This window comes from Carcharhinus amblyrhynchos, chromosome 33 (genome assembly GCF_965287045.1).
Source record: "Carcharhinus amblyrhynchos chromosome 33, sCarAmb.v2.hapA, whole genome shotgun sequence".
NCBI lineage: Eukaryota > Metazoa > Chordata > Chondrichthyes > Carcharhiniformes > Carcharhinidae > Carcharhinus > Carcharhinus amblyrhynchos.
This window is the reverse complement of record NC_137356.1, coordinates 20261226-20329353: the sequence shown is the minus strand read 5'-3', so window position 1 is coordinate 20329353 and position 68128 is coordinate 20261226. Positions and strand designations below refer to the sequence as shown.

At 48.0% G+C, this 68128-nt stretch overlaps 1 protein-coding gene across 1 annotated transcript; it reads left to right on the top strand.

The window, feature by feature from the left end:
- The first annotated feature begins 30487 nt into the window (after positions 1–30487).
- Positions 30488–64962, top strand: LOC145360929 (uncharacterized). Its single transcript, XM_080216434.1, is given in 10 exon segments — positions 30488–30511; positions 58253–58497; positions 58651–58840; positions 58952–59110; positions 60537–60614; positions 64007–64116; positions 64204–64310; positions 64398–64575; positions 64663–64789; positions 64870–64962. Coding segments are annotated over 10 exon segments (1311 nt in total).
- Positions 64963–68128: the final 3166 nt, after the last annotated feature.

Below are 68128 nucleotides of genomic sequence, written 5' to 3'. Positions count from 1 at the left end.
ACGTGTCCAGAGTCGGGAATCGTGAGTCAATAGGAATGTTCCTTCTGAGGGGAGGTTGACTGGTTATTGAATTCTTTGTCTTCCATCCTCCATGACGGAAGAAGGTACATAGAATGAGTAAGTCTGTAGGTCTGAGTTCCAATATTCCAGCAGTCAGCAGGTTTGAAAAGGGTTGGAGTTCCCTCTGCTGCCACCAGCTTGGTGATAGACAGCACAGGCCATTGCCTGGAGTTCTGCTCATATTCCAGATAAGGCAGGAATTGCTGGAATTCAGTTCCAACAAACAATACAACAGCATCTTTCAGAGGTGGTCATTTGATGGAGCTGCTCAATGTTGGACGCAGGGTGACTGGAATCTAGAGGTTTAATTGAGTCAGGAGTTCTTTGCTGTCGGAGACACTGGTCACGAGTCAGTAAACAGGCTCTCTTTTCCAAACCGGTTGGAGTCACTAATGTTGTGGCCATTTGCACCATTCTGGGAGACTGCGACCTGTGAAGAATTGTCTATGTTTGAAGGTGCTTGGATCAGGCTGAGTGTCCGTGTAGCCATCGTTATGTTGAAACTCAGGCAAGGCATCAGGTGACCAGCTGCAGATTCTTTTTTCAGGTTGGCTAATGTCCATTTTGAAAAGAACTGAAAAAATTGTCTTTATAAAGTATCCCAGCTGATGAATAAATATCTGTACAGATAGTTTCTGTCACACCTCAACCGTGACAGGAAGCAACACTTGAATCAAAATGTGAGTGTCCAGACCATCGAGCTGTGGACTTCCCTCCCTGCACCTCTCTACTGCTCAACCTCACTTCACCATTTGAAAAATCACTCCTTAACACCCAACTATTTTACCCAACCAAAAATACATTTCAAAACCTCAATGTCCTGAATGAATCTGATAGGCTTGCTTGCATAATGATGGACAATTTTCCTATTTATTCCCCATCCACACAGTGAACTCAGTGATGATCGTGGTCCTAGCTCAGGGGAAGTGCGGTCTCTCCAAATGTGTAACGCGTTACCTCGTGGCCATGGCGACGGCAGATCTACTGGTAATCATCTTGGATGTGGTATTGAGACAGATTCCAATTGTTTTTTGGGAACAGTTTACTTTCCTGTACGATGTCCCAGTGTGTAATATCCACGGTGTGCTGCTTCATGCAGCCACTGACTGTTCCGTCTGGTTCACTGTCGCGTTCACCTTTGATCGATTTGTGGCTATTTGTGGTGAGAATCTGAGAAAGAAATATTGCACCGAGAAAATGGCAGCTGTGGCCCTGGGAACCGTGAGTGTGCTGAGCTGTTTAAAGAACACGATGTGGTATTTTATATACACCGGTCGGTATTTGCTGTTCAACTCCCCCTTCTTTTGTTTTGTACCGGAGTCTGTTCGGTTTTCTGATGTCTGGGTTTCAATCGAGTTCCTCCACCACATTCTGACCCCATTTGTACCATTTGTCCTGATTCTGCTGTTCAACATTTTCACCGTGAAGCACATTTTAGTGAGCAACAGAGCTCGCAAGAGACTGCGAAATCACAGCGTTGGGGAGAGTCCCGGAGATCCAGAGATGGAGAAGCGAAGGAAATCCATCATTTTGCTCTTTAGTCTCTCAGCAAATTTCATCCTGTTATGGGCAACATTTATGGTTTATTCCATATGGTACCGCATGTGGTTGTTGCGATATCGATCCGTAGACATGCATCTAATTGTTATTGAATTTGGCTTCATGCTGCAGCTCCTGAGCTGCTGTACAAACACTTATATTTACGTGGTGGTTCAGGCTAAGTTCAGAGAGCAGTTGATGAGTGTGTTTAAATATCCCTTTATTACAATTGTGCGATTATTGAATGATGAAAAGAAGTGAATCCCTGAGATTAAGAATGTTTGCTCAATAGCACAATATTGGTTTGAATTTATTTGGACCATCAGGAAAGGGAATGTGGCTGACAGGGTGACTTAATCGGACAGGAACTGAAATCTCCCTTTCCTGATGGCGGGATACGTTTATTGGATTACATTAGCGGCAGTTCAGTGGCAGACGGTACTCACAGTGTCTGCTGATGGGAAAATCATTTCCGTACTTCTGAATCTCATGCACATTCATTAAATTACAACTTTCCCACAATAAGTCTGACCATCAAGGTGAGGTCAGCAGCAAACAACAAACTCATGCTGCTCGGCTTAGGGTAAAGCTGAGCAGCACCAGGTGAAGTGGTCAGTTTGGATAAGTGGTGGGTGGGGGTCTCTGAGGCAAAGAGGGAGGGGTGAGGAGAATGTTCACAGACATGGACTTGTTCTTGTTGGCAAGAATCACAAAGGTTTACAGCATGGAAGCAGGCCCTTTGGCCCAACTTCTTCATGCTGTCCCAACTTTTACTATTAAGCTAGTTCTAAATGCCCCCGTTTGGCCATGTCTCTCTGTACCAAACTTACCCGTATAACTATCTAAATGCTTTTTAAAAGACAAAATTGTACCCACCAATTTATTAAGATCCCGTTGGAATCCTGGATAGCCTTATTTACTGTCCACTATGCCACTAAGCTTGGTGTCATCTGCAAACTTACTAACCATGTCTCCTAAATTCTCATCCAAATCATTAATATAAATGACAAATAGCAGTGGTCCCAGCACCGATCCCTGAGGCACACCGCTGGTCACGGGTCTCCAGTTTCAAAAACAACCTCTACAACCACCTGCTGTCTTCTGTCTCAATCCAATTTTGGATCCAATTGGCTACCTTCCCCTGGACCCTGTGAGATTTTACCTTCTGCAGCAACCCACCATGCGGGACCTTGTCAAAGGCCTTGCTAAAGTGCGTTTAGACAATGTATTGTGAGTGGGAAAGGGCAATAAACTGATTGGTGGGTGGTTTGGGGGTAAAGGAGTCAGAATGCAGACGTTGTCTGGCCGATAGGACGGGAGCGTCCTGTCAGATAATGGGTCCTGAATGTCTAAGCGGGGACAGTTATGCCACAAAGGGAAGGTCCACACTCAGAGGGAGAGCTGCAGCTTAACAGAGGGCAGGCTAACAGTGTCTGAGGGTGAATTGAGGGATGTACATTTCAAAACGGGGCTTTGTAATGAGGAGAGGAAGTCCCAGGTGAAGACATAGAGGAGACACACTCAGACACTGAGGATGATGGCGAGGATTCTGAGGAAGAGGCCAGGAATGTCCCAGAGGTGTGAGGCTCATGGAGAGATGTGCCAGGGAGGTCAGACACCATTTGATTTGATCTGATTTTGTGCAGGAATGAGACACAGAATGAGGATCCCATCAGCAGGAAACCACTGAGATGCCAGGATGGTCGCCACCTCCACCAGCCTCGTCCCTGCCACCCCCACAACAATTTTTAAAGCCACATCCTCTTCCAGCCAGAAGGGCAAAGCAGACGTTTACCCCCCACAGCTGTGGGTGAATAAGTGTGCAATGCTTCAACAGCCAGACCAACTTTGTGCCTCTTCACACCTTCATTCTCTTTTCCTCACATTACATCTTGATGTGACATCAGTCTCTGAGAGAGAGGCGGCTGCTGTCTTTGACTCCATCTTGTCTGTGATAACTTTAACTTTGTCACCTGACCGCTGTTCTCCATCACTTCCTCCTCATCTGGCCCCAGGACCTCCACATCTGGCACAGCTGCAGCTGTCCGGCCCCATCCATCCATATGTCCGCCCCTCGATCCCTCCCTCCCTCTCCTCCTCCCTCCCTCCTTCTCTCCTTCACTCTCTCTCTCATTCACACACACACACACACACACACACACCCCCCCCCCCCCTCTGCTTCAGGATAATGGGGACATTTATTGACACATTAAGTCACACCCAATCCCCTTGTGTCTCTGCATCCACTGGCCACATACTGGGCTGTGAATTGGGGCTCGTTCCCCAATCATTTTCTCAAGCAGAACCCTCACAGGGTTTGGCTTCAGTGCCGTGTGTTTCTGAGGTTGATGACACATTCAGCCCAGCAGTCAGTCCCTCTCTCACTCACACAGTGTCATTGCTTGATGTCCATATTGGAGAGTGTTGCTGCAATGCCATCCTGCCACTTTTCCTGGCGGAGTGAAGGGGCTCCTTCACCCCCTTGTGCCTCTGGATGCTGGAACCTGGGTGGTCCGCACAGCCACTCACCTCCCCCACTTCCCCCCAATCCCGTCATCTCTGTCCAGGCTCCCTTGCTCAGGCTGGAGGGGTTTTGGTGACACATCGCTGGAGAGAAGCAACTCCTGGTGTTCCAGGAAATTCAGGAGAAGGCTCAGGGAGACATCAGGAATCTATCGAGCCAGTCCCTGTGTAAACCCTGACTGTGCAGGGGAGAGAGGGCCCAGAATTGAGGGGAGGGGGAGTGAGGAGGGTGTCCCAGGGGGTGACAGGACTGGGGGAGGGGAGTGAGGGGGTGTCCCAGGAGGTGACAGGACTGGGGGAGGGGAGTGAGGGGGTGTCCCAGGATGTGAAGGGACTGGGGGAGGGGAGTGAGGGGGTGTCCCAGGGGGTGAAGGGACTGGGGGACGGGAGTGAGGGGGTGTCCCAGGGGGTTGAAGGGACTGGGGGAGGGGAGTGAGGGGGTGTCCCAGGGGGTGAAGGGACTGGGGGAGGGGATGAGGAGGTGTCCCAGGAGGTGACACTATCTCTGCAGGGCACTGAGGCCAGCATTGCAAGGACGGCGAGCTTGGCGCAGGACGGGCGCTCCATGGCAGCAGATGTCCGCACCGTGGCTCAGGTCATGAGGTCCGTGTCCAGGGTGGAGGACGTGGGGACCCACAAGTGTCAGCACCAGGGGATGGTGGGGTCTGACTCCAGCTGCCCCTCCCTCCCCTGAGAGCCTGAAGGGAAGAGGATCAGCAGGAGTCCAGCCCGGGACCCTCCTGCTGGATTAACTCCCACCCAGAGCCCTCGGCTGAGCTTTAGTAAGGCCCCCTGACCTTTCCCCCCTGCCCCCTGACCCACCCTTCATTGAATAGAATAAAGTGACGTTAGATAACTTATATCGTTGTACTATATATAATGTACCACATGTATAATCTCAGAAAGTTACATCAATCAATTCCAGCCCTTTTATTCATTTATTTCTCATTTTCTTTACATTTGTACTTTAAAAATCTTCCGTGTTTTGGTTTATAAAAGTGTTGATGACAGCGTGTAAATCAACAGATCGAAGCGTGTTTGATTCAATGTGCACCGTAAGTATGTATAACATGTTATAGCATGACAATAAACTCTTTGTTGCATTTATTTTGTATTTATTTGCATGTAGTACAAGTCTGGGGGTGAAGCTTCTCTATTTATAGGTATTTGTTATATTAATTCACCCACGGGCTATAGTTATGAAAATTTATTCACCCTTAAAAGGGGGAAACCAATTTTTTTTCCTTCCCCCTCCCGTGCCCCCCCCACCCCCTCCCTCCGGGCCCCGAGGCTTAAGCCTGCTCAGCCTAATGGTTAATCCACCACTGCCTGCCGGGGACACGAGGGGCATCCAACTCTCTGACACCCCCCACCCCACCCCTCCCTGCCACTCACACACCTCCAGGGAGGGCAGCAGTCAAACATCCGTGCTGCCCGAGAGCAGGTTCGGACCCACAAGCACCCTCAAGGACATTCCCCCCACCCCCATCCCCCCCACAGCCCCCACTCCCCTCCCCCCTCCCCTCCCCATCCCACAGGACACCCTCCAAGGTCAACTCACACAACAGGGCATGGAAGTCCCCTCCACCTGGGCTGGAGGTGGATCCTGGGGAGGGATCTCGATGGAGTGGAAGGATGTGGAAGATTCAGAAAGTGTCGGCACTTAATGGGTGAATATCGGCACCAGTGTGGATCGGTCACCATTGGATCGAATATTCACCCACCGAGCCTCCACCTTGTCTGTTTCTGCTGACCCAGTGCCTCATCTCAGTGGAGTGTGAGGGTGGCAGTGCCCACACCAGCGATGCAGCAAGGAGGCGCTGCTGCTGGCATGGAAGAGCGAACACCACCCCCCCCAACCCACCACCCACCCACCCCTCTCCACAGGATCCCCACCCACCCCTCCCTCCATCAAAGCAAACCCCTCTTATATCTAATACTGTCCTCCAGTGAGCTCAAGGCCAGGGGCTGTCGAGGTGCTGCCCACCTCGGCTGTGAGATGGATAATGACCACCCGGCTCCCTGATGTGGGTGGGGCCTGGAGTAAACGCTGTGTATCCACATTTCTGAATCCTATAATAAGCCCATTCGATGGTAGGACATGTGAGGCTCTCTGTCAGGCCGGAGTGAGACACATTGCTGAGGGTGAGAGGAGCATCGCTCTGTCCTCAATGCAACTCATCACCCACAGGTTCTGACCAATAGCTTCAGTGCCCTGTCCGTGACACCAGGCAACAGCCTGGGAGCACATTACTGGCACCACCTCACTGGTGAGATGTTGGTGTCCATGGTGAGAGAGCGAGTCGCTCCTTGTCCTGAAGCGAGACACAATGAGACCATTCCTAGCGCTTCGGCCCAGTCGGGTCCTGTCCATTTCCTAGGCTACTTCCACCTCCTCCTCTGCGCGGTCACCCTCACAGCCCTCCTCAACATATTCCTCAGCCAAGGAGATGTGAAGCTCTTCCATCTCCTCCAGGCCCAGCTGGTCTCCCCTCTGTGGCACAAGTTGTTGAGAGCACAGCAGACTGCAAGGGTGTGGGAGACCCTCCGGGGGCTGGTGGTGGGGGTGGGGTGGGGGTGATAGTGCTTCTCTCTCTCTCTCTCTGGAGTTCTGCTGTGTGAAGAGAGGTCATCCTCTGGAGGCTGCTGTCTGAGGTTCTGAAGACATGTGTCTCTCTGTATCTCTGCCCAGAGGGATGAAGAGGCTGGAGAATCAGTAATTCACCAAAACCTGTCTGTTTCTCCAACTGATTTTGAAGGAGAGTTTAAGTCTATGAGAGGAATATTGCTTAAATTGGAACTAATAGAAATCGCTCACAGTTAAAGAATTGTATCTCATCATGTTTAAGTATTTCAATTGATAAAAGAACAAAGGATAAAGTACAGCACAGGAACAGGCCCTTCGACCCTCCAAGCCTGTGCGGATCATGATGCCTGCCTAAACTAAAACCGTACGCACTTACAGAGTCCGTATCCTTCTATTCCCATCCTGTTCTTGTCTCCATCTAATTGCCCCTTAAATGCCGCTATCGTTCCTGCTCCCACCCCCTCCCCAGGCAGCCCGATCCAGACATTCACCACCCTCTGTGTAACATCTCCTCAAAACTTTTCCCCACACACCTTAAACCGATGTCCCCTAGAACTTAGCTTTTCTACCCTAGGGAACAGCATCTGACTATTCACTCTGTCCACGCCACCCAGTCTTGGAGACCTCCATCAGGTCGCCCCACAACCTCTGTCGCTCCAGTGAGAACAGATCGAGTTTCTCTAACCTCTCCTCATAGCTAATACCCTCCAGACCAGGCAACATCCTGGGAAACCTCTTCTGTCCCCTCTCCAAAGCACCCACATCCTTCCGGGAGTGCGGCGAAAAGAATTATACACAGTTTTCTAAACGAGGCCTAGCTCAGGTTCTCAATGCCCTGAGCGATGAAGTGAGCCTTCCTGGGAATGTCAGCCTGGGATATCGGCTTGTGAAGGGTTAACAGTTCCTGCCCTCCAGTAAGTGTCTGTGTGTTTTCCTGCATGGCGCACTCTGGGATACCCATGGGCGAAGGGGGAGGCCGGGGTGGCTGATCAGCCCAGTGTCGGCCTCTTGTGGGGGACGGGGTGAATGGCGAGGCCAGCAATGAGCGTGTCCGGCGCTCCCCCAGGGGGCACCCTGTTTCTCCCGGGTCACAGGAGGTGCAGAGCTGACCCATGACCCACTGCGTTCCACACGTTACGCGCAGGCCTCCCCGACAGGAGGTTTTGGTTTCCTGGGCAGCACCTGCCCTTTGACCTCACACCAGTGCCTGAGCGTGGGTTCCAATCACACTGCAGTCACCCTGTCCCTGAGAGCCAGGCCACGGGATGGGAGACACAGCCCATTCCTGAATCTCCCACTCTGCCCTGACCGCCTGGCCTCTCAATGGGACCCCATCCAGCTAACTCTACCCCCCCACCCCCGCTCCCCGCAGTGCTCAGCCTCTTGAAGTTCACTCCACCATCTGGTCAACCCCTCAGAAGACTGGCCACGTCCTCAGCTCTGATATGGACAGGATCCCAGGGAGGAGGCGGACAGGGGAAGCCTTCACAACCCCTTTATTGCCAGGATTGCCCTGACACGGTGACCCCTGCCAACCCCTCTGCCCGAAATGGTGATGCTGGGACCCCCGTCCCTGACCCTGAGTTGCTCTTATCTGAGCCCCCAAGTCCTCTTGGGTTGACCCTCCAACCACGGAGGGTGCTGGCTGCCTGAGTGCTCACCTCCGAAACTATCCCCCCCCCAACGCCCCCTTCTCGGGGGTGAAGGGGCACGAAGGTGAAGTAAAGGAAACTGGAACACCCGGAGGAAACCCACGCAGACATGGGGAGAAGGTGCAAACTCTGCACAGACAGTAACCCGAGCTGGGAATCGAACCCAGGTCCCTGGTGCTGTGAGGCCGCAGTGCTAACCACTGTGGCAGCGTGCCGTGAGATGTGGTTATAGTGTCCGTGTGGAGGGCATTGAAGCACCTGCCACTGGGTGCCAGAGGAATCAAGGGATGAGTGTTGGGACTCTAACAGGGACTGATACAGCTCACTGTGGTCCTCAGTATGTAAATAGGCCAACTAGAGGTGAGGCTATATTGGATTTGGTGCTGGGAAATGAGCCAGACCAGGTGCTAGACTTGGAAGTTGGTGTGCATTTTGGTGATAGTGACCATAATTCGGTTATGTTCACCTTAGTGATGGGAAGGGATAGGCATGAACCTCGGGTCAGTAGTTTTAGCTGGGGGAAGGGTAATTATGAGGCTATTAGGAGTGAATTAGGAAGCACCGATTGGACGAGGAGATGACAGGGACTGGGAACGTCCGAAATGTGAAGTTTTTTCAAGGAGCAGCTACTGCGAGTCCTTGATAGGTATGTCCCTGTCAGGCAAGGAGGAATTGGTAGATCTCGGGAACCGTGGTGCACTAAAAGAGTTGAGTCGATGGTTAAAAAGAAAAAGGAGGCTTATGTTCGGATGAGATTTGAGGGCTCAGGTAGTGCACTAGAAAGCTTTAGATTGGCTAGGAGGGAGTTGAAGAGGGAGTTAAGAAGGGCTAAAAGAGGACTCTTCTGCCTCTGCTTCATTTTGGGAAGATCGTACAATCAAACTTTTTTAGTCACAAAAACAGAATGGGTATCTGAAAGTATCATAGTTTTTCTCATTCTTGGCACTTTACAGGTACAATAGCAACATTTAAAAAGCATTTGAATAAGTGCATGGATGGGAAAGGATTAGAGGGATATGGGCCAAACGTGGGCATTTGGGACTATCTAGGAGGGCACTATGGTCAGCATGGACTGGTTGGGTCGAAGGGCCTGTTTCCCTGCTGTATTGCTCTTTGATTCTTTGATTCTTTGACATGAGAAGACTTTGGCTGATAGGGTTAAGGAGAATCCTAAGGCATTCTATAGGTATGTCAGGAACAGAAGGTTGGTCAGGGCAAGATTAGGGCCAGTTACAGACAGCAGAGGGAAGTTGTGTGTGGAACCGGAGGAGATTGGAGAAGCATTGAACCAATATTTCTCTTCGGTGTTCACGCAGGGGTACATGAATATAGCTGAGGAGGACACTGGGTTGCAGGGGTGTAAAATAGACAGTATTACGGTTGATAAGGGGGATGTGCTGGATATTCTTGAGGGGCTGAAAATAGATAAGTCCCCTGGTCTGGATGGGATCTACCCTAGGATTCTCTGGGAGGCTAGAGAGGTGATTGCAGAGCCTCTGGCTCAGATCTTCAGGTCGTCATTAGTCTCTGGTGTAGTCCCGGAGGATTGGAGGATAGCGAATGTTGTCCCATTGTTTAAGAAGGGGAACAGAGACTTTGCCGGGAATTATAGACCGGTGAGTCTTACTTCTGTTGTGGGCAAGGTTTTAGAAAAAATTATTAGGGATAGGATTTATAGTTATTTGGAGTGTAATGAATTGATTAGAAATAGTCAGCATGGTTTTGTAGCGGGTAGGTCGTGCCTTACTAACCTTATTGAGTTTTTTGAGAAGGTGACCAAAGAGGTGGATGGGGGTAAGGCAGTTGACGTGGTATACATGGATTTTAGTAAGGCGTTCGATAAGGTTCACCATGGTAGGCTTCTGCAGAAAATGCAGATGTATGGGATTGTGGGTAATCTAGGAAGTTGGATCAGGAATTGGCTATCAGATAGGAGACAGAGGGTGGTGGTGGATGGTAAATATTCATCATGGAGTGCAGTTACGAGTGGTGTGCCTCAGGGATCTGTTTTGGGGCCACTGTTGTTTGTAATTTTTATTAATGATCTGGATGAGGGTATAGTTGGGTGGATTAGTAAATTTGCTGATGACACCAAAATTGGAGGTGTGGTAGATTGTGAGGAAGGGTGTCATAGTCTGCAGGGAGACTTAGATAGGTTGCAGAGCTGGGCCGAGAGGTGGCGGATGGAATTTAATGCGGAGAAGTGTGAGGTAATTCACTTTGGTAGGAGCAACAGATGTGTCGAGTATAGGGCTAACGGGAGGACTTTGAATAGTGTGGATGAACAGAGGGATCTAGGTGTGTGTGTACATAGATCCCTGAAAGTTGGGAATCAAGTACATAAGGTTGTCAAGAAGGCGTACGGTGTCTTGGCGTTTATTGGTAGGGGGATTGAATTTAGGAGTCGCAGTGTAATGTTGCAACTGTACACTACTCTAGTGCGGCCGCACTTGGAGTACTGTGTGCAGTTCTGGTCCCCGCATTACAAGAAGGATGTGGAGGCGTTGGAGACGGTGCAGAGGAGGTTTACTAGGATGTTGCCTGGTATGGAGGGGAGGTCCTATGAGGAGAGACTGAGGGATCTAGGGTTGTTTTCGTTGGAAAGAAGGCGGCTAAGAGGGGATCTTAATGAAACATATAAGATGATTAGAGGTTTAGATAGGGTGGATAGTGATAGCCTTTTTCCTCGGATGGAGAAAGCTAGCACGAGGGGGCATGGCTTTAAATTAAGGGGGGGTAGCTACAGGACAGATGTCAGGGGTAGGTTCTTTACCCAGCGGGTGGTGAGGGATTGGAATGCCCTGCCTGCTGCAGTTGTAAATGCGTCTAGTTTGGGGGCGTTTAAGAGATCTCTGGATAGGTTTATGGACGAAATGGGATTGGTATAGGCTAGTGGGTCATTGTTTTTGTAACTGGTCGGCGCAACATCGTGGGCCGAAGGGCCTGTTCTGCGCTGTAATGTTCTATGTTCTATGTTCTATGTACATATACTGAGAGTGTCTTCTTTGTGAGAGTTTCTCCTGTTGGAGACAGGCATTGCAAAAACAGCAATGGACTGTGAAATAAAGAACCAAACAGGATCAAACTATCCATAATATATACAGAATCTAAGTTCTTAAAGTAAAAATGCATTTATTAGTGTCACAAATACACTTACATTAACACTGCAATGAAGTTACTATGAAAAATCCCCAAGTCGCCACACTTCTGCGCCTGTTCGGGGACACAGTGGGGGAATTAGAACATAGAACATTACAGCGCAGAACAGGCCCTTCAGCCCACGATGTTGTGCCGACCAATTAAGGAAAAAGCAATGACCCTCTGACCTAAACCAATCCCTTTCCATCCATAAACGTATCCACGGGCCTCTTAAACGCCCCCAAACTAGGCGCATCTACAACTGCAACAGGTAGGGCATTCCAATCCCTCACCACCCTCTGGGTAAAGAACCTACCTCCGACATCCGTCCTATAACTACCACCCCTTAATTTAAAGCTATGTCCCCTCGTGCTAGCTCTCTCCATCCGAGGAAAAAGGCTATCACTGTCCACCCTATCTAAACCTCTAATCATCTTGTATGTTTCAATAAGGTCTCCTCTTAGCCGCCTTCTTTCATAAGAACATAAGAACATAAGAAATAGGAGCAGGAGTAGGCCATCTAGCCCTTCGAGCCTGCCCCGCCATTCAATAAGATCATGGCTGATCTGTCGTGGCTCAGTTCCACTTTGCCGCCCTCTCCCCATAACCCTTAATCCCCTCTCTTATCAAGAACCCATCAACCCGCTTCTTAAAAATATTTAGCGAGGCAGCCTCCACCACTTCAACGGGCAGAGAATTCCAGAGATTCACCACCCTTTGAGTGAAGAAGTTCCTCCTCAACTCCGTTCTAAACCGCCTCCCCTTTATCTTGAGGTTTCTTACGAAAACAACCTCAAATCCCTCAGTCTCTCCTCATAGGACCTTCCCTCCATACCAGGCAACATCCTGGTAAACCTCCTCTGCACCCTCTCCAAAGCCTGCACATCCTTCCTACAATGTGGGGACCAGAACTGTACACAATACTCCAAGTGCGGCCGCACCAGAGTTTTGTACAGTTGCAACATGACGCTGCGGTTCCTAAATTCAATCCCCCTACCAATAAATGCCAAGACACCGTATGCCTTCCTAACAACCTTATCGACTTGATTCCCAACTTTCACACATACACCTAAATCCCTCTGTTCATCAACACTATTCAGAGTCCTACTGTTAGCCCTATACTCTACACATCTGTTATTCCTGCCAAAGTGAATTACCTCACACTTTTCCGCATCAAACTCCATCTGCCACCTCTCGGTCCAGCTCTGCAACTTGTCCAAGTCTCTCTGTAAACTATGATACCCCTCTCCACGATCTACCACTGCTCCGACTTTGGTGTCATCAGCAAATTTACTAATCCATCCATCTATACCCTCATCCAGATCATTTATAAAAATTACAAACAGCAGTGGCCCCAAAACAGATCCCTGAGGCACACCACGTGTAACCGAACTCCATGACGAATACTTTCCATCAACCACCACCCTCTGTCTCCTATCCGCCAGCCAATTCCTGATCCAATTAACTAAATCACCCTCAATCCCATACATCTGCATTTTCTGCAGAAGCCTTCCATGGTGAACCTTATCAAACGCCTTACTAAAGTCCATATATACCACGACAACTGCCTTACCCCCATCCACCTCTTTGGTCACTTTTTCAAAAAACTCAATAAGGTTAGTAAGGCACGACCTACCCTTCACAAAACCATGCTGACTATCTCCAATCAATTCATTACTCTCTAAATAACTATAAATCCTATCCCTAATCATTTTTTCTAAAACTTTGCCCACAACAGAGGTAAGACTCACCGGTCTATAATTCCCGGGGAAGTCTCTGTTCCCCTTCTTAAACAATGGGACAACATTTGCTATCCTCCAATCTTCTGGCACTATACCTGTGACCAACGACAACCTGAAGATCAGAGCCAGAGGCTCTGCAATCGCCTCTCTTGCCTCCCAGAGAATCCTAGGGTAAATCCCGTCCGGCCCAGCGGACTTATCTATTTTCAAACCCTCAAGAATATCTTGCACATCCTCCTTATCTACTGCAATACTATCCAGTTTACAACCCTGTAACCCAGTATTCTCCACAACTACATTTATGTCTCCGTGCGTGAATACCGAAGAGAAGTATTGGTTCAATGCCTCTCCAATCTCTTCTGGTTCCACACATAACTTCCCACTGCTGTCTCCAACTGGCCCGAATCTTGCCCTAACCAATCTTCTCTTCTTAACACATCTATAGGAAGCCTTAGGATTCTCCTTAATCCTATCAGCCAAAGTCTTCTTGTGTCCTCTTTTAGCTCTTCTTAACTCACTCTTTAACTCCCTCCTGGCTAATCTAAAGCTTTCCAGTGCACTACCTGAGCCCTCAAGCCTCATCCTGACATAAGCCTCCTTTTTCCTTTCAACCAGCGAATCAACTTTTTTAGTGCACCACGGTTCCCTTGCTCAACCATTTCCTCCTTGCCTGACAGGGACATACTTATCAAGGACTCGCAGTAGCTGCTCCTTGAATAAACTCCACATTTCGGACGTTCCCAGCCCCTGTAGTCTCCTAGTCCAACCTATGCTCCCTAATTCTCTCCTAATAGCCTCATAATTACCCTTCCCCCAGCTATAACTACTGCCCCAAGGTTCATTTAGCACGGCCAATGCACCAAACCAACACGACTTTCAGAATCTGCTGCAAACGTTAAGAAATGTCATTCCTGAGATGGGGGATTGCTGCTCCATCTTGTAGAAAATAACAAGCTATTGTTTGTGAAAGCAGCATTCACCCAAACTTGGAAAGAATTGAAAGCTGTGTAGAATTGGGCTTTAACTGTAATAGATATCAGGCTGCTGTTGCTTGGGAGGGAGATTTGGGGCGTGGATATTCCTGTGATCACTGCTCACCGATTGTTAGAAGAAAGTGCACAAATGTGGAAACAGTACGGGTTCACAGTCCAGTTCAGCGCTGGGGCATCAAACCCTCCTCCTCCCCACACTCCTTTGAGACAGAGCTTGTCCAGGGAACAGCTTTGCCGAGGCAGATTGTTCAGGGGAGATGAAAGTTGGGATTATTGGAAGAAGAACATAGAAATCTCAGCATCCTTGCCAACAGAGCCACATCAGGCAACATTCATGGACAACTTATCCAATTACTGTGTGAAAAATGATAGGGTATTTCGCTACACTTTCAGACTAACTCAGAAACGTGGAGGTGAAACGTGCTACTTCTAGATGCGGTGCCCCGTGTGATGATGCACGCACAAGCCCAGTCCCATTTCCCAGCACTTCCTGCATTGTGTTGGATGCAATGGTGTTTGCAGTGTTCCTCTAAATGCTTCTTAAGTGTTGTGAAGGGGAGAGGGAGGGGGCCGGGTAAGATGCTGTGTCGGCAAATCCGTGCAAATTCAGTGGTCTCCTTCTGCACGGCAGGGATTTGATGTTCAACTCTTTGTCTGCATATTTATCACAACTCTGTCACATTGCTGCTCTACATCTGAAAATGTGTGCAGAATAAAGACTTGGAAATGCAAATAAAGTCTTGAAAACATAACTGAGCAAATAGCAACATGCAGTTTTACATCAGGCATTGTGTCCAAATGATGTGTTAAACTATCAAAGCTTGCTATGTCCTGGTACAGCAAGCATCAGAATTTTATTCCGTGTCCTGACTTGGGAATATACTGCTGTTCCTTCATGGTTTCCGAGTAAAAGTCCGTGGAGTCTGGAATTGCTGGCGTTCCGATATCACAAAATATAGCAGCAGAGCAAAAGCTGCTTCATCTGCACTGTCCCAAGAGCAAGAACGATTGGGCAATAAATGCTGAACACACAGATGCCCACGCCAATTCAGTAAAAGAATGAAACATCTGTCAAAGTGAGGAGGTGATCGTGTAACAAACAGAATTAGGCAGATATGTTCCAGTGTGACACATGGAGACAGATACATAGAACACACTGAACATGGCAAATTGTGATTTAGCTCACAAAATCTCTGTCTTCTTGTTTCTTCACAATCAACAGCACTAATTCAGCATATGTTACTTACCAGGACCATCAATGAGCTGAGAGAGTGAAAGGAATCCGGAAGTACAGAGGAGAAATGCCACAGTTAAACATGGTGCATGGAGTTAACAGCGACACTTACAGGGTACGCCAAGAGCAGCGATGATGGGATAATATATCTTCTGCACTTCCCAGAGTGTGAATAGCATACGGAAGGTTATTGAGAATTCCCGAAGCATGTTTGGACTTTGGCAGCAGAGAGTGAACCAGTCAGCACTCGAGGTTACTGAGGCATTGTGGAAGGACATTGAAAGAAGCCTCACATTTATGTGGGAGTGGAATCCACAGAGAGGAGTTTCTCTGGGGATTAAAATTACTGACAATGAATAAACAAACGCAATGTTTTCAATATTTCAATTCGAACCCTCTGAGATTTTCAAAAATGCAGCTAAGCAGACACTGGACGGACAGAAAGGGAAAGCGTTCAACAAATAACAACAACCAAAGAACAAAGAATTTACAGGGCAGGAACAGCCCTTTGGCCCTCCAAGCCTGTACCGACCATGCTGCCCGACTGAACTCAAACCCTCTCCCCTTCCGCAGATCATATCCTCTATTCCCATTCTCAAGATGCCCCTTAAAACTCACTGTTGTATCTGCTTCCATTCCTTCCCACAGCAATGGGTTCCAGGCATCCACCACCATCTGTGTCAAAAATCTGCCTCGTATATCTCCTTTAAACCTTGCCCCTGGCACCATAAACCTCTGCTTCCTCGTAAGTGACTCTTGCACCCAGGGAAAAAGCTTCTTACTGTCCACCTTGTCCATGCCTCACAATCTTGTTGTTCATCCATCAGGACCTCGACACCATGAGTCATTTTGAGGCTGGTTGCGGTGTGTCCGAAGATGACTGATCAGGGCCAATTCGGGTACGGAATGTCCTGGCACATATTGGGCAGATTTGTGTGGGCACTGTAGTTGTTGCGCTGGTGGCTCTGGATTTGTGCAACTGGTGTTTAAGTTGTGCTTCAGCACTGCACCTTGCTTCATAAGCTTGACAGCCTTTGTGGGTGAGGCAGCAGCAGGTAGGGCGGTTTTGTGCCAGTCTTTCCCAGGTGGTCGTGTTTATGTCAAGCGACTTCAGGGAGGACTTTAGTGTGTTTTTGTAATGTTTCCTCTGCCCTCCATGCGAGCGTCTTCCAGCAGAGAGTTCCCCAAAAAGGAGCTGCTTGGATATGCGCTCGTCCAGCAAATGGATGATGTTAGCGCGAGTGGGCGGACACGATCACTCCGGACTCAGTGTCAGGTTCAACAGCGGGACAGCTTTATTTTAACGTCGACGGAGGTGCAGTCAGGACAGACAGACTGAACTGTCCCGAAAGCACTCTAAAGACCCGCCGCAATGGGTTACAGTTATACCTGAACTTCAATACATTGTACTATTCAAATACTAATGTTTTGTTTCCAGTATTTGACTCTGACCATCCTGTTTCGATGTCTTCAAGTATTGTAATGATGTTTTTAAGTGTGTGTTAATGGTTTCTGCCTGATGGGTTTATTAATGGTCTAGTATCTCCGGGGTTTGAATAATGGGTGTTTGACTGATCTCAGGAAGTTTGTGGGGCCAGGGATGCTTCCTTAGTTATGCTAATCCTTAGGTTTCTCCATAGAGGGTTGCTTGATTAGAGCAGAGGTGCTGATTTGGTTGGATGGGGATGTACTTTTTAATTTCCATCCTGTAGGTGCCATCCTGTCCGGTTCCCTTTGTGTGCGAGCCCTCATTTGCATTCTAAAAGCATGTCCTTGCCTGCGAGTCTGTGTCTGTTCATTTGTGAGCTTTAGTGGGGAGGCTCTGAGTGCAACTTTACTCTGCTTCCATATTGTGTACCCAATTTCAGAAAATTTATTGTCCGACAACAATGACATGACCTGCCCACCGGGTCTGTGCTCTCATCAGCCGTGTGTGGACTGATGGTAGACTTGCTCCAGAGAGAACTTCAGTGTCTGGTACTTTGTCTTGCCATCTAATGTGTAATATTCTGCGAAGACAAGTCATGTGGAAATGATTGAGCTGTCTTGCATGCCTTCGATAGACAGACCACATTTCACAGGCATACAGGAGGGTAGTGAGTACCGCGGTGTTGTAGACCTTCAGTTTTGTTTGTGAGCTGATTCCTCGACGTTCCCATACAGTGGAGCGCAGTCTACCGAAAGCAGAACTTGCCTTTGCTATTCTGCAGTTAACTTCTGTATCAATAGTCACTGCTTGGGAGAGGGTGCTGCTAAGATCAGTGAACTGGTCCACTGCCTGTAGTTTCTGTCCTTTGATTGTGATTATGGGTTCTGTGTACGGTACATGAGGAGCAGGCTGGTGCATGACTTCAGTCTTTTTAATGTTGATGGTGAGTCCAAAGTTGTCACAAGCTGTGGAACATTTGTCCATACTGACTTGTATCTCTGGCTCTGAGCCAGTAAACAGGGCGCAGTCATCGGCAAAGGGGAAGTGTCTCAGAACAGTCTCCTTCACTTTGATAATGGCTTGAAGTCTCCTCAGGTTGAAGAGTTTCCCATCCACTCTGTGCTTGAGGCTGATTCCAGCAACACTGTCCTGGAATACATCATTCAGCATGGCAGTAAACATCATGCTGAACAGTCTGGGTGTTTGACACCATTGGTGACTGGGAAAGCCTTCAAAGTTTCTCTGCCATCCAGTGCTCTGGCCATCGTACTATCATGGAACTGGCATTCCATCTGAATGAATCTGGGGGGGCAGCCGAACATTGACACGATCCTCCACAGGCCTTGTCGGCTGACAGTGTCGACTTCTATCAGGTCACCCCTGAACCTCCGTCATTCCTGTGGGAACAAACAAACTTCCTTCAACTTCTATATTCTCATAACTGATGCCCTCCATACCAGACAACATCCTGGTAAATCTTTTCTACACCCTCTCCAAAGCTTCCACATCCTTCTGGTAGTGTGGTGACCAGGATTGAACTCTATATTCCAAGTGCGGCCTCACTAAGGTTCTATAAAGCTGCAACATGACTTGCCAATTTTTAAACTCAGTGCCCCGGCCGATGAAGGCAAGCATGCCGTATGCCATCTTGACTACCTTCTCCACCTGCATTGCCTCTTTCAGTAACCTGTGTACCTGTACACCCAGATCCCTTTCCCTATCAATACTCTGCCATTTACTGTATATTTCTTATTTGTATTAGACCTTCCAAAATGCATTACCTCACATTTTGTCCAGATTAAACTCCATCTGCCACACCTCCGCCCAAGTCTCCAACTAATCGATATCCTGCTGTATCCTCTGATGGTCCTCATCGCGATCCGCAAATCCACCAACCTTTGTGCTGTCTGCAAACTTACCAAACAAACCAGTTACATTTTCCTCCAAATTATTCATATATATAAATAATTATAAAATTATAACATAGTAATTATTATATAATTAAAAAAATTATAATAATTATTATATAATAAATAATTATAAATGATAAATAAATAAGAGCCAGAAGGGGACATGAGAAGGCCTTGGTGGGTAAGATTAAGGAGAATCCCAAGGCCTTCTACAAATATGTGAAGAGTAAAAGGATGAGAAGAGAAGGGATTGGACCGATAAAAGGTGAAGGGGGAAAAGTCTGTGTGGAACGGGAAGAAATGACAGAGGTGCTTAATGAGTACTTTGCCTCGGTATTCACAGTGGAAAGTGATCTGGGAGGTTGTCCTACAGTTTTGCGGCAGACTGAAAAGACTGAGTATGTGGATGTTAAGAAAGAGGATGTGTTGGAACTTTTAAATTCTATGAAGGAAAGATAAGTCACCGGGACCGGATGGGATGTACCCCAGGTTACTGTGGGAGGTGAGGGAAGTGATTGCAGAGCCCCTGGCGATGATCTTTGCATCGTCGATGGAGACGGGAGAGGTTCCGGAGGATTGGAGGATTGCCGATGTCGTTCCTATTTTCAAGAAAGGGAACAGGGATAGCCCGGGAAATTACCGACCGGTGAGTCTGACCTCAGTGGTTGGTAAGTTGATGGAGAGGATTCTGAGGGACAGGATTTATGAGCATTTGGAGAAGTTTAGAATGATCAGAAATAGTCAGCACGGCTTTGTCAAGGGCAGATCGTGCCTTACGAGCCGAGCTGAGTTCTTTGAAAATGTGACTGAACACATTGATGAAGGAAGAGCGGTGGATGTGGTTTACATGGACATCAGCAAAGCGTTTGATAAGGTCCCCCATGCAAGACTTCTTGAGAAGGTGAGAGGGCATGGGATCCAAGGGGCTTTGGCCTTGTGGATCCAGAACTGGCTTGCCTGCAGAAGGCAGAGAGTGGTTGTGGATGGGTCTTTTTCTGCATGGAGGTCGGTCACCAGTGGAGTGCCCCAGGGATCTGTTCTCGGACCCTTGCTGTTTGTCATTTTCATAAATGACCTGGATGAGGAAGTGGAGGAATGGGTTAGTAAGTTTGCCGATGATACGAAGGTTGGTGGTGTTGTGGATAGTCTGGAGGGATGTCAGAAGTTGCAGCGTGACATAGATAGGATGCAAGACTGGGTGGAGAATTGGCAGATGGACTTCAAGGCGGATAAATGTGTCGTGGTCCACTTTGGCAGGTCCAATGGGATGAAGGAGTACAATATCAAGGGTAGGAGTCTTTACAGTGTTGAGGAGCAGAAGGCCTCGCAGGTGGAGGATGTGGTCAAGAAGGCGTATGGTGTACTGGCCTTCATTAATCGAGGGATTGAGTTCAGGAGTTGGGAGGTAATGCTGCAACTTTATAAGACCCTTGTCAGGCCCCACTTGGAGTACTGTGCGCAGTTCTGGTTGCCTCACTATAGGAAGAATGTGGAAACTATTGAGAGGGTGCAGAGGAGATTTACAAGGATGTTGCCTGGATTGGGAGGCATGCCTTATGAAGATAGGTTGAGGGAGCGAGGTCTCTTCTCCCTGGAGAGACGAAGGTTGAGAGGCAGCCTGATAGAGGTTTATAAGATGTTGAGAGGAATAGATAGGGTGGACTCTCGGAGGCTATTTCCCAGGGCTGAAATGGTCACTATAAGAGGACACAGGTTGAAGGCGCTGGGGAGCAAATACAGATGAGATGTTCAGGGTAAGTTTTTCACTCAGATGGTGGTGAGTGAGTGGAATCGGCTGCCATCGGTGGTGGTGGAGGCGAACTCGCTGGGGTCTTTTAAAAGACTTCTGAATGAGTACATGGGATTTAATGAGATTGGGAGTTACAGATAGTTCTATGGCCTGGTAGGTATGGATGTGATGGGTGCAACTTGTGGGTCGAAGGGCCTGTTTGTGCTGTAGTGTTCTATTTTCCACATCAGCAGACAATTATTGGGAGGGTCTGTCAATGTGGAAGTTGATAGGAATTTCAGATCGATTCAGAGAATCATAGAATCCCTGCAGTGCAGAAGCAGGCCATTCAGCCCATTGACCCTGCAACTATAACAATCACACCCAGACCCTATACCTGTAACCCCATGTATTTACCATGCTTGTCCCCCTGACCCTGAGAGGTAATTTAGCATGGCCAATGCACCTTACCCACAAATCTGGGATGAAACCAGAGCACGCGGAGGAAACCCACACAGACACAGGGAGAACGCGTAAACTCTACACAGTCACCAAGGCTGGAATCAAAACCGTGTCCCTGTCATTGTGAGGCAGCAGTGCTAAACATTGTGCCACCGTACCACCCGGCATTCATTGCCAACAGTGGGTACCATTAGGGAAAAATCCCAAATTCCTCAATTTGAGAAGCGGGACAGGGAAGGAAAGCGGAATTCTTTTCCATAATTCTGATCTTAGCCGTGGAAATTCTGAAAGCTGGGGTCAGGGGTCATGGGCAGGAAGCGAGAGCAGCTTCTCTGTGAGCGTCTGGCTCATTTCTGAAGCATGAGACGACCAATAGGTTTCCTTAAAGCCAGGCCACTGTTTGGATGTTTGGTCATGTGAATGCGCACGCACTACTCATCAGCTTTCATCACCGTTCTCATCACTGCGGAAAACTGTGAAATGATTCACTTTGGAAGGAGCAACAAGAATACAGAGTACTGGGCTAATGGTAAGATACTTGGCAGTGTGGGTGAATAGAGAGATCTCGGTGTCCATGTGCATAGATCCCTGAAAGTTGGCACCCAGGTTGATCGGGTTGTTAAGAAGGCGTACGGTGTGTTAGCTTTTATTGGTAGAGGGATTGAGTTTCGGAGCCGTGAGGTCATGTTGCAGCTGTACGAAATTCTGGTGCAGCCGCACTTGGAGTATCCCACACTTCAGGTCGTCACATTATAGAAAGGATATGGAAGCATTGGAAAGAGTGCAGAGCAGATTTACAAGGATGTTGCCTGGTTTGGTGGGAAGGTCTTATGAGGAAAGGCTGATTGACTTGAGGTTATTTTTGTTAGAGAGAAGAAGGTTAATCGAGGCATAAAAGATGATCAGAGGATTAGATAGGGTGGACAGTGTGAGTCTTTTTCCTCAGATGGAGATGGCCAGCATGAGGGGTCATAGCTTTAAATGGAGGGGTGATAGATATAGGACAGATGTCAGAGGTAGGTTCTTTACTCAGAGAGTAATAAGGGAGTGGAATGCCCTGCCTGCAATAGTAGTGGACTCGCCAACATTAGGGGCATTTAAATGGTCATTGGATAAACATATGGATGATATTGGAATAGTGTAGGTTAGATGGGCTTTAGATTGGTTTCACAGGTCGGTGCAACACCGTGGGCCGAAGGCCTGTACTGTGCTGGAATGTTCTATGTTCTGTGGAAGTGGGGAGATTGAATGGCCACATCAGTGTCAGCACAGTGGCACAGTGGTTAGCCCTGCAGCCTCAGAGCGCCAGGGACCCGGGTTCAATTCAGGCCTTGGGTCACTGTCTGTATGGAGTTGGCACATTTTCCCTGTGTCTGCGTGGGTTTCCACTGGGTGCTCCGGTTTCCTCCCACAACCCAAAGATGTGCAGGTTAGGTGGATTGGCCGTGGTAAATTGCCCCTTAGTGTCAGGGGGACGACGAGGGTCAATGCATGGGGTTATGGGGATAGGGTCTGTGAGGGATTGTAGTTGGTGCAGGCTCGATGGGCTAAATGGCCTCCTTCCTCACTGTAGGATTCTATGATTCTCTCTTGTTATTCCTCATTTACATCGATATGTTTAGTGTCACATCAGCAAGAGATGGCTCCTCCATCTAAAATCCTGTCAATCTACATTTCTCTGATGTATGTCTCTCTCTGTCTCTCTCTGTGTCCGGATGCTTTTTAAATGTATAATTTTCCACGTAGCAACCACCACCATCCAAAGCACCAGTTAAAACAAAGATTTCCGTATAACCAACTTCAGAAGAATCCTTGCTTGCCCCATGCTCTGCTGGAAAGTTCTGGAACAGTGCCCCCTCTACTGTGAGTAGCAAGTAAAGTAACAAATTAATGGAGACCAAAGAAAGGAAGAGGCTGAGCTCAGGATCACATCGTTAACTAAGGGGGTTCTAAAGCTTTGTGGCACATTTGCTCTTCCACAAGCCTTTCCAATGAAGGTCAGGGAATTTAGACAAAACCTTCATCACCCATAGGATGGTGGGAATGTGCAGTGTCTGAAAGGGTGGCAGGAGTGGAAACCTCAACATTGAAGGAATATTAAGATGAACACTTAAAACTAAAATCAAAAAAGCTCATTAGAAGAGAGAAAAGAGGAAACTTCCTTGCAGCATGAGAAGCAGTTCGAGTTGATTCAGAAATAGGAGATGGCCAGGCTAAGGGAAATGTGGGACCTGAACTGAACAAGGCGGGTGAATTGATAATAGCAAACAATGAAATGGCCGATATGCTGAATAAATCTGTCTTCACCAAGGAAGATCCTTACAAAAATCCCAATCACAAGGGATAGAGTATTAGAGAAACCCAAGGATCTCAAGGCAGACAAGTTGCCAGGGCCCGATTAACTGTACACTAGGGTTTTAATGGAAGCAGCTGCAGGAATAGTGGGCCCATTGGTTAAAAATTTGCATCACTTTCTAAATTCTGCAAGGTACCAGGAAATTGGAAATCACAACCGTGACTGCCTTGTTCAAAAAAGGGAGAAAGACAGAAGGCAGGGAGCGCGAGGCCAGTTATTGAACATCTATCATCGGCAAGGTGTTGGAGTCAATAATCAAAGCGGAAAGAGCTAAACATTTAGCAAACATGAATAGAAGCAAACTTAGTCAACATGCTTTCATGAAAGGTATATCATGCTTGACAAATTTGTTGAAATTCTTTGAGGATGTGGCAGATGGAATTTAATCCTGATAAATGCGAGTGATGCATTTTGGAAGGAATAATGTTGAGGGGAGTTATATGATAAAGGGTAGACCTATTAAGAGTATAGAAATGCAGAGGGATCTGGGAGTGCAAGTGCACAAGCCTTTGAAGGTGGCAGCACAGGTAGAGAAGGTTGCAAAGAAAGCTTACGTTATGCTAGCCTTTATAGGAAGGAATACAAGAGCTGGCGCCTAATGCTGCAGTTGTACAGAACGTTGGTTCGACCGCATTTGGAATACTGCATCCAGTTCTGGTCACCTTACTACCGGGAGGACGTGAAGACCCTGGAGAGAGTGCAGAGGAGGTTTACCAGGGTGCTGCCTGGTATGGAATGACTGGGTTATGAGGAAAGATTGGGTAAATTGGGGCTGTTATCCTTCGAAAGACGGAGATTGAGGGGGGATCTAATAGAGGTGTATAAGATAATGAAGGGTCTCGATAGAGTAAACAGTGGCAGGCTTTTCCCGAGATTGAAGACAAATATCACGAGGGTCCATGGGCTTAAGGTGACGGGGGAGAGGTATAATTTGGATGCTAGAGGGAGGTTATTCACACAGAGGGTTGTGGGGGTATGGAATACACTGCCAAGTAAGGTGGTGGAGGCAGGCACGCTGGAATTGTTTAAGGTTTACTTTGATAGACACATGAGTGAAATAGGGATGGAGGGTTATAGGAGACTGTTTTAAATCAGGATCAGAGCCTCAGGACGTTCCTGGAAATCAACTGTTCCACGTGTTGATGTTTTTCTCTTTTACTCCGCAGGTGTGTCGGTCCACCTTGTTGTCTAACGAGGGGCATGCACGCGGTGGGTCGTGCGTGGGCTGTTCTTGGATGCTTTGAGAGTAGCCTAGTACGTTTGTGTACGCTTAATCTGGACCAGCAGACGGGCACCACGACAGCTCAGTGACTATCACTGATTGCTGTGCAGACACATGGATTTGGGCCAGTGTCTGTGGGAGTTTGCCCATCCTCCCTGTGGTTGCGTGGGTTTCCTCCGGGTGCTCCGGTTTCCTCCCACACCCCAAAGATGTGCTCTTAGGCTGATTGGTGTAACAAATTGTCCCTAAACTGTTCCCCCCTTGATCTGGTTTCCAATGGGGGTACCATAAGCATAGACAAGGGGCAAGGGTGGAGGAGGAAAGCACATTGTTAAAATGGTGGCACAGGCTCGTTGGGCCGAAGGGCCTGTTTCCCGTGCTGTGTTGTTCTTTAACAGGGAGAATAGATCAAGGGGAACCTGCAGATGTCGTGTATTTAGATTTCCAAAAGGCATTCAGCAAGGTGCCACATAAGATGCTGGTGCACAAAAGTAAAAGACCAAGTGGTTGAAGAGAGTGTGTTAGCATGGATTGAAAACTGGCTGTCACATAGAAAACAGAGTTGGAATAAATGGGTCCTTTTCACAGTGGAAAGATATAACCAGTGGAGTATCACAGGGATCAATTCTTGGCCCACAATTGTTGACTATTTGCATTAATGACCCGGAGGAAGGAACAGATTGTGAGGTGTCCAAATTTGCTGATAAGATCAGGCAGGTTGTGATGAGATTGTGATGCTGCAGCAGGATAGAGATAGATTGGGTGACTGGGTAAAAACCTGGCAAAAGGAATTTCGTGTGGGGAAGTGTGAGGTCATGAACTTCAGTAGGAGGAAGGGAAAGGCAGATTGGAGAGACTCTGCAGGCGAGTGAAGGACAGAGGGATCTGGGTGTTCGAGTGCTTGAATCAAAAAGCCAGCAGGCAAGTCCAACATTTTGGCCATTATTGCAAAGGGTTGGAGTTTAAAATTAGGGAGGTTTTGTTACAATTTTACAAGGTGTTTGTGAGGCCTCATCTGGAATCCTACTTACAATTCTGGTTATCTTTCCTAAAAAAAGTGTAACATTGGAGGCAGTCCAAACCAGATTCACCAGGCTAAATTCTTGGGAGAGGGTTGTCTTACCCAGAGAGACTAAATAGTCTGGGTCTGTATTCCTTGGGATTTTGGAGGAATGAGGGGTGACCTTATTCAAACATAGAAGATGCTGAGGGGGCTCGGCAGGGCAGATAGATGTTTTCACTAGTGGGAGAGTCTCGAACAAGATGACATAGCTCCAAAATAAAGGGTTGGCCATTTAAACTGTGTAGAAATTCCTTCTTTCAGAATGGAATTCTCTGCCCCAAAGTCGGGGGGAGGAGACTGGATCTGAACATGGAGAAATTGAAGTTCTTGACCATTCGTACTTGATTCCTGTTGATGGAGACGGGGCCTGTCCTCCACTAGGCTTCAAGTTGATGACTCTCTCCTCAGTTTTACTGACATTGCTACGACTCTCTCACCAATTTCCTTTCCAATGCACTCATGGTTTGAGCTCTAACCCAGTACAGCAGGGCCATCAGCAAATTTCAGAATGGAATCAGTTCAGGGGGTGGAGGAGAGAAATTTTGTCACAATGTAGAGCAGAGCACATTGTGAGCATTGAATACAGTCAACTCAATAGAAAGTTCTAGTCAGTGTCCAAAGTCTTTTCCTCTCTTTGTCCATATTCCTTCCTTATCTCGAGTTATCCCACCTACTCCTGTTGTACCTTTCCAATCCCATTCTCTGTGGAACTGGCTCAATCCTCAAGCCCTATCTCCTCCACTCTTTAACACCATTTCATATCAATTCTTTATCTTTTTCTGTTTTGATGAAATCCTTGATATGGAAACACAGAAACTAGAAGCAGGAGTGGGCCATTCGGCCCTTTGAGGCTGTTCCTCCATTCATTTTGATCCTGGCTGATCATCAAATTCAATATTCTGAAGTGTTCAATACCGTAGTGTTGGACCTTCACCTGATACTTGTCACCCTTTGTGGAACTCACTGCGTAACGTACCTGAGTTCAAAAGGGCCACTGCAAACTGGTCAAGGTGAGTGAAGGGACATTGACCCACTTTTCACTTTCCAACACATTGTCCCACATTAAACTCTGCTGCCATCATGTCACTCACCTACTTCATCCTTCAATGTCTGCTTCCCACTTGCTGCTTCCACTGGCACCAACTACGATACAATCAGTAAAGATACACAACGATACCTCCTCCATGATCATCCACAACACAGGTCCCCCACATGGCTGTGTCCTCAGCCCCTTACTAGACTCCTTATACACCTATGGCTGTGAGGCCAAATTCCCCTCCAACTCCATTTTTCAGTTTGCTGATGGCACCACCGTAGTGGGTCAGATCTCAAACAATGATGAGATAGGACAGAAATCAGATCGAGAATCTGGTGAACTGGTGCAATGACAATAATCTCTCCCTCAGTGTCAACAAAACAAAGGAGATCATCATCGACTTCAGGAAGCATAATGGAGGTCATGCCCCTGTCTATATCACCGGGGATGAACTGGAAATGGATGACAGCATCAAATTTCTCGATGGCCACATCACCAACAACCTGTCCTGGTCCCTCCGTGCCAACACCATCGTTCAGAAAACCCACCAATGCCTCGACTTTCTCAGGTGACGAAGGAAATTTGGCATGTCCTCTACAACTGTCACCAACTTTTACAGATGTACCACAGAGAGCATTCTTTCTGGGTGTATCACAGCTTGGTATGGCTCCTACTCTGTCCAAGACCGCAAAAACTTACAAAGGGTCGTGAACGTAGACCAATCCATCACACAAACCAGTCTCCTCTCCATTCACTCTGTCTACACTTCCGGCTATCTTGGAAAAGCAGCCAGCATAATAAAGGACATGTACAACTCAGACATGCTCTCTTCTAACTTCTTCCATCGTGATACAGATACAAAATTCTAAGGTCACATACCAACTGGCCTAAGAACAGCTTCTTCCCGGCTGCCATCAGGCTTTTGAATAGACCTACCTCACAAGTTGATCTTTCTCTATACCCTATCTATGACTGTAACATTACATTCTGGCTATCTCCTTTCTTTCTGAATGAACTGTATGCTTTGTCTGTATCGCATGCAAGAAACAATGCTTTTCACTGTAAACCAATACATGTGACAATAAGAAATCAAATCAAAATCTTCTGACCCCATCGTGGTTTCTCATTGAACACACCCCTTGCCTCTGCGAAACCCATGGATGGGATTCACTATCGGCAGAACGATAAGAACCCACCAGCCCAAGTGGCCAGAAAATCCCACCCAACGTTAAACAATTTATTGGAGTTGTTTGAAGAAGTAAAATGTGCCGTGAATAAAGGGGAACCAGTGGGTGTACGGTACTTAGGTTTCCTGAAGGTATTTAATAAAGTGCCACATCAAAGACTATGGTGAAAAATAAAAGTTCCTGGTGTGGAACGGACCGGGGAAATGTTCCGTTTTACTCTGGGAGAAAAAGTGTTGGATTGGAACGAAGAACAATACAGGAACAAGCCCTTTGGCCCACCGAGTCTGCAGCAATTAGTCATCCTGATTTAGACCATTGCTTGTTTCCCATGTGCAGTTTCTATCTCTCTGTTCACCTCCCGTTCATGTGTCTATCAAGATACGCCTTGAATGTTGCTAATGTGCCTGATTCCACCACCTTCTCCAGCAGCGAGTTCCAGGCACCCATCACTCTCTGTGTGAAAAACTTCCTCTACACATCTTCTCGAAACTTCACCCCCTCACCTCGGACTTGTGCCCTCTTGTAGTTGATTCTTCCACCCTTGGAAAAAGCCTCTGACTATCCACCCAATCTCTGCTTCTCATGATTTTGTTGACCTCTGTCAGGTCCCCCCTCAGCCTCAGTTTTTCCAGAGAAAACACCTGAGTTAATTCCATCTGTCCTCATACCTTCAAACCATCCAGGGGTGACTGAACCTGTTTGTTTAGTGACTGTAATTAATGTCACTCCCCATGGATACTAAATGTGTCACTCGGGGGCTCCCTCTTCTAATAATAAGGGAATCATTTCAGTGAGAATCATTTCAAACACCCCCAGCAATAACAGGGAGCAGTGACTCTACAGAGCGGGAGAGGAGAGATCGGAATCTGGGAATAATGAATTGAAATGTTACAACAATGGATCAGAATCTGGGAATAAAGGATCGGAATATTACAACAATGGATCGGAGTTTAACTGATGGACTTAACTATCTTGTTTTGGAGGCTTATTGGATGACATTAACTTGGCGAATTTATGGGCTAATTTTTGTGATTCAAGCAGGTTATTACCCTGTCCTCGCTATTGTTGGTATCCCGGGTAAGTCTCTAACTCCAGCTGCCTCACTCTTGTTTTTGTTTAAGTTTTGAGAAGACTGAAGCTGTTGACTTCAGTTGCAATCACAAATTTGGAAACATTCCTCTCTTCACCACTTGCACAGGAAACTCCAGCTGAGATTAAAATATAAAGCATGGTTTAATTTTCCACAAACATACGAGGGAGAGGTTTCACAACATTCACCTCTTCTTACACTCACACAATCAATGGGGGATCGGGAAAGAGAAAGCGGGTTCAGGACACAGCCAGAGTGAAATACAAGGACGGGTTTTGTACGTGTCCAGAGTCGGGAATCGTGAGTCAATAGGAATGTTCCTTCTCAGGGGAGGTTGACTGGTTGTTGAATTCTTTGTCTTCCATCCTCCATGACGGAAGAAGGTACATAGAATGAGTAAGTCTGTAGGTCTGAGTTCCAATATTCCAGCAGTCAGCAGGTTTGAAAAGGGTTGGAGTTCCCTCTGCTGCCACCAGCTTGGTGATAGACAGCACAGGCCATTGCCTGGAGTTCTGCTCATATTCCAGATAAGACAGGAATTGCTGGAATTCAGTTCCAACAAACAACACAACAGCATCTTTCAGAGGTGGTCATTTGATGTAGCTGCTCAATGTTGGACGCAGGGTGACTGGAATCTTGAGGTTTAATTGAGTCAGGAGTTCTTTGCTGTCGGAGACACTGGTCACGAGTCAGTAAACAGGCTCTCTTTTCCAAACCGGTTGGAGTCACGAATGTTGTGGCCATTTGCACCATTCTGGGAGATTGCGACCTGTGAAGAATTGTCTATGTTTGAAGGTGCTTGGATCAGGCTGAGTGTCCGTGTAGCCATCGTTATGTTGAAACTCAGGCAAGGCATCAGGTGACCAGCTGCAGATTCTTTTTTCAGGTTGGCTAATGTCTGTTTTGTAAAGAACTGAAAAAAATGTCTTTATAAAGTATCCCAGCTGATGAATAAATATCTGTACAGATAGTTTCTGTCACACCTCAACCGTGACAGGAAGCAACACTTGAATCAAACTGTGAGTGTCCAGACCATCGAGCTGTGGACTTCCCTCCCTGCACCTCCCTACTGCTCAACCTCACTTCACCATTTGAAAAATCACTCCTTAACACCCAACTATTTTACCCAACCAAAAATACATTTCAAAACCTCAATGTCCTGAATGAATCTGATAGGCTTGCTTGCATAATGATGGACAATTTTCCTATTTATTCCCCATCCACACAGTGAACTCAGTGATGATCGTGGTCCTAGCTCAGGGGAAGTGCGGTCTCTCCAAATGTGTAACACGTTACCTCGTGGCCATGGCGACGGCAGATCTCCTGGTAATCATCTTGGATGTGGCATTGAGACAGATTCCAATTGTTTTTTGGGAACAGTTTACTTTCCTGTACGATTTCCCAGTGTGTCATATCCACGGTGTGCTGCTTCATGCAGCCACTGACTGTTCCGTCTGGTTCACTGTCGCGTTCACCTTTGATCGATTTGTGGCTATTTGTGGTGAGAATCTGAGAAAGAAATATTGTACCGAGGAAATGGCGGCTGTGGCCCTGGGAACCGTGAGTGTGCTGAGCTGTTTAAAGAACACAATGTGGTATTTTATATACACCGGTCGGTATTTGCTGTTCAACTCCCCCTTCTTTTGTTTTGTACCGGAGTCTGTGCGGTTTTCTGACGTCTGGGTTTCGATCGAATTTCTCCACCACATTCTGACTCCATTTGTACCATTTGTCCTGATTCTGCTGTTCAACCTTTTCACTGTGAGGCACATTTTAGTGAGCAACAGAGCTCGCAAGAGACTGCGAAATCACAGCGCTGGGGAGAGTCCCGGAGATCCAGAGATGGAGAAGCGAAGGAAATCCATCATTTTGCTCTTTAGTCTCTCAGCAAATTTCATCCTGTTATGGGCAACATTTATGGTATATTCCATATGGTACCGCATGTGGTTGTTGCGATATCGATCTGTAGACATGCATGGAATTGTTATTGAATTTGGTTTCATGCTGCAGCTCCTGAGCTGCTGCACAAACACCTGTATTTACGCGGTCGTTCAGGCTAAGTTCAGACAGCAGTTGAGGAATGTGTTTAAATATCCCTTTATTACAATTGTGCGATTATTGAATGATGAAAAGAAGTGATTCCCTGAGATTAAGAATGTTTGCTCAATAGCAGAATATTGGTTTGAATTTATTTGGACCATCAGGAAAGGGAATGTGGCAGACGGGATGACTTAATCGGACAGGAACTGAAATCTCCCTTTCCTGATGGTGGGATGCGTTTATTGGATTACCTTAGCGGTAGTTCAGTGGCAGACGGTACTCACGGTGTCTGCTGATGGGAAAATCATTTCCGTACTTGTGAATCTCATGCACATTCATTAAATTACAACTTTCCCACAATAAGTCTGACCATCAAGGTGATGTCAGCAGCAAACAACAAACTCATGCTGCTCGGCTTAGGGTAAAGCTGAGCAGCACCAGGTGAAGTGGTCAGTTTGGATAAGTGGTGGGTGGGGGTCTCTGAGGCAAAGAGGGAGGGGTGAGGAGAATGTTCACAGACATGGACTTGTTCTTGTTGGTAAGAGTCATAAAGGTTTACAGCATGGAAGCAGGCCCTTTGGCCCAACTTCTTTATGCTGTCCCAACTTTTACTTGTCAGCTAGTTCTAAATGTCCCCGTTTGGCCATGTCCCTCAATACCAAACTTACCCGTATAACTATCTAAATGCTTTTTAAAAGACAAAATTGTACCCACCAATTTATTAAGATCCCGTTGGAATCCTGGATAGCCTTATTTACTGTCCACTATGCCACTAAGCTTGGTGTCATCTGCAAACTTACTAACCATGTCTCCTAAATTCTCATCCAAATCATTAATATAAATGACAAATAGCAGTGGTCCCAGCACCGATCCCTGAGGCACACCGCTGGTCACGGGTCTCCAGTTTCAAAAACAACCTCTACAACCACCTGCTGTCTTCTGTCTCAATCCAATTTTGGATCCAATTGGCTACCTTCCCCTGGACCCTGTGAGATTTTACCTTCTGCAGCAACCCACCATGCGGGACCTTGTCAAAGGCCTTGCGAAAGTGTGTTTAGACAATGTATTATGAGTGGGGAAGGGCAATAAACTGATTGGTGGGTGGTTTGGGGGTAAAGGAGTCAGAATGCAGACGTTGTCTGGCCGATAGGACGGAAGCATCCTGTCAGATAACGGGTCCTGAATGTCTAAGGGGGGACAGTTATGCCACAAAGGGAAGGTCCACACTCAGAGGGAGAGCTGCAGCTTAACAGAGGGCAGGCTAACAGTGTCTGAGGGTGAATTGAGGGATGTACATTTCAAAACGGGGCTTTGTAATGAGGAGAGGAAGTCCCAGGTGAAGACATAGAGGAGACACACTCAGACACTGAGGATGATGGTGAGGATTCTGAGGAAGAGGCCAGGAATGTTCCAGAGGTGTGAGGCTCATGGAGGGATGTGCCAGGGAGGTCAGACACCATTTGATTTGATCTGATTTTGTGCAGGAATGAGACACAGAATGAGGATCCCATCAGCAGGAAACCACTGAGATGCCAGGATGGTCGCCACCTCCACCAGCCTCGTCCCTGCCACCCCCACAACAATTTTTAAAGCCACATCCTCTTCCAGCCAGAAGGGCAAAGCAGACGTTTACCCCCCACAGCTGTGGGTGAATAAGTGTGCAATGCTTCAACAGCCAGACCAACTTTGTGCCTCTTCACACCTTCATTCTCTTTTCCTCACATTACATCTTGATGTGACATCAGTGTCTGAGAGAGAGGCGGCTGCTGTCTTTGACTCCATCTTGTCTGTGATAACTTTAACTTTGTCTCCTGACCGCTGTTCTCCATCACTTCCTCCTCATCTGGCCTCAGGACCTCCACATCTGGCACAGCTGCAGCTGTCCGGCCCCATCCATCCATATGTCCTCCCCTCGATCCCTCCCTCCCTCTCCTCCTCCCTCCCTCCTTCTCTCCTTCACTCTCTCTCTCACTCACACACACACACACACACACACACACACACACACGTATATACACAAACACCAGCGCACGCACACACGCCTCCATGCGCATGCACACATGCCTCCGTATCTTCTCCATGGTAAGCTATTGCCGGAGATACGGAGGCATGGGATTGAGGGTGATTTATCGGTTTGGATCAGGAATTGGCTCGCTGTAAGAAGAGAGGGTGGTGATTGATGGGAAGTGTTCATCCTGGAGTTCAGTTACAAGTGGTGTACCTCAGGGATCTGTTTTGGGGCCACTGCTGTTTGTCATTTTTATAAATGGCCGAGATGAGGGTGTAGAAGGATGGATTAGTAAATTTGCTGACGACACCAAAGTCGGAAAAGTTGTAAACAGTGAGGATGGATGTTACAGTTTGCAGAGGGACAGAGATAAGCTGCAGAGCTGGATCGAGAGGTGGCAGATGGAGTTTAATATGGAAAAGTGTGAGGTGATTCACTTTGGTAAGAGTAACAGGAGTACAGAATATAGGGCTAATGGAAGGACTCTTGGGAGTGTCGATGAGCAGAAAGATCTTGGGGTACAGGTGCATAGCTCCCTGAAAGTTGGCACCCAGGTTGATAAAGTTATTAAGAAGGCGTATGGTGTGTTAGCTTTTATTGGTAGAGGGATTGAATTTAGGAGCCATGAGGTCATGTTACAACTGTACAAAACTCTGGTGCGGCCGCACTTGGAGTATTGCGTACAGTTCTGGTCACCACATTATAGGAAAGATGTGGAAGCATTGGAAAGGGTGCAGAGGAGGTTTACCAGGATGTTGCCTGGTATGGTGGGAAGGTCTTATGAGGAAAGGCTGAGGGACTTGAGGCTGTTTTCGTTTGAGAGAAGAAGGTGAAGAGGTGACTTAATAGAGGCAAACAAGATGATCAGAGGATTAGAGGGTGGACAGTGAGAGCCTTTTTCCCCGGATGGAGATGGCTCGTACGAGGGGACATGGCTTTAAATTGAGGGGTGATAGATATAGGACAGATGTCAGGGGTAGGTTCTTTACTCAGAGGGTAGAAAGGGTGTGGAATGCCCTGCCTGCAGCAGTTGTGGACTCACCAACTTTAACAAAGAACAAAGAACAACACAGCACGGGAAACAGGCCCTTCGGCCCAACGAGCCCGCGCCGCCATTTTAACATTGTGAGTGCCCTCTTCTACCCATGACCTTTGTCTATGCCTATTGGGGAAGATTGAGGGGAGACTAATTTAGGGACAATTTGTTACACCAATCAGCCTAAGAGCACGTTTTTGGGGTGTGGGAGGAAACCGGAGCACCCGGAGAAAACCCACGCAATCACGGGGAGAATGTGCAAACTCCCACAGACACCGACCCAAATCCATGTGTCTGCACAGCAAACAGTGATAGTCACTGAGCTGTCGTGTTGCCCGTCAGTTGGTCCAGTTTAAGCGGACACTAACGACGTGAAGCACCCGGCTACTCTCGAACATCCAGGAGCAGCCCTCGCATGACCCACCGCGTGTATGCCCCTCGTTAGACAACAAGGCGAACCGAATCACCTGTGGATTAAAAGAAAAGACATCGATAAACATGCAAAACCTATACCGACATTTACGGAATCCCCAGAAGCTCAGAAATAAAGCAAGTGAGCCAGAAAATATGTTGGAAGGCCGGTAGGAATCACTTGATTCCCAGGGACACCCCAAGGCTCTTGATCTTTATTTCGAACAGTCTCCTGTTTCCCTCCATCTCTAGTCCGCTCATGTGTCTATCTAAGTAAACCTTAAACAACTCCAGCGTACCTGCCTCCACCACCCTACTTGGCAGTGCATTCCACACCCCCACAACCCTCTGTGTGAAAAACCTCCCTCTAACATCTGAATTATACCTCGCCCCCCCTCACCCTAAGCCTGTGGCCCCTCGTAATTTTTGTATCCAACCTGGGAAAAAGCTTCCCACTGTTTACCCTATCTATACCCTTCATAATCTTATACCCCTCTATTAGATCTCCCCTCATTCTCCATCTTTCTAAGGAGAACAGCCCCAATTTGCCCAATCTCTCCTCATAGCTCAGTCCTTCCACACCAGGCAGCATCCTGGTAAACCTCCTCTGCTCTCTCTCCAGGGTCTTCCGGTAGTGCGGTGACCAGGACTGGACGCAGGACTCCCAATGCGGTCGAACAAACGTTCTGTACAACTGCAACATTAGATGCCAGCTTTTATACTCCAGAGTGTGTAAATGGTCATTGGATAAACATATGGATGATATTGGAATAGTGTCTGTTCGATGGGCTTTAGATTGGTTTCACAGGTCGGTGCAACATCGAGGGCCGAATGGCCTGTACTGTGCTGGAATGTTCTATGTTCTAAGTCTGCACACACACACACACACACACACACACACACACACCCCTCTGCTTCAGGATAATGGGGACATTTATTGACACATTAAGTCACACCCAATCCCCTTGTGTCTCTGCATCCACTGGCCACATACTGGGCTGTGAATTGGGGCTCGTTCCCCAATCATTTTCTCAAGCAGAACCCTCACAGGGTTTGGCTTCAGTGCCGTGTGTTTCTGAGGTTGATGACACATTCAGCCCAGCAGTCAGTCCCTCTCTCACTCACACAGTCTCATTGCTTGATGTCCATATTGGAGAGTGTTGCTGCAATGCCATCCTGCCACTTTTCCTGGCGGAGTGAAGGGGCTCCTTCACCCGCTTGTGCCTCTGGATGCTGGAACCTGGGTGGTCCGCACAGCCACTCACCTCCCCCCCTTCCCCCCACTCCCGTCATCTCTGTCCAGGCTCCCTTGCTCAGGCTGGAGGGGTTTTGGTGACACATCGCTGGAGAGAAGCAACTCCTGGTGTTCCAGGAAATTCAGGAGAAGGCTCAGGGAGACATCAGGAATCTATCGAGCCAGTCCCTGTGTAAACCCTGACTGTGCAGGGGAGGGAGGACCCAGAATTGAGGGGAGGTGGAGTGAGGAGGGTGTCTCAGGGGGTGAAGGGACTGGGGGAGGGGAGTGAGGGGGTGTCCCAGGGGTGAAGGGACTGCGGGAGGGGAGTGAGGGGATGTCCCAGGAGATGACAGGACTGGGGGAGGGATGTGAGTGGGTGTCCCAGGAGGCGACAGGAGTGGAGGAGGGGAGTGAGGGGGTGTCCCAGGAGGTGACAGGACTGGGGGAGGGGAGTGAGGGGGTGTAATAGAAGTAATCAATGTCTGGTCCGCGAAACAATGCCTCCCAAATCACAGAATGTTAACAGGGCACTCAATACAATCCAAAAACACATTCAAGATTCTTCAACTTACAAAGCCCTATTTGCGTATGTACCAGACTACATACATAAGCAAACAAGGTGATAAAAGCCCTATTTGCGTACATAAACAAAGGGATACGTGCCAAACTGCACAAGCAAGTAAATAAAGGCGATGCACAGTAACTCACGTAATCGCGTGAAGTACTCGGGAACAGCGCGTGAACACTCTCAGGACTGTCATTGATTGGATATCAGAGCAGAGGAATGAGCCTGATCAACTCATTCCTCAGCCTTTAAAAAGGGGGATTCCCATTGTCTCGGTGGACGCTCAACCATGGGATAAGCGCGCATCGCCCGGTCGTTATCGGGACAACGTGTTGGTCCTTCACCGAGACTGAAAAGGGCTCCCCAGTCGTTGGAAGGATGAAGGCACAGTCCTGATGGTAAATATACGTAACTCTTCTTCTTAATACCGTCTGTATACTGCAATTGTAGCTGTTCTTCTTCTTGAGTGCTGAATACTCTCTGTAAACTGTAATTGTAGCTGTTCTTCTTTTTGAGTGCTTAATACTGAATGTATAATGTAATTGTATACCATAGATAAAAAAGGATAGATAAGTAAGGAAAAATAAAGGTACGAAGTGTGAACCTAATCTTGTTGTATACCAAATCATTCTCTCACTCTCTTGAGTCTCCTGCAAAATTATAACTTTCGTACCATAACAGGGGGTGTCCCAGGGGGTGAAGGGACTGGGGGAGGGGAGTGAGGGGCTGTCCCAGGGGGTGAAGGGACTGGGGGAGGGGAGTGAGGGGGTGTCCCAGAGTGTGACGGAACTGGGGGAGGGGAGTGAGGGGGTGTCCCAGAGTGTGACGGAACTGGGGGAGGGGAGTGAGGGGGTGTCCCAGGGGGTGAAGGGACTGGGGGAGGGGAGTGAGGGGGTGTCCCAGGAGGTGACACTATCTCTGCAGGGCACTGAGGCCAGCATCGCAAGGACGGCGAGCTTGGCGCAGGACGGGCGCTCCATGGCAGCAGATGTCCGCACCGTGGCTCAGGTCATGAGGTCCGTGTCCAGGGTGGAGGACGTGGGGACCCACAAGTGTCAGCACCAGGGGATGGTGGGGTCTGACTCCAGCTGCCCCTCCCTCCCCTGAGAGCCTGAAGGGAAGAGGATCAGCAGGAGTCCAGCCCGGGACCCTCCTGCTGGATTAACTCCCACCCAGAGCCCTCGGCTGAGCTTTAGTAAGGCCCCCTGACCTTTCCCCCCTGCCCCCTGACCCACCCTTCATTGAATAGAATAAAGTGACGTTAGATAACTTATATCGTTGTACTATATATAATGTACCACATGTATAATCTCAGAAAGTTATATCAATCAATTCCAGCCCTTTTATTCATTTATTTTTCAAAGAACAAAGAGAACAAAGAACAACACAGCAACGGGAAACAGGCCCTTTGGCCCAACAAGCCCGTGCCGCCATTTTAACATTACCAGTCCCCCTCTCCACCCATGACCCCTATCTATTGTTTTTATGGCAATCCACAGTGAGGGAAACTAATTTAGGATTACTTCCAATCAGCATAACAGCACATCTTTGGGGTGTGGGAGGAAACCGGAGCACCCGGAGAAAACCCACGCAAGCACGGGGAGAATGTGCAAACTCCCACAGACACCGGCCCAAATCCATGTGTCTGCACAGCAATCAGCGATAGTCACTGAGCTGTCGTCTTGCCCAGTATCTGGCCCAGTTTAAGCACACACTAAGGACATGAAGCACTCAGCCAATCTCGAACAACCAAGAGCAGCCCCAGTACGACCCATCGTGTGTATGTCCCTCGTTGGACAACAAGGCGGGCCGACTTAAAACCTGTGAATTAAGAGAGAAAAAACATTATAATCATCCCATATCCTTTTCCATTACCAGGGTTGTCCACTGTTTATGAACTTTATTTAAAACAATCTCCTATATCCTCCCATCTCCAACCCACTCATGTGCCTGTCTAAGTTACTCTTAAACAACTCCAGCGTGCCTGCCTCCACCACCTTGCTTGGCAGAGCATTCCATACCCCCACTACCCTCTGTGTGAAAAACCTCCCTCTAATGTCTGTGTGATACCTCTCCCCCCTCACCTTAAGCCCATGGCCCCTCGTAATGTGTGTCTGTAACATAGGAAATAGCTTACCACTGTTTACTCTATCTATACCCTTCATAATCTTATATACCTCTATTAGATCCCCCCTCAGTCGCCGTCTTTCAAGTTTTAATGCCATCTAAAAGCCCTAACACTTCTTCCCTCGTAATACAAAAATCTTTCAATTGGTCTACAGCTCCCTCAGTGACCCTACTAGACATCAAGCCCCTCTCCTTCATGAATACCAACGCAAAGTATTCATTCAGGATCTCCCCCATTCCCTCAGACTCTAAGCACAATTCCCCACGTCTGTCTCTGAGAGGTCCGATTTTACCCCGAGCCACCCTTTTACTCCTAACATAGGAGTAAAACGCCTTTGGATTTTCCTTAATCCTACCTGCCAAAGCCCCCTTTTTGCCCTCCTAACTCCCCTTTTGAGACCCCTCCTACTCTCTCTGTACTCCTCCAACGCTCTCTCCATTCCCAGCTGCTTAGACCTGACATACGCCTCTCGTTTCTTCCTAACCAGGTCTTCTATATCTCTAGTAATCCACGGCTCTCTAATCCTACCTTTCCCATCCTTCCTCCTAACCGGCACACGCCTTTCCTGCACCCATTGCAGTTTTCCCTTGAAAGACTCAGTCTCAGTTGACAGTCTGTGTGGAGTTTGCACATTCTCCTACAGGCCAAAGGTGTGCGGTTTGGGTCGGCTGGCCACACTGAATTGCCTCTTAGCCCCCGACCCTAACAGGGGAAATATGCAAGGTTTAGTGGTTTGGGCCTGAGTGGGATTGTCAGTGCAAGCTTGATGGGCTGAATGTGAGGTAATGCATTTTGGAAGGTCTAAAACACATAAGAAATATACAGTAAATGGCAGAACCCTTCAGAGTATTGATAGACAAAGGGATCTGGGTGTCTGGGTAGACAGGTCACTGAAAGTGGCAATGCAGGTGGAGAAGGTCGTCAAGAAGGCATCCGGCATGCTTGCCTTCATCGGCTGGGGCACTGAGTTTAAAAATTGGCAAGTCATGTTGCAGCTTTATAGAACCTTAGTTTGGGTGAACTTGGAATATAGTGTTGAATTCTGGTCACCAGACGAACAGAAGGATGTGGAGGCTTTGAGAACATAGAACAGAGAACACGACAGCACAAACAGGCCCTTCGGCCCACAAGTTCCACCAGTCACATCGAAACCTACTAAGCCATAGACCTATCTATAACCCCAATCCCATTAGATCCCAGAGACTCATCCAGAAGTCTTTTAAAAGACCCCAGCGAGTTCGCCTCTACCACCACCGACGGCAGCCGATTCCGTTCACTCACCACCCTCTGAGTGAAAAACTTACCCCGAACATCTCCTCCGTACTTGCTTCCCTGCACCTTAAACCTGTGTCCTCTCGTAGCCACCATTTCAGCCCTGGGAAATAGCCTCTGAGAATCCACCCTATCTTTTCCTCTCAACACGTTATAAACCTCTATCAGGTCGCCTCTCAACCTTCGTCTCTCCAGGGAGAAGAGTCCCAGCTCCCTCAACCTATCTTCATAAGGCATGCCTCCCAATCCAGGAAACATCCTTGTAAATCTCCTCTGCACCCTCTCAATACCTTCCACATTCTTCCTGTAATGAGGCGACCAGAACTGCGCACAGTACTCCAAGTGGGGTCTGACAAGGGTCTTATAAAGTTGCAGCATTACCTCCCGACTCCTCAACTCAATCCCTCGATTAATGAAGGCCAGTACATCATACGCCTTCTTGACCACATCCTCCACCTGCGAGGCCTTCTGCTCCTCAACACTGCTAAGACTCCTACCCTTGATATTGTATTCCTTCATCCCATTGGACCGGCCAAAATGGACCACTACACATTTATCCACGTTGAAGTCCATCTGCCACTTCTCCGCCCAGTCTTGCATCCTATCTATGTCCTGCTGCAACTTCTGACATCCCTCCAGACTATCCACAACACCACCAACCTTCGTATCGTCGGCGAACTTTCTAACCCATCCCTCCGCTTCCTCATCCAGGTCATTTATGAAAATGACAAACAGCAAGGGTCCTAGAACAGATCCCTGGGGCACTCCTCTGGTGACCGACCTCCATGCAGAAAAAGACTCATCCACAACCACTCTCTGCCTTCTGCAGGCAAGCCAGTTCTGGATCCACAAGGCCAAAGCCCCTTGGATCCCATGCCCTCTCACCTTCTCAAGAAGTCTTGCATGGGGGACCTGACCAAACGCCTTGCTGAAGTCCATGTAAACCACATCCACCGCTCTTCCTTCATCAATGTGTTCAATCACATTCTCAAAGAACTCAACTAGGCTCGTAAGGCACGACCTGCCCTTGACAAAGCCGTGCTGACTATTTCTGATCATTCTAAACTTCTCTAAACGCTCATAAAACTTGTCCATCAGAATCCTCTCCATCAACTTACCAACCACTGAGGTCAGACTCACCGCTCGTTAATTTCCCGGGCTATCCCTGATCCCTTTCTTGAAAATAGGAACCACATCCGCAATCCTCCAATCCTCCGGAACCTCTCCTGTCACCATCGATGATGCAAAGATCATCGCCACGGGCTCTGCAATCACTTCCCTCACCTCCCACAGTAACCTGGGGTACATCCCATCCGGTCCCGGTGACTTATCTTTCCTTCATAGAATTTAAAAGTTCCAACACATCCTCTTTCTTAACAACCACTTACTCAGTCTTTTCAGTCTGCCGCAAACCTGTAGGACAACCTCCCAGATCACTTTCCACCGTGAATACCGAGGCAAAGTACTCATTAAGCACCTCTGCCATTTCTTCCGGTTCCACACAGACTTTTCCCCCTTCACCTTTTATCGGTCCAATCCCTTCTCTTCTCATCCTTTTACTCTTCACATATTTGTAGAACGCCTTGGGATTCTCCATAATCTTACCCACCAAGGCCTTCTCATGTCCCCTTCTGGCTCTTATTTATTTATCATTTATAATTATTTATTATATAATAATTAAATTTTAATTATATCACAATTATACTAACTATTATATTATTTTATATTTATTTGTCCATATAAATAATTTGCAGGAAAATGTAACTGGTTTGTTTGGGAAGTTTGCAGACAGCACAAAGGTTGGTGGATTTGCGGATCGCGATGAGGACCATCAGAGGATATAGCAGGATATCGATTAGTTGGAGACTTGGGTGGAGATGTGGCAGATGGAGTTTAATCTGGACAAATGTGAGGTATTGCATTTTGGAAGGTCGAATACAAATAGGAAATGTACAGTAAATGGCAGAGTATTGATAGGGAAAGGGATCTGGGTGTACAGGTACACAGGTCACTGAAAGAGGCAATGTAGGTGGAGAAGGTAGTCAAGAAGGCATACGGCATGCTTGCCTTCATCAGCCGGGGCAGTGAGATTAAAAATTGGCAAGTCATGTTGCAGCTTTATAGAACCTTAGTGAGGCCGCATTTGGAATATAGAGTTCAATCCTGGTCACCACACTACCAGAAGGATGTGGAAGCTTTGGAGAGGGTGTAGAAAAGATTTCCCAGGATGTTGTCTGGTATGGAGGGCATCAGTTATGAGAACATGGATGTTGAAGAAAGTTTGTTTGTTCCCACAGGAATGACGGAGGTTAAGGGGTGACCTGATAGAAGTCGACACTGTCAGCCGACAAGGCCTGTGGAGGATCATGTCAATGTTCGGCTGCCCCCCCAGATTCATTCAGATGGAATGCCAGTTCCATGATGGTACGATGGCCAGAGCACTGGACGGCAGAGAAACTTTGAAGGATTTCCCAGTCACCAATGGTGTCAAACACCCAGACTGTTCAGCATGATGTTTACTGCCATGCTGAATGATGTATTCCAGGACAGTGTTGCTGGAATCAGCCTCAAGTACAGAGTGGATGGGAAACTCTTCAACCTGAGGAGACTTCAAGCCATTACCAAAGTGAAGGAGACTGTCCTGAGACACATTCTCTTTGCCGATGACTGCGCCCTGTTTACTGGCTCAGAGCCAGAGATACAAGTCAGTATGGACAAATTTTCCACAGCTTGTGACAACTTTGGACTCACCATCAACATTAAAAAGACTGAAGTCATGCGCCAGCCTGCTCCTCATGTACCGTACACAGAACCCATAATCACAATCAAAGGACAGAAACTACAGGCAGTGGACCAGTTCACTGATCTTAGCAGCACCCTCTCCCAAGCAGTGACTATTGATACAGAAGTTAACTGCAGAATAACAAAGGCAAGTTCTGCTTTCGGTAGACTGTGCTCCACTGTATGGGAACATCGAGGAATCAGCTCACAAACAAAACTGAAGGTCTACAGCACCGCGGTACTCACTACCCTCCTGTATGCCTGTGAAATGTGGACTGTCTATCGAAGGCATGCAAGACAGCTCAATCATTTCCACATGACTTGTCTTCGCAGAATATTACACATTAGATGGCAAGACAAAGTAACAGACACTGAAGTTCTCTCTGGAGCGAGTCTACCATCAGTCCACACACGGCTGATGAGAGCACAGACCCGGTGGGCAGGTCATGTCATTGTTATCGGACAATAAATTTTCTGAAATTGGGTACACAATATGGAAGCAGAGTAAAGTTGCACTCAGAGCCTCCCCACTAAACCTCACAAGGGAACAGACACAGACTCGCAGGCAAGGACATGCTTTTAGAATGCAAATGAGGGCTCGCACACAAAGGGAACCGGACAGGATGGCACCTACAGGATCAAAATTAAAAAGTACACCCCCATCCAACCAAATCAGCACCTCTGCTCTAATCAAGCAACCCTCTATGGAGAAACCTAAGGAGTAGCATAACTAAGGAAGCATCCCTGGCCCCACAAACTTCCTGAGATCAGTCAAACACCCATTGTTCAAACCCCGGAGATTCTAGACCATTAATAAACCCATCAGACAGAAACCATTAACACACACTTAAAAACATCGTTACAATACTTGAAGACATCGAAACAGGATGGTCAGAGTCGAATACTGGAAACAAAACATTAGTATTTGAATTGTACAATGTATTGGAGTTCAGGTATAACTGTAACCCATTGCGACGGGTCTTTAGAGTGCTTTCGGGACAGTTCGGTCTGTCTGTCCTGACTGCACCTCCGTCGACGTTAAAATAAAGCTGTCCCGCTGTTGAACCTGACCCTGAGTCCGGAGTGATCGTGTCCGCCCACTCGCGCTAACATCATCCATTTGCTGGACGAGCGCATATCCAAGCAGCTCCTTTTTGGGGAACTCTCTGCTGGAAGACGCTCGCATGGAGGGCAGAGGAAACATGACAAAAACACACTAAAGTCCTCCCTGAAGTCGCTTGACATAAACACGACCACCTGGGAAAGACTGGCACAAAACCGCCCTACCTGCTGCTGCCTCACCCACAAAGGCTGTCAAGCTTATGAAGCAAGGTGCAGTGCTGAAGCACAACTTAAACACCAGTTGCACAAATCCAGAGCCACCAGCGCAACAACTACAGTGCCCACACAAATCTGCCCAATATGTGCCAGGACATTCCGTACCCGAATTGGCCCTGATCAGTCATCTTTGGACACACCGCAACCAGCCTCAAAATGACTGATGGTGTCGAGGTCCTGATGGATGAACAACAAGATTGTGAGGCATGGACAAGGTGGACAGTAAGAAGCTTTTTCCCTGGGTGTAAGAGTCACTTACGAGGAAGCAGAGGTTTAAGGTGCCAGGGGCAAGGTTTAAAGGAGATATACGAGGCAGATTTTTGACACAGATGGTGGTGGATGCCTGGAACCCATTGCTGGGGGAAGGAATGGAAGCAGATACAACAGTGAGTTTTAAGGGGCGTCTTGAAAAATCCATGAATAGAATGGGAATAGAGGATATGATCTGCGGAAGGGGAGAGGGTTTGAGTTCAGTCGGGCAGCATGGTCGGTACAGGCTTGGAGGGCCAAAGGGCTGTTCCTGCCCTGTAAATTCTTTGTTCTTTGGTTGTTGTTATTTGTTGAACGCTTTCCCTTTCTGTTCGTCCAGTGTCTGCTTAGCTGCATTTTTGAAAATCTCAGAGGGTTCGAATTGAAATATTGAAAACATTGTGTTTGTTTATTCATTGTCAGTAATTTTAATCCCCAGAGAAAGTCCTCTCTGTGGATTCCACTCCCACATAAATGTGAGGCTTCTTTCAATGTCCTTCCACAATGCCTCAGTAACCTCGAGTGCTGACTGGTTCACTCTCTGCTGCCAAAGTCCAAACATGCTTCGGGAATTCTCAATAACCTTCCGTATGCTATTCACACTCTGGGAAGTGCAGAAGATATATTATCCCATCATCGCTGCTCTTGGCGTTCCCTGTAAGTGTCGCTGTTAACTCCATGCATCATGTTTAACTGTGGCATTTCTCCTCTGTACTTCCGGATTCCTTTCACTCTCTCAGCCCATTGATGGTCCTGGTGAGTAACATATGCTGAATTAGTGCTGTTGATTGTGAAGAAACATGAAGACAGAGATTTTGTGAGCTAAATCGCAATATGCCATGTTCAGTGTGTTCTATGTATCTGTCTCCATGTGTCACACTGGAACGTATCTGCCTAATTCTGTTTGTTACACGATCACCTCCTCACTTTGCCAGATGTTTCATTCTTTTACTGAATTGGCGTGGGCATCTGTGTGTTCAGCATTTATTGTCCAATCGTTCTTGCTCTTGGGACAGTGCAGATGAAGCAGCTTTTGCTCTGCTGCTATATTTTGTGATATCGGAACGCCAGCAATTCCAGACTCCACGGACTTTTACTCGGAAACCACGAAGGAACAGCAGTGTATTCCCAAGTCAGGACACGGAATAAAATTCTGATGCTTGCTGTACCAGGACATAGCAAGCTTTGATAGTTTAACACATCATTTGGACACAATGCCTGATGTAAAACTGCATGTTGCTATTTGCTCAGTTATGTTTTCAAGACTTTATTTGCATTTCCAAGTCTTTATTCTGCACACATTTTCAGATGTAGAGCAGCAATGTGACAGAGTTGTGATAAGTATGCAGACAAAGAGTTGAACATCAAATCCCTGCTGTGCAGAAGGAGACCACTGAATTTGCACGGATTTGCCGACACAGCATCTTACCCGGCCCCCTCCCTCTCCCCTTCACAACACTTAAGAAGCATTTAAAGGAACACTGCAAACACCATTGCATCCAACACAATGCAGGAAGTGCTGGGAAAAGGGGCTGGGCTTGTGCGTGCATCATCACACGGGGCACCGCATCTAGAAGTAGCACCTTTCACCACCACGTTTCTGAGTTAGTCTGAAAGTGTAGCAAAATACCCTATCATTTTTCACACAGTAATTGGATAAGTTGTCCATGGATGTTGCCTGATGTGGCTCTGTTGGCAAGGATGCTGAGATTTCTATGTTCCTCTTCCAATAATGCCAACTTTAATCTCCCCTGAACAATCTGCCTCGGCAAAGCTGTTCCCTGGACAAGCTCTGTCTCAATGGAGTGTGGGGAGGAGGAGAGTTTGATGCCCCAGCGCTGAACTGGACTGTGAACCCGTACTGTTTCCACATTTGTGCACTTTCTTCTACCAATCGGTGAGCAGTGATCACAGGAATATCCACGCCCCAAATCTCCCTCCCAGGCAACAGCAGCCTGATATCTATTACAGTTGAAGCCGAATTCTACACAGTTTTCAGTTCTTTCCAAGTTTGGGTGATTGCTGCTTTCACAAACAATAGCTTGTTATTTTCGACAAGATGGAGCAGCAATCCCCCATCTCAGGAATGACATTTCTTAACGTTTGCAGCAGATTCTGAAAGTCGTGCTGGTTTGGTGCATTGGCCGTGCTAAATGAACCTCGGGGCAGTAGTTACAGCTGGGGGAAGGGTAATTATGAGGCTATTAGGAGAGAATTAGGGAGCACAGGTTGGACTAGGAAACTACAGGGGCTGGGAACGTCCGAAATGCGGAGTTTATTCAAGGAGCAGCTACTGTGAGTCCTTGATAAGTATGTCCCTGTCAGGCAAGGAGGAAATGGTTGAGCAAGGGAACCGTGGTGCACTAAAAAAAAATGATTCGCTGGTTAAAAGGAAAAAGGAGGCTTATGTCAGGATGAGACTTGAGGGCTCAGGTAGTGCACTGGAAAGCTTTAGATTAGCCAGGAGGGAGTTAAAGTGTGAGTTAAGAAGAGCTAAAAGAGGACACAAGGAGACTTTGGCTGATAGGATTAAGGAGAATCCTAAGGCTTTCTATAGATATGTTAAGAACAGAAGATTGGTTAGGGCAAGATTCGGGCCAGTTAGAGACAGCAGTGGGAAGTTATGTGTGGAACCGGAAGAGATTGGAGAGGCATTGAACCAATATTTCTCTTCGGTATTCACGCAGGGAGACGTAAATGTAGTTGTGGAGAATACTGGGTCACAGGGTTGTAAACTGGACAGTATTGCAGTTGATAAGGAGGATGTGCAAGATATTCTTGAGGGTTTGAAAATAGATAAGTCCCCTGGGCTGGACTGGATTTACCCTAGGATTCTCTGGGAGGCAAGAGAGGCGATTGCAGAGCCTCTGGCTCTGATTTTCAGGTCGGCGTTGGTCACAGGTATAGTGCCAGAGGATTGGAGGATAGCGAATGCTGTCCCATTGTTTAAGAAGGGGAACAGAGACTTCCCCGGGAATTATAGACCGGTGAGTCGTACTTCTGTTGTGGGCAAAGTTTTAGAAAAAATTATTAGGGATAGGATTTATAGTTATTTAGAGAGTAATGAATTGATTGGAGATAGTCAGCACGGTTTTGTGAAGGGTAGGTCGTGCCTTACTAACCTTATTGAGTTTTTTGAGAAAGTGACCAAAGAGGTGGATGGGGGTAAGGCAGTTGACGTGGTATATATGGACTTTAGTAAGGCGTTTGATAAGGTTCACCATGGAAGGCTTCTGCAGAAAATGCAGATGTATGGGATTGAGGGTGATTTAGTTAATTGGATCAGGAATTGGCTAGCAGATAGGAGACAGAGGGTGGTGGTTGATGGAGAGTATTCGTCATGGAGTTCGGTTACAAGTGGTGTGCCTCAGGGATCTGTTTTGGGGCCACTGCTGTTTGTAATTTTTATAAATGATCTGGATGAGGGTATATAAGGATGGATTAGAAAATTTGCTGATGACACCAAAGTCGGAGGAGTGGTAGATAACGAAGAGAGGTGTCATAGTTTACAGAGAGACTTGGACAAGTTGCAGAGCTGGGCTGAGAGGTGGCAGATGGAGTTCAATGCGGAAAAGTGTGAGGTAATTCACTTTGGCAGGAATAACAGATGTGTAGAGTATAGGGCTAATGGGAGGACTTTGAATAGTGTTGATAAACAGAGGGATCTAGGTTTATGTGTGCATAGATCCCTGAAAGTTGGGAATCAAGTAGATAAGGTTGTTAGGAAGGCATACGGTGTCTTGGAGTTGATTGGTAGGGGGATTGAATTTATGAGCCACCACGTCATGTTGCAACTGTACAAAACTCTGGTGCGGCCGCACCTGGAGTATTGTGTACAGTTCTGGTCCCCACATTATAGGGAGGATGTGGAGACATTGGAAAGGGTGCAGAGGAGGTTTACCAGGATGTTGCCTGGTATGGAGGGAAGATCATATGAGGAGAGACTGAGGGATTTGAGGTTGTTTTCGTTAGAAAGAAGGCGGCTAAGAGGAGACCTTATTGAAACATACAAGATGATTAGAGGTTTAGATAGGGTGGACAGTGATAGCCTTTTTCTTCGGATGGAGAAAGCTAGCACGAGGGGACATAGCTTTAAATTAAGGGGTGGTAGTTATAGGACGGATGTCAGAGGTAGGTTCTTTACCCAGAGGGTGGTGAGGGAATGGAATGCCCTGCCTGCTGCAGTTGTAAATGCGCCTAGTTTGGGAGCGTTTAAGAGGTCCGTGGATAGGTTTATGGACGGAAAGGGATTGGTTTAGGTTAGAGGGTCATTGCTTTTTTCTTAATTGGTCGGTGCAACATCGTGGGCCGAAGGGCCTGTTCTGCGCTGTAATGTTCCATGTTCTAATTCCCCCTCAGTGTCCCCGAACAGGTGAAGTGTGGCGACTCGGGGATTTTTCATAGTAACTTCATTGCAGTGTTAATGTAAGTGTATTTGTGACACTAATAAATCCATTTTAACTTTAAGAACTTAGATTCTGTATCTATTATGGATAGTTTGATCCTGTTTGGTTCTTTATTTCACAGTCCATTGCTGCTTTTTCAATGTCTGTCTCCAACAGGAGAAACTCTCACAAAGAAGACACTCTCAGTGTATGTAGTCATGAAAATTCTACTTTCAGACTGAAATCTCATTGAATACTGCTGCTTTTTCTTTTTCAAACTCCCTTACAGTGAACTTAGTGACGATTGTGATCCTATCTCAAGGACGATGTGGTCTCTCGAAATGTGTCGCTCGATACCTGGTTTCCATGGCAGTGGCAGATCTACTGGTTATTATAGTTGATGTGATACTCAGACAGATTCCCATTGCTCACGCCACACACTTCCTTTTTGTACAGAACATTAAATTATGTAATATACACGGCGTCCTGCTTTATGCAATAACTGACTGTTCAGTCTGGTACACAGTTGCTTTTACCTTTGATCGATTTGTGGCAATTTGTTGTCAGAAGTTGAAAGCAAAATATTGCACAGAGAGAACAGCGACCATAGTTGTGGGAAGCGTGACGGTGCTGTTCTTATTGAAAAATACTTTCTGGTATTTTGTTTTGACCAGTGAATACACACTGTTTAACGTTCCTTGGTTTTGTAACGTGTTAGACACCTTTCTTTTTTCAAGGGTATGGGGAGCAGTAGAAACAATACATTATATTTTAACTCCGTTTGTTCCTTTCTTTCTGATCCTTCTGCTCAATGCGCTGACTGTTAGACACATTCTGGTGTCGAGCGGGGCCCGGAGGAGACTCCGGCTCCACAGCAGTGGGAAGAATCCCAGTGATCCCGAAATTGAGAAGCGAAGAAAATCCATCATTTTACTCTTTGTCATCTCGGGAAATTTTATCTTGCTCTGGGTGATGTTTGTGGTGAATTCTGTATACTTGCGAATGATCATGATGCAAGGTAATACATCATTTGGCATTTTTGATGTCCTACAAGAAATCGGTTTTATGCTTCAGCTTTTGAGTTCTTGCACAAATACCTGCATTTATGCAGCAACTCAGAATAAATTCCGTAACGAATTAAAGTCGGTGCTGAAATATCTCATCACTCTGATCTTGAAATGTTGCTGGGGAAACAAATAGAAACTAAAACATGCCCAGCTGGCTCCGGGAATAGGAACAAAGGGCAAAACATCCCGTAATCGATTGCTATTTCATTGTTAGCTTCAACAAATTTGCAGCAAACAGACTTCTTGCGAGAAACTGGATAAATCATTCAAACCTTTAACATGTTAACAAAATAAGATAAACAAACAACTTTTCACCTGGATCAAATAATCTGCTTGTTCTTTCTCTTGTTGTATATTTTTTATTCATTTATGTGATGTGGGTGTTGCTGGCTGCAACCAGCATTTATTGTCCATCCCAAACTGCCCCCCATTTCAGAGCACATTTGAGAGTCACCCACACACCTGGAGATCTGCAGTCTCATGTCGGCCAGACCGGGTAAAAATGGCAGATTTCCATCCCTAAAGGTCATTAGTGAACCAAATAGGTTTTTCCAACAATTGGCAATCATTTCATGGTCATTGTTAGACTTTTAATTCTAGATTTTTATTGAAATCAAATTTCACCAGTGGCCGTGGTGGGATTTGTACCTGGGTCTCTGGGTTACAAATCTAGTGACGATACTACTGTGTCACCATCTACCTCGGCATGTGTTTGTCTTAACGTGCCATGGAAAAGACGCAGAGATCTCAGGTAAAAACCATCCACGTGATAACTGAGCCACAATGAAGATTGGTGATTATTGGGTTCTGTAGATGCTATTTGTTCACCAGATGGACAACTCATCCAATGAATAGAGGGCTATCATTTCTTTATGAATTAAGATTGTCTTCATGGTATTGGAGATTGAAAAATAACTTTAAAACTTCACGCACACCCTGGGTGGGATTCTCCCAAACAGATTCTAAGAGCTGAATTTGTGTAAAAACTGTTTTTTTCAGCAGGAGTTTCAAAATGATGGTGGATGGGGGTTCATGGGGTTGGGATGGGGGTCACTGGATGGTGGCAGAGAGAGAGAAACATTTTGTCCAATTATTCATCCCAGCTCCCCACCCCCTCCCAATAACCAGCGTTTCCATGAGTCTGGACGATGGCAACCCAACACCATCCTTGGTGTGAAGCGCCACCTCAATGGGTTGCCTACCAATAACAAACTGGCCATGGTAGGCAGGGAGAGCATACCGGTGGGAGCGCGGGGGTGCCCATTGTGGACCCTTAAGGCATAAACGTTGATGCTGGTACTGCACTGCCTTCCGGGCATGTGTTTGAGTTCAGTTGCACAGGCAGGGGCAGCCTCCTGACTATCACCAGCTGGGTTCCACGAGGTGGTGACCTTCCTATAAAGTGGCGGCCAGAACTGCAAACAGTATTCTAGCTGTGGCCTCACCAAATCAAGACAACTCCAACATGACTTCCCAGCTTTTGGCATCTATCCCTGGAATGAGAAAAGCAAATGTCCCAAATGCCTTTTTCACCATCTTACTAACATGCCTTTGAGCTTTCAGAGATCTGTGGACAAACGCGCCAAGGTCCCTTTGTGCTTCAGGAACTTCCTAGTGTCACGCCGTTCACAGAATAATTCCTTAACAAATTACTCCTTCCAATGTGTATCGTCTCACACTTTTCAGGGTTAAATTCCATCTGCCACTTACCCGCCCATTTGACCATCCTGTCTATATCTTGCTGTAGCTGAAGATACACAATCTCACTGTTAACCTCCCGGCCAATCTTTGTGTCATCGGCAAACTTACTAATCCTACCCCCCCAATAGTGCTCTCTGCCTTTTAATTAAATGATAAATAATAGGGGACACAGCTCAGATCCCTGTCGTCACAACTGGACACTGGTTTCCAGTCACAAAGGCAGCCTTTTCTTATCCCCCTCCACAACTGAGCCAATTTTGAATGCACTTTATTAAAGTTACACTATATCCCATCTGCATTTGATTTCTTTATAATTCTCCCATGTGGGACCTTGTCAAAGGCTTTGGGAAATCCATTTCAATTCCATCAACTGCTCTACACAACTGGTCACCTTCTCAACAAATACTATCAAATTCGTTAGGCATGATCTCCCTCTGAATGTTGGCCCAGTCAATGATGTCCACATCCCATGAATGAATAACATCAAACATTTGGGACTGATTATCGAGCTGCACCGTTTACTCTGAATTCAGTGTTGAGTTTTTTTGATTCCTCTGTGGGACATGGCCATCACTGGCTGCTCAGCATTTATTGCCCATCCCTAGTTGCCCTTGAACTGAATGGCTTGTTAGGCCATTTCAGAGGGCAGTTGAGAGTCAACCACATGACTGTGGCTCTGGAGTCACATGTAGGCCAGGCCGGGAAAGGAAGGTAGAATTCCTCCCCTAAAGGAAATTTGTGACCCGGGTGGGTTTTCCGACAATTGACAATGGTTTCATGGTCATCAGTAGATTCTTCATTCCAGATATTTTTTAATGAATTCAGATTCCACTATCTGCCGTGGTGGGATTCGAATCTGGATCCCCAGAACATTAGCTGAGTTTCTGGATTCATAGCATCGTGTTAATATCACTGGGCCATTGCCTCCCCTGCCTCCACTATTTTGAGTGTCACGAGTAGGCTTACATTAACATTGCAATGAAGCTACTGTGAAAATGTAGTCACCACATTCAGGTGCCTGTTCGGGGACACTGAGGGATAATTTAGCATGGCCAATACACCGAACAAGCATGTCTTTCAGAGTGTGGGAGGAAACCGGAACACCCAGAGGAATCCCATGCAGACACAGAGAGAATGTGCAACTCTGCAAGGACAGTGACCCAAGCTGCAAATTGAACCTGGGTCCGTGGCGCAGTGAGGCAGCAGTGCTAACCACTGTGTCATCGTGCTACCCAGTTCTTTCCCCAGTACTGATGATTGGCCTGGATTAGAGAGATTTCATGGAGAGAAAATAGTCACATCTTCTGTATTTCACTCAGTCTCCAAATCCTTCTGTTCTGTTCATTGGTTTTTCTCTCTCTCGGGCTCAGTTGATGATCTGATTTGCTGCATTTTCCTGAACTGAAACCTTTTCCATGTCTCAGCTGGTCAGACACACTGGGCAGAATTGAATCCCTAACGTCCGGGGTCCCAACGGCGGAGCAGGAATTGGCAGCAATTCTGTTGGTGCATCAGGGATTGTCCGAGGGACACACCTGACAAAATCATGAGAAGCAGAGATTGGGTGGATAGTCAGAGGCTTTTTCCAAGGGTGGAAGAATCAACTACAAGAGGGCACAAGTCCGAGGTGAGGGGGTGAAGTTTCGAGAAGATGTGTAGAGGAAGCTTTTCACACAGAGAGTGATGGGTGCCTGGAACTCGCTGCTGGAGAAGGTGGTGGAATCAGGCACATTAGCAACATTCAAGGCGTATCTTGATAGACACATGAACGGGAGGTGAACAGAGAGATAGAAACTGCACATGGGAAACAAGTAATGGTCTAAACAAGGATTACAAATTGCTGCAGACTCGATGGGCCAAAGGGCTTGTTCCTGTATTGTTCTTTGTTCCAATCCAACACTTTTTCTCCCAGAGTAAAATGGAACATTTCCCCGGTCCGTCCCACACCAGGAACTTTTATTTTTCACCACAGTCTTTGATGTGGCACTTTATTAAATACCTTCAGGGAACCTAAGTACCGTACATCCACTGGTTCCCCTTTATTCACGGCACATTTTACTTCTTCAAACAACTCCAATAAATTGTTTAACGTTGGGTGGGATTTTCTGGTCACTTGGGCTGGTGACCCTGAGCTTCCTGTGGTTTGTCATTTCAATCCCCCACCTTGCGGACACTCTGACCTTGCTGTCCTTGTCCTGTGACAGTGTTGGGATGAAGCTCAACGCGAGCTGGAGGAACAGCAGCTCCTCTTTCGAATGGACTCTCGACAACATTCTGGACTCCGCTCTGAGTTCAACAATTTCACATCAGACTCTCCACCTTCATTCCAGCTTTTCTGCTGCTTTCATTTTCTCTCATTACTTTCTTTATTCCTTCCTGTTCCATTCCGACAGTTGCCGGGTAACCAGTCCCACCTGGAGACATCTTGGGTACAATTATCACCAAAAAAAAGTTTCAGTTTATTTATGGGTGTGACAAGTGGGCTTACATTAACACTGCAATGAAGTTACTGTGGAAACCCCCTAGTCACCACACTCTGGTGCCTGTTCGGGTACACAGAGAGAGAATTTAGCCTGGCCAATGCACCCTAAGCAGCACGTCTTTCAGGCAGTGAGAGGAAACCTTAGCACCCGGAGGAAACCCACGCAGACACAGGTAGAACATGCAGACTCTGTGCAGGCAGTGACCCAAGCTGGAAATTGAACCTGGGCCTCTGGCACTGTGAGGCAACAGTACTAACGACTGTGCCACCGTGCCAGTGCCCAATGGTCAGGAACATGGTAGTTTTTGCCACCTGTGTTTTCGGAGAGCTCAGTTTAATGAATTTCTGGCACTCTGTACAGACAGGGGCTGTCGGGGGATTTACGCCGGTCAGTGTGGGGGGCTAATCCCACTCGAGAGGTGGGCAGCAGCGTGCTGAGGGGGCTACTGTGTGTGTATTCATCTCCCAGGCATCCCCTGGCCCCGAACTCCCCGGGGAGCCTCAATGGGCTCTCGTCCCTCCAGTGAGACCATCAGGTCTAGCCCACATTAATGGGGGACCAGACATGATCCCCACTTGTGTAGACACTTGTTTGTCGTTTATATTAATGTGAATATCGGAGGCATGATTAGATAGTTTGCAGATAACACCAAGATTGTTGGCACGGTGGACAGTAAGGAAAGTTCTCTCTGTGTGCAATGGAATCTCGATCAGTTGGGCCAATGGGCTGACGAGTGGCAGATGGAGTTTAATTGAGACAAATGCGAGATGATGCATTTTGGTAGATTGAACCAGGACAGGACTTACTCAGTTAATGGTAGGGCACTGGGGAGAGTTACAAAACAAAGAGATCCAGGGGTATATGTTCATAGTTCCTTGAAAGTGGACAGAGTGGTGAAGAAGGCATTCGGCATGCTTGGTTTCATCGGTCAGAACATTGAATACAGGAGTTGGGACGTCTTATTGAAGTTGTACAAGACATTGGTAAGGTCATACTTGGAACACTGTGTGCAGTTCTGGTCACTCTATTAGAACATAAGAACATAAGAAATAGGAGCAGGAGTAGGCCATCTAGCCCTTCGAGCCTGCCCCGCCATTCAATAAGATCATGGCTGATCTGTCGTGGCTCAGTTCCACATTCCCGCCCTCTCCCCATAACCCTTAATCCCCTCGCCTATCAAAAACCCATCAACCCGCGTCTTAAAAATATTTAGCGAGGCAGCCTCCACCACTTCAACGGGTAGAGAATTCCAGAGATTCACCACCCTTTGCGTGAATAAATTCTTCCTCAACTCTGTTCTAAAACGCCCCCCCTTTATCTTGAGGCTGTGCCCTCTAGTCCTACTGTCCTTTCTGAACGGGAAGAGTCTCTCCACCTCTATCCTATCCATCCCATTCATCATCTTATACGTCTCAATGAGATCTCCCCTCATTCTTCTGAACTCTCACGAGTACAAGCCTAGTTTATTCAACCTCTCCTCATAGCTCAACCCCCTCAACTCCGGCATCAACCTAGTAAACCTCCTCTGCACTCCCTCCAAGGCCAAAATATCCTTGCGTAAGTACGGCGCCCAAAACTGCACACAGTACTCCAGCTGCGGCCTCACCAATGCCCTATACAGCCGCAGCAAGACCTCCCTACTTTTATATTCAATCCCCCTCGCTATGAAGGCCAGCATCCCATTCGCCTTCCTGACCACCTGCTGCACCTGCAAGCTGGGTTTTTGCGACTCATGCACAAGGACCCCGAGGACCCTCTGCACCATCGCCTGCTGCAGTTTTTCGCCACGTAAGTAATGATCCTTCCTACCATTATTCCTACCAAAGTGGACCACCTCGCACTTGCCAACATTAAACTCCATTTGCCAGTTCCTGGCCCATTCGCCCAGCCTATCTACATCCTTCTGCAGACTCTCCACACCCTCCGCGCAATTTGCTGTTCCACCAATCTTGGTGTCATCAGCAAATTTCGACACCCTGCACTCGGTTCCCTCCTCCAGATCATCTATATGAATGGTAAATAGCTGAGGCCCCAGCACCGACCCCTGGGGCACTCCACTAGTCACCATCCGCCAATCCGAACAGCACCCATTGACCCCCACTCTCTGCCTCCTATTTGACATCCAGTCCTCTATCCACGCTAACACCCTACCCCCAACTCCATGCCCCCTAACCTTCTGCAATAACCTCTTGTGAGGTACCTTGTCAAACGCCTTCTGAAAATCAAGAAAGACCACATCCACCGGCTCTCCTCTATCCATCGCCCTAGACACATCCTCATAGAACTCCAGTAAATTTGTCAGACACGACTTGCCCTTAACGAAACCGTGCTGCATCTGCTCTATCAAGCAATTCCCCTCAAGATGCCTCGCTATTTCCTCCTTGATGACGGATTCTAACATTTTACCTACAACAGATGTTAAACTAACCGGCCTATAATTCCCCGCCTTTTGCCTGGCACCCTTCTTAAACAACGGCGTAACATTAGCCGTTTTCCAATCTTCCGGCACTTCCCCGGAATCCAGCGACATCTGGAAAATAACCACCAAGGCATCCACTATCACCTCCGCCATTTCTTTCAGAACCCTCGGATTCATTCCATCCGGTCCAGGGGCTTGTCCACAGTCAGCCCCTCCAGTCTGTCGAGCACCACCTCTCTAGTAACAGTAATGTCATCGAGACCCTCCAGTCCTACCACCTTTCCATCTCTAACACCCGGCAAATTATTCACGTCCTCCTCCGTGAAGACCGAAACAGAAAAGTTATTCAAGACCTCAGCCATTTCCCCATCCCCTACCACTAAGTCCCCCTTCTCATTCTCTAAGGGTCCAACGTTCACCCTATCCAGCCTCTTCCTTTTTATATATTTATAAAAACTCTTGCTATCCTTTTTTATATTAAGCGCTAGCCCAGCTTCATAGTTTCTCCTGCCCTTCTTTATCAACTTCTTTGTCAATCTTTGTTGACATTTAAACCTCTCCCAATCCTCTTCTCGCCCACTACTCTTAGCTACTCTAAACGCCTCCACTTTTAATTTAACACTTTCCTTCACCTCCTTCGTTATCCACGGCTGATTACCTCTCCTCCTACGGTCCTTTTTGACCATCGGAATAAATTTCTGCTGAGCACCAAGAAAGACCTCCTTAAAGATCCTCCACTGCTCCTCAGCAGACCTACCTTCCAACGCGCTCCCCCAGTCCACATTCGCCAATTCTTCTCTCATCCTACCGTACTCCCCTCTGTTCAAACAAAGGACGCGTGTCCGGGAACCCACTTTCTCCTCCTCCATCTGCACCAGGAACTCCACCATACAATGATCACTCTCCCCAAGAGGATCCTTCACCGCAAGGTCCCTAATTCTACCCGCCTCATTACATAACACCAGATCCAAGATAGCTCCCTCCCTCGTCGGCTCCAACACACACTGTTCCAGGAAAATATCCCGGCAGCATTCCAAGAACTCCTCCTCGAGCCCATCGCGTCCAACATGGGTCGACCAATCAACATGCAGATTGAAATCCCCCATAATTACGGCCGTCCAATTCCTGCACGCCGCACATATTTGCGCGTTAACAGCCCGCCCCACCTCCAGATCATTATTCGGGGGCCTGTAGATGACACCCACCAGCGTCTTCCTCCCTTTGCTGTTCCTAATCTCTACCCACAACAATTCCACGTTCTATTACAGAGAGGGTATTGTTAAAATAGGAAGAGTGCAAAAAAGATTTACTAGGGTGCTACTGGGACTCGGTAGTTTGGGTTATAAGGAGAGGCTGGATAGACTGGGACTTGTTTCTCTGAAGCGTAGGAGGCTGAGGGGTGATCTTAGAGAGGTCTGTAAAATAATGAGGGGCACAGATCAGCGAGACAGTCAATATCTTTTCCCAAATGTAGGGGAGTCTAAAACTAGAGGCATAGGTTTAAGGTGAGAGGGGAGAGATACAAAAAGTGTCCAGAGGGAGAATTTTTTCTGGCAGAGGGTGGTGAGTGTCTGGAACAAGCTGCCAGAGGTAATAGTAGAGGCAGGATCATTTTGTCTTTTAAAAAGCATTTAGATAGTTCCATGGGCAATTGGCACTAGCGTGGGGTTTAAAACAAAAGGGCAGCATGGGCTAGTTGGGCCAAAGGGCCTGTTTCCATGCTGTAAATCTCTGTGACTCTGTGAACTGCACTGGCGGGGTGGGAAACTTTTGCAAACCCAGACGATTGGGTCCTGGGCTGAATAGATCCAGAGCAGCTCCTGAATGTTGGAATCAGCCTCACGCTCTTCCCCAGCGCCAGGCTGATAACATCCAATAAAATGGTCTGGGAAGATCGCCACTGGCTGGACGCTCGTCGCCAATCCCGTTTGTTTCCCTCCCGCTGACATTCCCCGGCTCACTGAGCGACTCGAGCAGCGCAGCCGGCTGGGAAAATCGCACCCTTTCCGTTTCTTTACTCTCCCCATTCCCACTGTCTTTATCTTTTGTATCATGAAACCTTTCTCTGCCGCAGAGTGTCTGATTAAGGTTAACGGGTCGCTGACGGCGCCCCTTCGCTTCGGGAGAGGAGTACGGCAGGGCTGCCCCTTGTCCGGCCAACTCTATTCCGTGTGCGTGGAGCCCTTCCTGCGCCTCTTGCGGAGGAGGTTGTCGGGTTTGACTCTGCGCGGCCCGGACGTAGGGGTGGTCCTGTCAGCTTACGCCGACGACGTGCTCCTGGTGTTCACGGACCCGGCTGACCTGCGGAGGATGCGAGAATGCCAGGCGGTGTACTCCACCGCCTCCTCCGCCAGGATCAACTGGGCCAAGTGTTCCGGACTCCTGGTCGGTCCCTGGGAGACGGACCCCCTTGCGGAGGAGCTCAGGCCTTTCACCTGGAGCAGGACCCACCTCCTCTACCTGGGGGTCCATCTCTGCCCAGCCGAGGAATCCTGGCCAGAGAACTGGCGGGAGCTGGAGGCCAAAGTCTCTGCCCGCCTGGCTCGCTGGACAGGACTGCTCCGAGTGCTGTCCTACAGGGCGCGAGTTCTGCTCATAAACCAGCTGGTGGCCTCCATGTTGTGGTATCGGCTGGTCGCTTTGACCCCTCCCCCTGGCTTTGTCGCCAATATCCAGAGAACCCTCGTGCGGTTCTTCTGGGACAATCGACTGCACTGGGTCGCTGCCGAGGTTCTGCATCTCCCGCTTGAGGAGGGCGGCCAAGGTCTGGTGTGCCTCCGCACACAGATAGCGACCTTCCGCCTCCAGACCCTGCAGAGATACCTTTACGTCCAGCCTCCTCCACGATGGTGTGCCCTGGCCACGTATTTCTTCCCCCAGTGGCGTGGCCTCAATTACGACGTGCAGCTCCTGCACATCAATCTGGGGCGCGTTCCGACCTCGTTGCGGGAGCTGCCCGTCTTTTACCAGGACCTCCTCACCGTCTGGAACGCGGTCGCCTCGCGGCGCAGTTCTCCCCCGTCAGGAGTAGCGGCCCTCGTGCGAGAGCCGTTGCTCAGGAATCCGCACCTCCAGCCGTATAACTTCAGGTGGCTGACGGAGAGGGAGGCTGTGGAGGCCGGGGTGACCAGGATCGGGGACGTGCTGGACGGCGGAGGAGCGGGCTGGATGAACCCTGGCGTGCTGGCTGAGCGCGCGGGGGTGTCCGTCCGGCGCGCGGCCAAAGCCATCCAAGACCTTAGGACGGTCGTGCTGGGCCCCGAAAACACACGCCAGCTCGAGGCGGCTCGGGCGTGCGGTGGGATCCCGTCCGAGCGTTCCCCTGTTCGGACGGAATTCCACATTGGCCCGAAGCCGAGACCCCCCTCCCCGGATCAGGTGCCCCACAGCGCGAGCCGCCTCACGGGAATGTCCTCCGTGCCCTTTTCCAGCGCGCGGAGGCGTTTCCTGTACGGGCTGCTGCTGCACACCTTCCGCTACCACTCCCTCGCCCGTCGCCCGGACACACCTTGGCGGGCCTTGTTACCCCCGGGCGGCGGAGGTCCCCGATGGAGGTCCCTCTATGGAGGGATCTCCCCCAATGACCTCGGGGACCTGGGGTGGAGGGTGCTGCACGCGGCGGTGCCGTGCAACAGTCGGATTCACTGGTTCACGGGCTCCCGAGACTGCTCTTTCTGTGGCCTTGTGGAGTCCGTGGACCACGTCTACGTTTTGTGTTATAGATTGCACTCCCTTTTTGATTTTCTGAAGAACCTTTTATTGATGTTCTGTTTGCATTTCAGTCCCACGCTCCTGATCTACGGACACCCGGTGCGGAGAGGGGAGGGGAGGGACGCCGACCTCCTCGTGAACCTGCTCCTGGGCCTGGCGAAACGCGCCATCGGCAGGTCCAGGCAGCGGGCGATCGACGGGGCCGTCCGTCCCGACTGCCTGCCCCTCTACCGCGGCTACGTTCGCGGCCGGGTGTCCCTGGAGAGGGAGCACGCGGTGTCCGTGGGCACTGTCGAGGCCTTCCGTGCCCGTTGGGCACCGTAGGGGCTGAGGTGCCTTATAGACCCCGATAATCACATTTTGATTTGACGTGTTTTAAGTTTCCTTTGTACCTTTTGTTTCTGTTCGGGCCGTTCCCCCTCCTTTTGGGGAGCTGCCCCCTTTTCCTTTGTCCGAACGTAATTTAAGTTTGTTTACTTGTTTGACCCGAAAAAGGTGTGTAAATTGCTGTCAGCTGAGTGTGGGCTGTGTGTATAAAAGGTGTTACTTGGTGCCTGAAGGGATGCTTGAGTTGTTTGTTATGATGGGGGATTTTGGAGTGAGGGGTTTCTTCCCAGTGCTGGTGTTAGTTGGAGCTGTTTGTTGCTCTGATACGTGGCAACAGTTTCCATGGGGAATAGTCAAAGCCACCCCGAGGCCTCAGACACTCCCTCCTCCTGGGCCTCCCTTTGATTCCCATTTGCGTGTGTCTGAGGGTCAAGGTGTGTCTCCAGTGCAGAGTGTGAGGGTGCAGTGTGGAGAGGACAAGCTGCTGCTCAGGGTCCAGCTGGATTTATTTGGAACCAGGCACCTGGTTAAAGCTGCTGATCTGACCCTGGGGACAGCAGGTTGTCGGCCAACCAGGATCTACTCTCAGAACCACACTGTCCTCTTTGACTATGGGCTCCATGAGTGTGGCAGCAGATTGCAGGGAATGTGAATCCTCAAACTCTGCCTCTGAGCTGGGGCTGGAGGTTGTTCCCCACTCTTCACTCCAACACTTGGTCAGATCTCATTGATATTGAGGAGATAGCTGTCTCCTGCTTTCTAAAGGCCAAACTAGCTTTCTATTCAGGATTTGACTTTCACTGGTCTGAGTCTCTCCAACCCCATTGTTCTGGAAGCTTCTCTTTGCTTCCTCCCAGCTTTTCCTATTTTGAGGATTTTTCAGTTTGATTTCCCCCTCATTCAGATCAACTCAACTGAGGGTTGAGTTTCAGTCCAGTTGAATAGAAATGGGTTGAATCTGAATGAAATGGGAGTTGAGATGGATTGGACTAAAGAGGAACTCCACACTTCCCACTTTCCCAGTCATTGGAATAAAAGGCTCCCTGATTCCAAACTGTGCTATTTCCCTGCTCCCAATTCCTGAGAACTTGTAGCTCCTTTTCCTGTGAACTGAAGCTTTTATTGAATCCCTTCCCTGTTAATTCTGGTCTTGTGCTAATGATCTCTCCTTGCAGCAAGGGCTGAGGTTGCATAGCAACACTGCTAACCAGATGAGGCCCTTCAGCCCGTTCCCCAGTCATTATGATCAGGACTGAGCTTCCCACAGCCTCCATGTTCCTGTCTTTACAACATGATTCCCTCAATGGCCAGAAAGAAATGCCTCTGTCCTGAATATCCTCAGTGAGTGACCATTCCCGGCTCTCTGGGGCTGGAGAGAATTCCACAGACAGAGTTGTAGTGGAAGGGTCCTTTTCTAGCTGGAGGTCTGTCACCAGTGGTGTGCCGCAGGGCTCAGTACTGGGACCTCTTCTCTTTGTAATATATATAAATGACTTGGAAGGTATATTGGGCAGGTAGATGGCAGATGGGATTCAATCCTGACAAATGAGGTGATGTATTTTGGAAGGAATAGTGTAGGGAGGAGTTACATGATAAAAGGTAGACCAATTCAGAGTATAGAAATGCAGAGGGACCTGGGAGTGCAAGTGCACAAGTCTCTGAAGGCGGTAAGCCAGGCGGAGAAGGTTGCGAAGGAAGCTTATGGAATGCTAGCCTTTGTAGAGCGGGGTATAGAGTATAAGCGCTGGTGTCTGATGCTACAGTTGTACAGAACGTTGGTTAGACCGCATTTGGAGTACTGTGTCCAGTTCTGGTCACCTTTCCACCAGAAGGACCTGGAGAGAGTGCAGAGGAGGTTTACCAGGATGCTGCCTGGTATGGAAGGACTGGTTATGAGGAAAGATTGGGTAAACTGGGGCTCTTCTCCTTAGAAGATTAAGCGGGGATCTGATAGAGGTGTATAAAATAATGAAGGGTATAGATAGAGTCAACAGTGGCAGGCTTTTTCCTAGACTGGAGACAAATATCAGAAGGGGTCACGATCTAAGGGTGAGGGGGGGAGAAGTATAATTTGGATACTAGAGGGAGGTTCTTTACACAGGGTCATGGGGGGTATGGAATGCGCTACAAAGTAAGGTGGTGGAGGCAGGCACGCTGGACTTGTTTAAGATCTACTTAAATAGGCACATGAGTGAAACAGGGATGGAGGGTTCTAAGGAGACGGTTTTAAAAAGGGTCAGAGCCTCGGGACGATACTGGAAATGTAATACTACATGTTAATGTTTTGTCTCTTTTAATTCACAGGTGTCGGTCCACCTTGTTGTCAAACGAGGGGCATACACACGGTGGGTCGTGCGTGGGCTGCTCTTGGATGTTTCGAGAGTGGTCTAGTACTTCGTGTCGATGTGTGTGCTTAAACCTGGACCAGCAGACGGGCACCACAACAGCTCAGTGACTATCACTGCTCGCTGTGCAGATACATGGATTTGGGTCGGTGTCTGTGGGAGTTTGCACATTCTCCCTGTGGTTGCGTGGGATTCCTCCGGGTGCTCCGGTTTCCTCCCACACCCCAAAGATGTGCTGTTAGGCTGATTGGTGTAACAAATTGTCCCTACACTATTCTCCCCTGAATCTGGTTACAATAGGGGTACCATTCACATATACACGGGGCAAGGTAGGTGTAGGAAAATGCTTTAAGATGGCAGTATGGGCTCGTTGGGCCGAAGGGCCTGTTTCCCGTGCCGGGCTGTTCTTTGTTCTTTGTTCTTCGATTCATTCGCTGCCGGATGGAGAAATTCCTGACCACGTTAATCCTAAATGACTGACCCCTGTCCTGAGATGACTCTCTCCTCTTCTCTTTCCCCCCTCCCCTGTAAGAAGTCTGACAACACCAGGTTTAAGTCCAACCAATTTATTTGTTAGTAAACTCAAGCTTTTGAGGTTTGCCCCTTCATCAGGTGAATGGAGAGTTCTGGCCTCAGACAGAGCATATAAAGCACAGACAGTTTACAGATTACTGATTAGAATGTGAATCTTTACAACTAACCTGCTGTTCAAGTCTTAAAGAGGCCGACAATGTGAGTGGAAAGAGCATTAAGCCCAGGTTAAAGAGATGTGCAATGTCTCCAGACAGGACAGTGAGGTTATGCAAACCCAGGCAAGTCATGGGGGTGAGATAGTGCGGCATGAACCCAAGATCCCAGTTGAGGCTGTCCTCGTGTGCGGAACTTGGCTATCAGTCTCTGCTCAGCGACTCTGCACTGTTGTGTTATGAAGGCTGCTTTGGAGAACGCTTAACCAAAGGTCAGAGGCCAAATGCCCGTGTCCGCTGAAGTGTTTGCCAAAAGGAAGGCAACAGTCTTGCCTGGTGATTGTTGAGCGATGTTCATTCGTCCGTTGTCGTAGTGTCTGCATGATCTCCCCAATGTACCATGCTTCAGGACATCCTTTCCTACAGTCTATCAGATAGACAATGTTGGCTGAGTTGCAAGAGTATTTCCCGTGTACCTGGTGGATGGTATTCTCACGATGTCATCCATGTCGATGATCCGGCATGTCTTGCAGAGGTTGCTGTGACAGGGTTGTGTGGTATTGTGGTCACTGTTCTCCTGAAGGCTGGGTAGTTTGTGAACAATAGCCTGTTTGTAACCTGGTGTTGTCAGACTTCTTACTGTGTTTACCCCAGTCCAATGCTGGCATCTCCATCATGATGACTCCCCCGACAACAGACTCTTGCCAGCCTGGGGAGGAGGGGGGCACAGCCTCTTCACACTGACCCTGTCAATCCCCCCCCTGAAGAATTGTTCTAATGGGATGAGTTCATTGTTAACCCCAGTGTAGAACATTCTCATTTCACATCAGTTCTTCATTCCTTAAGCTGCTGTCTTTCAGATGAGTGGAGATTTCCTGATCTACAGCACCCACCTGAGCCACAGCCCAGAGTATCGTGGATCTGTTATTGTGAGAACCAACGGAGCTGTCATTCCCATTGAGTGTCGTTATTTGAGGTGAGAATCTTTCCTCGATGGTCAATAAGATCTCCAGCTGCTAGTGACCTCTGACCTTGTCCTAAAATGGCTCCACTGTCTTTCCAGGAAGGGCAATGTGAGCAGTGACCCCATCAAACCCACCTGGATCCCATTCAGCTCCACCAGGTCTGGAGAAGGGCATCTGTCATTCTCACTAGCCTGATGAATGGTATGTGATGGGTGGATAGTGAGTGATTTCCTGTCCTCACTCACTAGGAGTTATACCCACTGTCTCCAACCCTTGTCCTCTTGTCCTTCAGGTGACTGGCTTACAGAGCGCGCTTCGACTGTCTACTACCTGGGTGAGCTCATTCACGTTGAGGCCTCTGTTTCAATGAGCAACCACATGTCTCTGAAGCTCTACATTGACCGCTGTGTAGCTACATTGAGGCCAGGCCAGGACTCCAGGCCCAGTTACAGCATCATTGACTCCAATGGGTAAGGAGCTCTCTGCTTTCTCCAGCTCCTCCCATCTCAATGGCTTCTCTGGATTCACTTCATGTCTCTTTTCCCATCTTTCTTCAGTTGCCTCCTGGACAGCAAAGCTGAGGATTCCTTTTCAACCTTTGTGTTGCCAGGAGAGGAGCGGGAGGCGGACAAGCTCCGCTTTGACCTGGATGCCTTCCGTTTCTTTAGGGATGAGCGTTCCTTGGTAAGTGGAAGCTGATCATTGGGCTCTCCATGTTGGGAGGGAGTCACTCAATAAGCACTTGTGTTGAATGTGTCCCTCAGATTTTCATCACCTGTCACCTGAGAGTTGTTCCAGTGGATCGGAGAGATTCCAGGAACAAAGCTTGTACTTGGCAGAAGATGCAGAATGTGTGAGTTCCCCCTCTCTCTCCCTCAGGAATGTGTTTGTGTGGAGAAATGATGCACAACCTGGTTGACTGATTTCTCTTGTTTAGCTGGACCCCATTGGAGGAATCGAGCTTTGACATTTGTGCCTGTTGCCATGTGGGGAACTGTGGGACCAGAAGGGATTTGGGATTTGGATCCAGAGGAAGGAGAGATCTTGTAGCTGAAGCTGGTAGGACATTGATCCTCTAGATGTGGGAGCTCCCCCCTTTCCCCTCTCTAACTGGAATGGTTGATATTGCAGAGAGTGAAGCTGGATTGAAGTGGGAGGCTGAGGCCTCACTTGGACCCCTGCTCATTCTGGATACTGATGGGACCAAGCTGGCAACAGCCTCCCTGAATGAGGCTGAGGGAAGGATGGAGGAGAGGTCTCCAGGGGGTGAGTTGGCTGTCTGCTGGTTTCCATTTCCCCCTCAGTGTTAGCTTCACTAACCATTGGTTTCTCATTGCTTTGTAGGTGTGGAGTCTGAGGTGGTCCTGATTGTGAGCCTGACTGTGACAGCTGTCTCTCTGATCTCTGCTTCATTGATCACCTTGTTCCTGTACAGGAAACACAAACAAACTCTGTTCAACCAGTCATCAAATGATCAATAAAGCACCGCCTCCTTGTTTCTAGTGTCTGGGAGCTGATTGGTCAATGCATCCTCCATCTTAGTTCAATGGCTCCATGGGACTGATGGCTGGGCTGAGCCAATCCCAGCACAGAACTGGGCCTGCTGAGTGATTGGTTGACTGAGGGTTGAGAGAGAAACACTAACTCTCTGGATTTGATGGGCTGCTGCTGGTTTTCTGTCTGTTTCAGAGCCCAGTGTAGGGGAGGGGGTGTGATCAGGTCTGGGGGTGTCCATGTGGAGCTGAGGGTGCTTCATCTCTCCCCTGGTGATCACACCCTGGAGAGGGGCAGATCACTAAACCAGTTGTCCTCCCTGGCTGCTGAACTCTGTTCACTCAGGGATGCAGAGATGAGGAATTGACCTGGGAGGATGTTCTGCTGATCAAGCTGGCTGAGTCCTATTGGGTAGAACTGCTGGACTGTCTGTGACATGAGGGAGAAAGCGACCTCTCCACATCCTCCCCAATCTCCCTGCCACAGATACATCTGCCCATTACAGCTTTGGTTCAAGTGTCCATCCACAATCCCTTCACATGGCCCATTGCTGGCTGACATTAGCACTCTGCTAAATTGAGATGATTACAGATCTAGCAATTGTTCTGGTGTGGGAGCACTATCTGCATGGCACACAGTGGAAGCAGCCTGCAGGATGACACTAAGCAATCTCCCAAATCAATGGATCAGGTAAACACCCTGCATTCTGACGATGAAATCAGTCAGATATAAAGCACAAACAGGCCCTTCAGCTCAACTTGCAAATGGGACGAGTTCAGTTCAGGAAACCTGATAGTATCCATGGATCAGTGTTTGTCCCATATCCCTCTAAACCTTCCCCATCCATATACCTGTCACCTGCCTTTGAAATGTTGTAATTGTACCCATCTGCTGGAAAGTTCTGGAACAGTGCTCCCTCTACTGTGAGTAGCAAGTAAAGTAACAAATTAATGGAGATCACTTGATTCCTGTTGATGGAGACGGGGCCTGTCCTCCACTACACTGCAAGTTGATGACTCTCTCCTCAGTTTTACTGACATTGAGAGACTGTCGTCGCACCAATGTTCTTTCCAGTGCACTCATGGTTTGAGCTCTAACCCAGTACAGCAGGGCCATTAACAAATTTCAGAATGGAATCAGTTCAGGGGGTGGAGGAGAGAAATTTTGTCACAGTTCGGTATGAATATAGAAACCCTACAATGCAGAAGGAATCCATTCAAAAAAAAATTACAGCATAGGAACAGGTCCTTCGGCTCTCCAATCCTGCACCAAACATGCTGCCCGACTGAACTAAACTCCCGACCCTTCTGGGGACTGTATCCTTTTATTCCCATCCTATGTATTTGTCAAGACACCCCATAAAAGTCACTGCAATATCTCCATCCACTATTTCCCCCAGCAACAGGTTCCAGGCACCCACTACTCTAAAAAAAAATGTGCCTTGTACACCTCCTTTAAACCTTTGCCCCTTAACCCTGTGTCCCCGAGTAACTGACCCTTCCACCCCAGGAAAAAGCATCTGACGATCCACTCTGACCATGTTTCAATCTTGTAGACTTCAATCAGGTCTCCCATCAACCCCTGTCATACTATGAGAACTACCCAGTTTATCCAACTGCCCAAATCCTGGGAAATCTTTTCAGAATCCTCTCCAAAGCCTCCACATCCTTCTGTTAGTCTGGCGACCAGAATTGAACACTATATTCCAAGTTCAGCCAAACTAAGGTTCTAAAAAGTGCAACATAAGCATGTTTTTCTCTTTCATTCACAGGTTTTAAGTCGGTCCACCTCGTGTCCAACGAGGGGCATACACGCAATGGGTCATACTGGGGCTGCTCTTGGTTGTTTGAGATTGGCCCAGTGCTTCATGTCGTTAGTGTGTGCCTAAACTGGACCAGATACTGGGCAAGACGACATCTCAGTGACTATCGCTGATTGCTGTGCAGACACATGGATTTGGGCCGGTGTCTGTGGGAGTTTGCGCATTCTCCCCGTGCTTGCGTGGGTTTTCTCCGGGTGCTCCGGTTTCCTCCCACACCCCAAAGATGTGCTGTTAGGCTGATTGGCAGGAATAAATTGTCCTTAAATCAGATTCCCTCAATCTGGATGGGCATAAAATGTTAGACAGGGGTCATGGGGGGAGAGGGGGACTGGTGGTGTTGAGATGGTGGCGCGGGCTCGTTGGGCCGAAGGGCCTGTTTCCCGGGCTGATTTTGTTCTTTGTTCTTTGTGTGTTGGTGACTCTCAAATGTGCTCTGAAATGGGGGGCAGTTTGGGATGGACAATAAATGCTGGTTGCAGCCAGCAACACCCACATCACATAAATGAATAAAAAATATACAACAAGAGAAAGAACAAGCAGATTATTTGATCCAGGTGGAAAGTTGTTTGTTTATCTTATTTTGTTAACATATTAAAGGTTGGAATGATTTATCCAGTTTCTCGCATGAAGTCAAATTGCTGCATATTTGTTGAAGCTAACAATGAAATAGCAATCGATTACGGGATGTTTTGCTCTTTGTTTCTATT